This window comes from Salvelinus fontinalis, chromosome 5, assembly GCF_029448725.1.
Source record: "Salvelinus fontinalis isolate EN_2023a chromosome 5, ASM2944872v1, whole genome shotgun sequence".
NCBI classification, from domain to species: Eukaryota; Metazoa; Chordata; class Actinopteri; order Salmoniformes; family Salmonidae; genus Salvelinus; species Salvelinus fontinalis.
Window position 1 is genome coordinate 56,803,266 of NC_074669.1, and position 72,089 is coordinate 56,875,354.

Consider the following 72,089-nt stretch of genomic DNA (forward strand, 5'->3'; position numbering starts at 1 on the left):
GTACCACCTGTATATAGCCTCGCTATTGTTATTTTATTGTTGCTCTTTTATTTTTTACTTTAGTTAATTGAGTAAATATTTTTCTTAACTCTTATTTTTCTTAAAACTGCGTTGTTGGTTAAGGGCTTGTAAGTAAGCATTTCACTGTAAGGTCAACTCCTGTTGTATTCGGCAGAGAGAGAGAGGGATAGAGAGAGATGGACAGAGAGAGATGGTGAGAGAGAGAGAGGGAGAGAGAGAGAGAGAGAGAGATGGAGAGAGAGAGAGAGAGACAGCAGCCAATGAGCTGACAGACAGCAGTGAAAGCTTAGAGTTAAACCCAGAGCTTCATACCAGGAGCTTGAGCCAGAGAAGGAGTCAGTCACCCCCCCTCCCATCAATCCTTCCCTCCCTTTCTCCCCCTCTACACAGATCAGCATATGTGGTGACGAATGACACATTTATTTTTCTACAAAGGTTGTGTATATGTAAAGCTGCTGAAGTGCATCAAGATGTCAAGTACTTTGGGTGGCCACCCAGGTTGTGTTGGAAGGCAACCAGATGGAAGCAGAACTATAGCCTAGCTCACTGCCTGGGATGTGGACAGAGGTTTTTTTTCCCTCTATCTCTCTCTGTCTCTCTTTCTCTCTCTCTCGCTCTTTCTTTCTTTCTCTCTTTCTCTCTCTCTCTCTCTCTCTCTCTCTCTCTCTCTCTCTCTCTCTCTCTCTCTCTCTCTCTCTGTCTCTGTCTCTCTCTCTCTCTCTTTTTCCCCCCAGGCCAGTACAATAAAACTGGTACATATTGTGGAGGGAGGGAGAGGGAGAGAGAATGCAGTGCTCGGTGCCACATGTTTATGGAAGTAGTTAACCATAAATTGTCTAAAATTAGATGGCCCTCTAAGTACATATCATGCTGGATACTGACAGAGGTTTTTCCTCCTATGGATTGTCAAAATACATAAATGTCCTTATGTATTTTGGGGGGTTAAGCTACTGTCACGATCGTTCTCCTCCTCTTCGTCTGAAGAGGAGAAGCATGGGTCGGACCAATACGCGTCGAGGTATGCAGTCATAATGAATTTATTTAAATGAAAGACGAACACTTAATACAAACTATACAAAAACAACAAAACGACCGTGAAGCTACAAACGTTGTGCACAAACATACAGGCTACTAACGTTCTTACATAGACAATTACCCACAACCAATGAGAGCCTATGGCTACCCTAAATAAGGCTCCCAATCAGAGACAACCGAAATCAGCTGTCTCTAATTGGGAACTCATTCAGGTAACCATAGACTCTCCTAGATAACTAACCAACATAGACAACTCTAGACATATACACTCAACACAAACCCATCTACTACACCCCATAACCCCTTTACCAAATAAACACCCAAAACCAACAAAACATAAACATTCCCCATGTCACACCCTGACCTAACTAAAATAATAAAGAAAACAAAGAATAATAAGGCCAGGGCGTGACAGCTACTTTTTTTAAAACAATTTGTTGGTTTTCTGTTCAACTGTAATTTGCATTTGTAGTAACCACTATTGCCTCTTAAGAACATGTTTAATTAAATCTCAAATATAAAGCACTGACAAACATGAGTTATTTGGGCTCATGTACAGTATATATCACTAAAGATGAAATTCAGAACCCTTCCAGAACTGTACTCTGCATCAACACATGCAAAGTGCTGACCAACAGTATTAAACGTGGACGGTAGTCTTTACTGTGTCTTTAAATGTCCTCCTGCTCCCGTGAAACTCCCTCTCCAGCTCCCCATTAGGCTGTGTACTTAGCCCTCATTTCTCCATAAAGACATTTACGGCCTGAGTCTCACTTTAACCTAGAGGTCTCCCACCCCTTCCTCCCCCTCCCCCCTCCACCCCCCACTCTGTCTCTCCCCTCTGCATCTGAGGTCCTGGGACCAGCATGGTTAAGATAACTACAGGCACAAAGTAGGTGGGTGGCATAGGCCTGGGAGTGTTTGTGTGTGTGTGTGTGTTCTGAGTGTGTGTTTGATCTCCGTGTTGTATTTAGATGTTTAGTGGGATATCCTATCACCTCCAGTGGTAGTGTGGTCAGCCTTGTGGTCGGTGTGGGGGGGCCAGGATGGAGGGAGGGATGTGTGGGGGCCGGAGAGCGAGATGAAAGAGGGGAGAGACAGTCCTGTTTGTGTTTTTATCACTGCTGGGTTTGCTCTCCTCCTCCGCCCCTCTGAGGGTTGTGTTAAGGGAAACAATATTGGCACGGTTGTTTTTAGGTCACGCGCAGGTTTTAAGATACGCTGCTTGCGTTCTTTTCACCCTGTTAGTGGTTTTGCCCTGCTAGCGCAATAGGAAAGGGAAGGGGGGGTTCCTAGAATCTTGGAATAATGTTGTGACTGTGGGTCTCTGAAGGTGGCCAATCATGCGGGGTTGGGGCTGCTGTGTCTAATGAGGATATATTCCCAGATTACTTTGTGCCCCAGACCCTGGTGTGGAACCAACTTTAGCTCCAGTACAACTAGCAGCTCCAAGAGAAATCAAGGTGGTCTGGGGAAATAACCCTGTGATGGGGACATTTTTGCTTTGAACTTCCCCAAAGCACAAGCAAGCAGTGGAACACAATCAATCAACATTTGAGAACATAATTTCTTGATTTGGGTTTTGAGGCAGACAGAATATTTCTATCACTCCTAAAAATGTGCAAAGTTAGTATTTGGAAGACTGGGCTGTTAATTAAACGTGGTCAGTTTTGAATTAGAGTTTCTCACATTTCACATGCTGTGCCTATATGCCTGCCGCTGGGCTGAGGAGGGCGAAAGCATCTAGGCTGTGGCCCAAATAGGCACTGGTCAAAAGTAGTGCACTATATAGGGAATAGGCTGCCATTTGGCACTGGCACCTAACAGTGCTTTAATTGTATGAGAATTTCAGCCTATGTTTTACTTAATATTCCAAATATCTGGAAAGCTATTAGGTATCCACAGCAGTCACCCACGTGAGGTAGAGCTGCGAGGCATAGCAACAGGGGTCAAACAGCCATAGCAACAGGGGTCAAAGCATAAAGGTAAAGATGGATGGTGCCTCAGTGGTGCACTGCTGCAGAGTTGAAGACCTGAGGAACAGTCTGAACAGCATATTCCTCACATTCTGCTCAGCTCTAACCCAGTTGGCCTGTCTGGCCAAGCGTTTCTTCACTTGTTCAGGCCGAGCCAGGATTCGGTTTGGCTCATTCAGCACAACTCTCAAAAACAACTGTATGAAAACTTAAGGAACTAAAGCTGCGTAAACATGAATTAAGGGCGACTAACTAGGAGGGGATTTAGCTTCAGCTCGCTGGTAAGTTGGATGATGTTGCATCATGGTTTGAACGAGGTGTGATGTCACTTGAATTGAATCGTCTTTCTCTGCCTGCGGGCCGTTGTCTGTGTCCATGGTATTTTTCAGAGCTGTTCCAAGCCGATGTGGATGAGTTCTGTCAATACTACGGACGGAGGGACGGAGGCCTGTGCTTCCCAGATTTCCACCGAAAGCAAACACGGGGACAGGACTCCAACTACTTGGGAGATGAGAAAGTCGAAGACATCAACAGGTTTGTAACGTTTCACTTTCAAAATCTCTTTTACTTGTATACGTTAGGAAGAGTGCATTTAAGGTATGGTTTTTAAATATTGAGTTAACCATCCAAAAAGAACCCTTTCAGTGAGTTGTGGAAAGAGAGGCCATAGTGTGTATGGTGGCATCTCCACACTCTGAACCCAGTGTGCCACTTTGACTGGCCACCACCACCGGTCTCGCCCTAGGCGATATGTACTATGAACCAGGGTCATGGGAGACATGCCAATGCCAAGTCTGGATAAACCCCCCCCCCCCCCTTTACCCGTCACCCATCTCTCCAGTCATCACCAAAGCCTGCCGTTTGTTCAGGGTGCATTGGGCCAGGCTTTGGCCACACAATGGAAATGCTTACCCTGCAGGCCAACCCTCCCCTCACTGCTAGCTAGCAGTACGTCATAGACAAACTTTCACCTTTTTTTTGTCTGCTCGGGTGGAGAGAGAGCCTCTGAGCTCCCCGTCCCAAATGGCTCCCTATTCCCTACGTAGTGCACTAGTCCTATGGGCCCTGGTGAAAAGTAGTACACCATATAGGGAATAGGGTGCCATTTGGGACGCAGACCCGTTCTAGCCCCCCTGACGCGAGCTGAGAGCGCTGCTGCTGGACATGTGACCAACTGACCGTCCTGCTATCTCGAGCCGGACCAGACCAGATCAGACCAGAGAAACTATGCTGATGCTGTCTGTCTATGATGTCTAGCTAAGTGCTGTCTGCATTCCTGGGGTTGATGGGGTTCTACTCTAGTCGTTTTTAGTAATGACCCCTTGCTATGCTAAAGAGCACTGTAATTGTAATTGCACTGAACTCTAGGATGGATGGCCGGGATGGCCGAGGAGAGATATAGAGCTTCTGTTGGCAGCCGCTCATCTAAAGGGAGTCTTGTTGAGCTGACTCTCCCCTTCTCATCTTCCGCCTGGGGCCGGCCAAGAGATGATGAGCAAGGAGAGAGGGCCAGGTTTTAACCACCGATGTCATCTAACATCGTACGTCTTAATCAGACCTCCCACTTCAAAACTGGCCTGAGGGAGAGAGCGAGCCAGGGAGCGAGAGAGAGTGGCAGAGAGAGAGAGAGCCAGAGTGAGAGAGAGAGAGAGAGCCAGGGAGCGAGAGAGAGAGATAGAGAGAGAGAGAGAGCCCGAGTGAGAGAGAGAGAGAGAGCCAGGGAGCGAGAGAGAGAGATAGAGAGAGAGGGCGCACATCTGCTATGTGTATGAACTTGACACATGCGTCACGATGACAGCATAGCACCAGACAGGAAACTGACGGGGCGAGATAACTGAACTGACACCCTTTTTCCTCCAATGAATATCCATCCTTCACTCAGACTCTCAATGGCAAATTACGCCCAGCGATTGGGAATGTCTTGAAACAAGTGTGTGAGGAGCGAGAATCAGCGTCACCGCCTTCATGTGTTAGCTAGCCGTCGCGATGTTGTATAATGGAGTTTGAATGTTCTGTTTCCCACATCAAATGTGAACTGGGGTTTTCCGCAACACTTGTTGCACAGCTGGAGACCCCTCATCCCCCATTTAAGCATTGCTCCACTAAATTCACCCGTGGAGTGACGTATGTATGTGTGTGTGCCCAATGCACATGAATCAAAGTCATTGCCTATGGAAGTGTCTAAACTCTTACTCAACCCTTCCCATCGTGTCATGCTATTGCTTCACTCTTACTTTGTAAATAAATGGTATTCATTTACTGTCAAGTCAACTCAATCAGTGTATGTATATTGTGGGGGGTATTTTCTGTTTTTCCTCTCTCTCTCTCTCTCTCTCTCTCTCTCTCTCTCTCTCTCTCTCTCTCTCTCTCTCTCTCCATCTCTTCCTCTCTCTCTCTCTCTCTCTCTCTCTCTCTTCCTTCCCCTCTCTCTCTGTCTCCATCTCTTCCTCTCTCTCTCTCTCTCTCTCTCTCTCTCTCTCTCTCTCTCTCTCTCTCTATCTGTCTCATACGCTCACCCTCTCTCTCTTTCTCCTTCTCTCTCTCTCTATCTATCTGTCTCTCTCTGTCTCTCATGCTTTGTCTCTCGCTCTCTCTATCTGTCTCTCACGCTCACTCTCTCTCTCGCTCTTTCTCCTTCTCTCTCTCTCTTTCTCCTCTCCATCTCCCTCCTTCCTTTCCTCTCACAACGGGATTATCCGTCGGCGACCCTTGACCTTTCGTTCCTCTTCCGTCCGCCCAGGAAGCACAAGCACAACTGCTACTGTGCCCAGGTGGTGTTGAGTGGGCTGAGGCAGCCAGTAGCCGTGGTGCACTGTGGGGACGGATCCCAGCGCCTCTTTGTCCTGGAGAAGGAGGGCTTCGTCCGGGTGCTGACCCATAACATGGAGCTGCTGAAGGAGCCTTTCCTGGACATCCACAAGCTGGTGCAGACCGGACTCAAGGTCAGTGAGGAACACAATACGCATCCCTAATGACACCCTATTCTCTACATAGTGCACTACTTTTGACCAGGACCCATCGGGGCACCTGAAGACGGCTCCAAACTCTAATTCACATATAAGCGATGGTACTTGGTCGCCCCGTGTCTTCCCAATGTAAATGTACCGTAACACCAGTTTTAACACCAAAACGGTTTACTATCAATGTAGCGAGCGGACACAGAGGGAAAGCAACACTTACATGGTTTTATTTATGTGTTGCAAACATTGAGGAGAGGGAGAGAGAGTGGAACACAATCTTGGATAATCCTCAAACATTTCTACTTCTAAGACCTACCCCTCTCGTCTGATAATTCCGACCAACCAAGACCCTTCCTTCCAGACTTAACCCCCCCCTGGAGTCTGCTCGCCAGTCCTACACTTCATTAAGCAATTTAACAAAACCATCAGCTATTTATTAATTGTCCCAACACGGCTAACTCACACGCTGTTATCTTTCAATGAGCTTAGCACACACGTTGAGAACATTGCTAACGTCCTGCTAATACGTATAAGGTGGATAAATGGCTTTTTAAGTGTTACTCTGTACTCTCCCCCACCAAGCTGTTTCCATATAGGTTAGCACTGTACAATCCCACAAGATGAAAAACGATCAGGCTAACACGTCACTGGCCAATACTTTATTTTGATTAATGGTGTCGTATGATATGATTTCACACAGCAATAGCCCCTCTCACAACAGTGGAAGACCAGCTGTATCTGTCTTTTAGTGGTCAACCCTGTCTGCACCATCTCTCTCTCTCTCTGCCTCTCTCTCTGCCTCTCTCTCTGCCTCTCTCTCTGCCTCTCTCTCTCTGCCTCTCTCTCTCTCTGCCTCTCTCTCTGCCTCTCTCTCTGCCTCTCTCTCTGCCTCTCTCTCTCTCTCTCTCTCTCTCTCTCTCTCTCTCTCCTTCTATTCTCTCTTTCCCTCTCTATTCCCTCTCTCTCTCCCTCTCTCTCTCTCTCTCCCTCTCTCTCTCTCTCTCTTTCCCTCTCCACCCTTGGTTGCTAAAGAAACATCTGGTGTCTGTCGAGACCATTCTAATAACGAGGGGTCTAAGGAGATGAACTGTGTTCACAGTGCACAAACACACGAGAAGTACTCGTCACCCGTCCCTCTCCGCTGCAGTTTCCTCGAGACAGGAAACCATTGGCATGTCTGGTACTTCTGAAAAGAATTAGCACCTATCTGACATTTACTCACTCAGTCTGGTCTGCTCTGACCTCCCACATCATCATGGAAATCTAACTTCCAGAGAACAGGGGAGGTGAAGAGGAGAGAGGGGCCTGGAGCTGGGGCTCGGGTTGGCTGGCCCCCCCCTGAAAGATATGTTATACTGCCGTTTGGTTTGGAACCTTCTCCGAGAGAAGAGGGAGAAGAGAGAAGAGGAGCAGCACACCCACGAGAGCGAATCAAGAAGAAATACAATCATCACCGCCCGCCAGCCCGCCTGCTCCTCCGTAGCTTTGTGTTGGCAGAGCCTCTGGGCAACAGTTGAATAGGAAGTCGTCTTTTTTTTCATCGACGTCGTCTTGGAAGCCGGGGAGAGGATCGGTGTAGTGGAGCGGTATTCTATGTAGGCATCATTTCAACCTCAGTAGTGTGCACCATAGACATGCAGCGTCAGGTCCAGTAGTTGGAAACATCATCTTTATAGCCGTGTAGGATTGTTAAGCTTTTGAAATGGCCTATAATTTACCATGTAATTTCAGGTTCAGTTTCAATTTCTCACCTGCTAGGACCTGTTAATGCTATCGTAGCTCTTACCACATAACTTTACATGGAGACATCCACTTCTGCCACTGACTGTTAGCTATGTGTCACAGACAGGATTGGGGTCAATTCCATTTAAATTCTAGACAATTCAGGAAGTACAATGACATTCCAATTCTCTTCAACGCTTTTCAATGAAGAACATTTGGAAATGGAATTGTAATTAGTTTTTTCTTTTCTGAATTGACTGGAATTGAAATGGAATTGACCCCAGCCCTGCTCACTGACAGTTACATCAAGAGCTGTCTCAGAGAAGGAGTACTGATCTGGGATCATCTTTCTGTCCATGTAATCAAAGTCATTATGTGAGCTAAAAGGCAACTCTTAATACATATGGCCCCTGATGATGTTTATCCGTATCCAAGGCGACAGCTGTAGGTTTTGAATTTGAGAGTGAACTGATAGTGTCCAGAGATAGGGAAATGGGGAAGAGGAGGAGGAGGGGGCACACTTTTTGGACAGGAAGTTTATCTATCACGCATGCCTCCCACCGTTCCTTTAGAAAGAGGACAGCGGAGATTACAGGGAGTGAAGCGGACCCCAGCGAATGGACATGCAAACAGGCCCACAGGGAGCCCAGGACGACCCTCCTGCTGTCTTATCATCATTAAACCTAACTGCTAGCGGATAAAACAATCATTATGACAATTAGAGAGTGGCTAGAGAACCGGCAGGCCGGCCGGTAGGCCCCCCAGAGTCCTATTCTGTGATGTTGGCTGCTACAAGACTCTGGCCGCACGGGGCCCCCAGCACCAGGGGACCAGGGGGGCTTCCAGAGGGGGCTACCATGGGGGGGCTGAGGTGTTTACTCACTGCATCAACAGGACATAGTTCCCTCTATACAGATAGAACACCCAGGAGCCTCTGGGGAAGTGGGAGATGAGAAGGGGGGGCTGGAGTGAGACTCACTGAGAGGGGAAGATAAGGGGTTATCATTGCCCTGGCTCCCCTAGCTGCCACATGCTTTGATTGTAATGTTCTGTGGTTCCTTCTGCCGGCCCGGCAGATCCCCCCCCGTGACAATTAAGATGACCCTCTCAGACACAATGCTGCCGGAGGGAGGGAGCAAGGGAGGGTCTCCTTCTCCTCTCTTCATTGCACCGTGGGTGTTCCCTGACACCCAATCTCCCCTTCCCCTCCTGTCATTACTTGATTGTGTGTGTGTGTAACGCACTTGCTGGCGTCCTCTTCCCGGTAGGAAGCCTGCTAATTCCGTCATTCCCTGTCACCCCTTCTCCCACACACAGAGTCCTTTCTCACAGAGTCCTCTCTCAAACTTGCCCTGTTTGACATTGTTTCTGTCCATCTGTCCCGGAGGTGTCACAGTCACCATCCTCCAAGCCCATTGGATCAGATACTCTCATCTCTAACAACTGATTGACTGATTATGTTTCCCAGCTGCTTGGTGATTAAACGGAGGCTTACGCCACCACTGCCAGGCTGTGGCTCAGATGTGGTGAAGGCGGCTCGGCGGGCACGGTGCGAAACCGTGTGGCACAGTCCTGATCAGGGCGCCGTTGTCTTTACGACTCGTCACTACCAACTGTACCACACGGCGTGTCCAGCACGTCTCAGCTCAGTACCAACACCTGATAGTGTCACGCTGACTATGAAGCCATCACGGCGCGTTAACTGAGGTGCTCAGACAGTTAACTTGTTTTGGGTTTTCTGTTTCAAGCGGGAACCACTTCCAGATGCTGTTGAACGAGAGAGAACGCAGCCCAACGTCCATACTTAATCTCCCTGTATCCAGCGGAGGCTGACAATATGCTGGCTTTGATTTCATTCATGGTGACACATTGCCTATGTGCAAATAGAGCGACGCCGTTATTGGTTGCTTACATCAGCCAGCTGCAAAGGCAATGGGGCGAAAGCGGTTTGGAATGAAGACATCTGCTTTGAGCAGTGTGGGTTCGCCTAACACTCTTATTGAAGTGTGTTAGCCTGTGTGACAGGGCTAGGGGCGCGGACGCGCAATAAAATATATTCACTGTGAGACAAATATCTCATGCTGTGTTCTTGTGCTCTGTCACACTGCATCTACAGCTGTCAGGCTAACTCAACCAGAGAGAGCAGAGGTTCCTCTCAGACTGTCAGGCTAGCTCAACCAGAGAGAGCAGAGGTTCCTCTCAGACTGTCAGGCTAGCTCAACCAGAGAGAGTAGAGGTTCCTCTCAGACTGTCAGGCTAACTCAACCAGAGAGAGTAGAGGTTCCTCTCAGACTGTCAGGCTAACTCAACCAGAGAGAGTAGAGGTTCCTCTCAGACTGTCAGGCTAACTCAACCAGAGAGAGTAGAGGTTCCTCTCAGACTGTCAGGCTAACTCAGCCAGAGAGAGTAGAGGTTCCTCTCAGACTGTCTGAGATAAGTGCCCTGCGGATGATAGATTAGCTCTTACTCCTACTGTTGACTCCCTCTGAGAACTGAAGCGCTGAAGCTGAAGGAGGGGGGGCAGCAATGTTAATCTTACTATTATCCTATTTATGTAATGGGAAGAGGAACATACGCTGGAATACGTCAAGAGAAAGTTCAGTGAAAGTCGTAGTTTATCAAGATGGAGTCGTAGACCCAAAACATTACTCTGTTGGCCGACGTGTCGTGTGATACAGGAAATTGCCTGGCTGCCTCCTCCATTATAAAAGTGGTTTTGCATCCAATCTGATTGGGCTGGGTGGTTTGGTCTCTTTAGTTTTTTCTTCTCTCTCCCTTCGTTATTAGACTGAGTGATCTCTGGTCTAAGCTCCGACCTTGTCATAGGATTAATGTGTGTTAACAGGTGGAGGGGGGGGGGGGGATTTGACTTGGCTCCCTGGTTTCATTGTGCTGGAGTAACCAGGGGGAGGTGGGGGGCTGAATGAGTGTGAACATTTCAGATTGCCTTTGAGGTAAAAGGGGCTGCATTGTTTTTCTCCAATCAGCACTCCTCGTGGTGGAATGTATTTTTGTGGGGATTGCCAGAGCCAATGAGGATCAAAAGGCGCTGGGCTAACAATGCAGGGAGCCAAACCATGCATCATGGAACAGAAAGGCAGCTGCCTGGCGGGATTGGAAACGGTAGCCACTCACTATGCTCCGCTCCCTGCTCCGGCTCCCCTTCCACAGCTCTATGGAATGCTGCTGATGTTCTGGTGAGAACTACAACTCTGCCTCGCCTGGCTCTTGACACCAAAAAAACGGCCAAAAACGGAAGAATAAAGTCCGGCCTACGCTGTGAATCTGGAGGCAGGTGTTGGTGGAGCATCAACAGACAGACAGACAGACAGACAGGCTCAGCTCCGTGAGATTCCACCAGAACCCACTGCCACACTGGGAGGAAGAATGATGGTGGTCGTAAAAAAGGAGGGAGAAGGAGAAGAGCAGTTTAAGGAGAAAAGGAGGGAAGCTTGTTTTCAAGTCAAGGCGTTGAAGTGATTTGTGGTGGGCCTGACAGAGGTGTTACGATGACATCATCAATGGCCATTGTCTCCCTCCCCCCCCCCCCCCCCCCCCCCGCTACGAGGCTTTGTTCTCCCATGACCACAAAAGGGGGTGGTCAGAGGACCTGTAGGAAGCTAGTGGGAGGAGCTATAGGAGGATGGGCTCATTGTAATGGCTGGAAAGGAATTAATGGAACAGTATCAAACAGATCAAACATATAGAAACCCCGTTTGACTCCGTTCCATTGATTCCATTCCAGCCATTACAATGAGCCCGTCCTCCTATAGCTCCTCCCACCAGCCTCCACTGCAGTACACCCAGTACCTCTCCTCTAAATAACCCCGCACAGTAGAGCTGGAAGATAGTGAAACCTCACTTTGTTTATATTTTAACTGGAACTAATACTCAACACACGAACACTTCAAATTAGCTCTTTTGTCTATCACTTGGAGCAGAGCTGCCTACTTACGTTGTCAACAATATGTCTGCTGTAGCTTTGGCAGTAATTTAATAGCGATCCATCTGCCAAGGTATTTTTTCTCTTCTCCTAATCAGAGGTTAAGATTGAATCGGGCTGTGTCCCAAATGGCACCCTATTCCCTATAGGGCTTGGGCCAAAAGTAGTGCGCTATGTAGGGAATAGGGTGCCATTTGGAACTCAGTCCTAGTTTCCAAGTGTTTGTTTCTTATGACCTGGTGTTAGCTCTGCTGCTGTCCGTATGCCTTCTGGTTATGACGAGCAGTCATTAGCGAGAGAGCTAATATTTCAGCCCATTTACCGCTGCTGTGTTTTAGTGGTCTTTTAGCTGAAGATCAAACGGCTCCTTCCTTTTGGAATTCTTGTCTTGACCCGCTCCTTCCCAGTGTTTATGTGGGGAATTCGGGTCACTGCATCCCAAATCTGACATATGGGTCAATAATTTTAAGGTGAGGGACCGGAATGGTTGTCTGTGGCAAACTAGAATCATCTCCCACTCATTACTGTCAATGTGCAGTTTATTGGACTCACTACCAACCCCACATAAATCCTGTTATTTTGAGCAACACGGAATTTACATGGAGTAGTTCTCATAAATTCTCGTCGAGAGGAACTCTTATTTATTCGTCAACGTTCGCATTTTTTTTATCTTAACGGCGGTATTGAAAGGACCCCGGTGTCGGATCACTGTAGGCCTAGCTCGTACGGAACAGGGCTGACGACACGGACATCACATTCCATTGGAATGTTTGACTGGGTTCTGCCCTTCGCCGTCCAAACAGTTTCTGGGGGATCCAGTACACTTGAACCAATTTATGATCTGTGTTGCTTGGCCTGTGACCCGGGGCTACACCTCTGCTAATGCCTCCACACTGTAGGACTAACACAAAGGCCAGACCTCCTCGCTCTCTTTGCCTAAATTCCTTTTTAAATATTTTGAGAGGGAATTCCAAGAGGTTGACGCAGGCAGATCGGCTTTGATTCTGGCTGATGTTGATGCTGGTTCGCCTCCTTCAGTGAGGTAGCCATTCTAGGGGGTTCTGAGGTCGATTTTTTTGCATCCACGCCAGCCAGCATCAATGCTTCTGTTATTGAGGGAGGAATGGGGCTTGAGCTGTTTTGGAGAGGGGGGGACAACAACATACGGCCAAAAATGTAAGGGGGCACGTTTTAAACATTGTTAACACCTAAGCCTGGCATTCTGTTCATTCTTTTGTTAAGAGAGGGAGAGAGAGAAACACAAAGACCTGATTGCATTGCCTAGGGACTGAAACGCTATAGCTGCTTATTACAGCTAACTATGATGGGAGGACCACCAGAGTTGTGACTGATGTAGCTGCCTCCGGGGTGAGACAAAGGTTTACGTATTACACAAGCAATTTAGATGGTTTCTAAACATGTTGCCAAGACACTGGGTGCTGGCAGCCCTGTCCTTGTTTAGGTTCTCTTTCTCTTCCCCCCCTCCATCTCTATCCTCAAATTTTGCATGGTGCGGGGGGGGACGGGGGACGGGGGGGACTGAAGGACTCTGCACTTTTGTGTTGTCTATGAACTACGAGTGAGCTAATAAATTCTTTCAGCCACTCAGCATAGCATTCACGGATATCCCCCAAAGATTACACACACAAATCACCGGACAATGGAGGCCGCCGGGATGGCCTGGGCGTCGCAGGGGCCCCGAGGACAAGCTGGCGAGAGAGAGAGAGAGAGGGCTGGGCTGGGGTGGGGTGGGCTGGAGGGGGATCGAGGGGGAGCACTGGCTGGAGTCAAATGTTTTATAATGGTTTGTAATGCAGTAGTCAATGAGGGCGGTAGTGGAGGTACGGTATGTGGGGAGGACAGAAGAGGGGGATTTGGTTGGGAGGGGTGGGCACTGGGTATCTACAGAGACCAAGATGGAAGGAGACAGAGAGAGAGAAGGAAATATAGTGAGAAAAGTAGAGAGAAAGAGACAATGTTGTGGTTGTGGGTTATGGGTTGGCTTTGACTTTAGTTAGTACAGCACAAGCAGCAGAAAGAAAGAAAGAAAGAAAGAAAGAAAGAAAGAAAGAAAGAAAGAAAGAAAGAAAGAAGGAAGGAAGGAAAAAAGGAAGGAAAGAAAGAAAGAAAAAGTAGGCAGATAATTAACTTGTTGGTCCTTTGTGTTTGTCCTCTGACTGCAGGCAGGAGATGAAAGGGGTCTGCTAGGTCTCACATTCCACCCCAATTACAAGAAGAACGGCAAGCTGTACGTCTCCTACACCACCAACCAGGAGCGCTGGGCCATCGGACCGCACGACCACATTCTGCGTGTGGTCGAGTACACCGTCTCCAGGTAACTAGTGGAGAAACCCATGCCAAACATTTACCATTTACGGTTCAACCACTGATAATACAGAAACGTCCTGCATGTGGTCGAGTACACCGTCTCAAGGTAAAATCTGTGAAATTACATTGAACCAAAGTTGAATAAACGTTGAATTGACATCTATGTCCTGCGGTCACTGTCTCCAGGTAAAATGGGAGAAACCAAACCAAACCACCCCCTAGATACATTCATTGACCACACATGGTCCAACCAATGACGAAGCAGAAACAAGCAAAGCCTAAATAAGATGGATTTCAGTGTCGATATTCCCGAGATCAATGTTTGCAGGTATAAAGTAGGGCTGGGAATTACCAGGGACCTCACGATACGATATTATCATGATACTTAGGTGCCGATATGATATTTATTGCAATTCTCACGATTCTATATGTATTGCAATTCGCACTGTAATTGTATTGCAATGTTATTCGATGTTTCAAACATATTGCTCACAATATGTCTGCTGCAGAGGGACAAGTGAGGGCCATGAGAAAACAAGTTTTGATCAGTCATGGAAATAAAAGTGCTGACAACATATTGGCTCCTTATTTAAAAAGAACATGGAGGACAAGCTATGAGGGAAAAATACTGGAGTTTTGGAGCAGGTACAACCAACTAGCGCACAAATAATATTGCAATATTGTCAAAACAATACGATATATCGTCAAAAATAATATCCCGATATGTAACACAACAATTTTTTCCCGCATCACTAGTTGATGAACAGAAAATGTTTCTTTTCTAGTCAGTTTTGAATGCAGCCCGTGTCGGCTCGCTGCCAAGTCAAGTCTCTCACGTGAAACGTGTTTTCTGACGGCGACAGCTTTTGCTCTTATTGAAAACTGTAATGGCGGCGTATAATTCTACAACGCTGCTAATGACAACTGTAGATGTTTGTGGCTCTGCTGTTGATATACCAGAGCTCCATTGCACAACAAGCCGTGATTAACAAAACAAACTTCTCGTAACTATACTAGTTAAAGTATTACGTTTTTATTATCATAATCACTGTTGTATGGCACGGTTTAAAGACTTCATTTTTCAAACTGTTATAATCTTGGAGGTGCTGGCGTTTTGAGGAGGAGCCATGGCGTTGGTATTTGTATGTCACTCAGTGTGAGATAGTCAATCTCTTCCTGGCAGAGCAACGACCCTGAAGGAAAATAATAAGAAACTCTCTGTCTAAATACCCTGCCCAAAATAACACATCATTAAACATTTTGTGGCTGTTAATATGAAGCCAAATCCTTTCTCTGGACTTGGAAAGTCATCACTTTATGGGTTTGAGTTACAGCTTTGAGTTGAGATTCACCCCAACATCGTAATAACGTCCTAACTCTGAGCTTTAATGAAGCGTCAAATCTAAAACCCAATGTCTCCAGACAACAAGCTCATTAAACACTCTTCTCGTTGGCGTGTTGTCGGTGAGTTAGCTTGTTTTTACATGTCAGCGTTTTCTCCTGCAGTGGTATCATCTTACTCACGTACATAATTGCTCTTTTTCCATCCAGGCATTACATGAGCACCTCTCTGTTTAATCAGGACATCCTTTAAATATAGGTCTCAAACGTTCTTTACCTTTGGTCTCAATATGTGTAGTAGGCCCCAATAGTGTCAACATATGTTTAGGGCTCATTTTGGTTAATGCAGGGGTGTGTTAGGGCTGGGTTGGAGAAAAAGCATGCACACACTATGACCTCTAAGACTGTCTACTTTTGGTATGGAATGTATTGAAACGTCACGCCAGCCTCTGACAATACAATGTTATGGTCCTCTCATAGAGATATAAAACAATACACTGTTAGGTTCCTCTCATAGAGATATAACACAATACACTCTAGGTTCCTCTCATAGAGATATAAAACAATACCCTCTAGGTTCCTCTCATAGAGATATAAAACAATACACTCTAGGTTCCTCTCATAGAGATATAAAACAATACACTCCAGGTTCCTCTCATAGAGATATAACACAATACACTCTAGGTTCCGCTCATAGAGATATAACACAATACCCTCTAGGTTCCTCTCATAGAGATATAAAACAATACACTCTAGGTTCCTCTCATAGAGATATAAAACAATACACTCTAGGTTCCTCTCATAGAGATATAAAACAATACACTCTAGGTTCCTCTAATAGAGATATAACACAATACACTCTAGGTTCCTCTCATAGAGATATAAAACAATACCCTCTAGGTTCCGCTCATAGAGATATAAAACAATACACTCTAGGTTCCGCTCATAGAGATATAACACAATACCCTCTAGGTTCCTCTCATAGAGATATAAAACAATACCCTCTAGGTTCCGCTCATAGAGATATGAAACAATACACTCCAGGTTCCTCTCATAGAGATATAAAACAATACACTGTTAGGTTCCTCTCATAGAGATATAAAACAATACCCTCTAGGTTCCTCTCATAGAGATATAAAACAATACCCTCTAGGTTCCTCTCATAGAGATATAAAACAATACACTCTAGGTTCCTCTCATAGAGATATAAAACAATACACTCTAGGTTCCTCTCATAGAGATATAAAACAATACCCTCTAGGTTCCTCTCATAGAGATATAAAACAATACACTCCAGGTTCCTCTCATAGAGATATAAAACAATACACTCCAGGTTCCTCTCATAGAGATATGAAACAATACCCTCTAGGTTCCTCATAGAGATATAAAACAATACACTCTACGGTCCTCATAGAGATATAAAACAATACACTCTAGGTTCCTCTAATAGAGATATAACACAATACCCTCTAGGTTCCTCTCATAGAGATATGAACACAATACACTCTAGGTTCCTCTCATAGAGATATGAAACAATACACTCTAGGTTCCTCATAGAGATATAAAACAATACACTCTAGGTTCCTCTCATAGAGATATGAAACAATACACTCTAGGTTCCTCTCATAGAGATATAAAACAATACACTCTAGGTTCCTCATAGAGATATAAAACAATACACTCTAGGTTCCTCTCATAGAGATATAAAACAATACACTCTAGGTTCCTCATAGAGATATAAAACAATACACTCTAGGTTCCTCTCATAGAGATATGAACACAATACACTCTAGGTTCCTCTCATAGAGATATAAAACAATACACTCCAGGTTCCTCTCATAGAGATATAAAACAATACACTCTAGGTTCCTCTAATAGAGATATAACACAATACACTCTAGGTTCCTCTCATAGAGATATGAAACAATACACTCTAGGTTCCTCTCATAGAGATATAAAACAATACACTCTAGGTTCCTCTCATAGAGATATAAAACAATACACTCTAGGTTCCTCTCATAGAGATATAAAACAATACACTCTAGGTTCCTCTCATAGAGATATAAAACAATACCCTCTAGGTTCCTCTCATAGAGATATGAAACAATACAGTCTAGGTTCCTCTAATAGAGATATAAAACAATACACTCTAGGTTCCTCTCATAGAGATATAAAACAATACACTCTAGGTTCCTCATAGAGATATAAAACAATACACTCTAGGTTCCTCTCATAGAGATATGAAACAATACACTCTAGGTTCCTCTCATGAGATATAAAACAATACACTCTAGGTTCCTCTCATAGAGATATAAAACGATACACTCTAGGTTCCTCTCATGAGATATAAAACAATACCCTCTAGGTTCCTCTCATAGACATAAAAAACAATGCATTTGATCGAACACTTTTCGATTTAATTTTGTTGATCAGGAAAAACCCGAACTTGGTGGACAGTAGGACCACGCGGATGCTGATAGAAGTGGCAGAGCTGCATAGGAAGCACCTGGGAGGACAGCTGCTGTTTGGCCCTGACGGCCTGCTGCACATCGTCCTGGGAGATGGCATGATCACCCTGGACGACATGGAGGAGATGGACGGCCTCAGGTGAGACCCAGGGGTCAGGGGGTCAAAGGTTAAGGGCAATGTGTAGGCTATTTGGGGATTAGTCTGTGGGGGATCATTCTGTCAGAATCTTTAGTATGTGTATCTTTCTATGGGTATCTTTCTATGGCCATATTGCTATGGGTATCTTTCTATGGGAATCTTTCTATGGGAATCTTTCTATGGTTATCTTTCTATGGGTATCTTTCTATGGTTATCTTTCTATGGGAATCTTTCTATGGCCATCTTTCTATGGTTATCTTTCTATGGGTATCTTTCTATGGTTATCTTTCTATGGTTATCTTTCTATGGTTATCTTTCTATGGTTATCTTTCTATGGTTATCTTTCTATGGTTATCTTTCTATGGTTATCTTTCTATGGACATCTTTCTATGGACATCTTTCTATGGACATCTTTCTATGGACATCTTTCTGCTGGTATTTTTTAGGCCACTGTAGGCCATTTCCCAAAAACTTAAAGGACAGTAAGTCTTCTAACATTTGGCAAGATGAAGCAATATGGTAGCAGTAAACCAAGATAGTAGCTACAGTTTTTCCACCTCCACCTAACCAGTTGTCCTTTCTTGTGTGTGCTGTCTGCAGTGATTTCACAGGGTCTGTGTTGAGGGTGGACGTGGACACAGACTGCTGCACGGCTCCCTACTCCATACCCAGGAACAACCCCTACTTCAACAGCACCAACCAGCCACCAGAAATATTTGCCCACGGACTGCATGACCCAGGCAGGTGAGTGAAATGTTCCATGGCCATACCTGATACCTGTACCCACCAAGAGAATCCCACCAATACTTCACACACCTGATACCTGTACCCACCTAGAGAATCCCCCCAATACTTCTCACATCTGATACCTGTACCCACCTAGAGAATTCCCCAATACTTCTCACACCTGATACCTGTACCCACCGAGAGAATTCCCCAATACTTCTCACACCTGATACCTGTACCCACCAAGAGAATCCCCCCAATACTTCACACACCTGATACCTGTACCCACCAAGAGAATCCCCCCAATACTTCACATACCTGATACCTGTACCCACCAAGAGAATCCCCCAATACTTCACATACCTGATACCTGTACCCACCAAGAGAATCCCCCCAATACTTCACATACCTGATACCTGTACCCACCAAGAGAATCCCCCCAATACTTCACATACCTGATACCTGTACCCACCCAGAGAATCCCCCCAATACTTCTCACACCTGATACCTGTACCCACCAAGAGAATCCCCCCAATACTTCACATACCTGATACCTGTACCCACCTGGAGAATCCCCCCAATACTTCACATACCTGATACCTGTACCCACCTAGAGAATCCCCCCAATACTTCTCACACCTGATACCTGTACCCACCAAGAGAATCTCCCCAATACTTCACATACCTGATACCTGTACCCACCAAGAGAATCCCCCCAATACTTCACATACCTGATACCTGTACCCACCAAGAGAATCCCCCAATACTTCACATACCTGATATCTGTACCCACCAAGAGAATCCCCCCAATACTTCTCACACCTGATACCTGTACCCACCAAGAGAATCCCCCAAATACTTCACATACCTGATACCTGTACCCACCCAGAGAATCCCCCCAATACTTCACATACCTGATACCTGTACCCACCCAGAGAATCCCCCCAATACTTCACATACCTGATACCTGTACCCACCCAGAGAATCCCCCCAATACTTCACATACCCGATACCTGTACCCACCAAGAGAATCCCCCCAATACTTCACATACCTGATACCTGTACCCACCCAGAGAATCCCCCCAATACTTCACATACCTGATACCTGTACCCACCCAGAGAATCCCCCCAATACTTCACATACCTGATACCTGTACCCACCAAGAGAATCCCCCCAATACTTCACATACCTGATACCTGTACCCACCAAGAGAATCCCCCCAATACTTCACATACCTGATACCTGTACCCACCAAGAGAATCCCCCCAATACTTCACATACCTGATACCTGTACCCACCAAGAGAATCCCCCCAATACTTCACATACCTGATACCTGTACCCACCCAGAGAATCCCCCCAATACTTCACATACCTGATACCTGTACCCACCCAGAGAATCCCCCCAATACTTCACATACCTGATATCTGTACCCACCAAGAGAATCCCCCCAATACTTCTCACACCTGATACCTGTACCCACCCAGAGAATCTCCCCAATACTTCTCACACCTGATACCTGTACCCACCCAGAGAATCCTCCCAATACTTCACATACCTGATATCTGTACCCACCCAGAGAATCCCCCCAATACTTCACATACCTGATACCTGTACCCACCCAGAGAATCCCACCAATACTTCACATACCTGATATCTGTACCCACCCAGAGAATCCCCCCAATACTTCTCACACCTGATACCTGTACCCACCCAGAGAATATCCCCAATACTTCTCACACCTGATACCTGTACCCACCCAGAGAATCCCCCCAATACTTCACATACCTGATATCTGTACCCACCAAGAGAATCCCCCCAATACTTCTCACACCTGATACCTGTACCCACCCAGAGAATCGCCCCAATACTTTACATACCTGATATCTGTACCCACCCAGAGAATCCCCCCAATACTTCACATACCTGATACCTGTACCCACCCAGAGAATCCCCCCAATACTTCTCACACCTGATACCTGTACCCACCAAGAGAATCTCCCCAATACTTCACATACCTGATACCTGTACCCACCCAGAGAATCCCCCCAATACTTCACATACCTGATACCTGTACCCACCCAGAGAATCCCCCCAATACTTCACATACCTGATACCTGTACCCACCAAGAGAATCCCCCAATACTTCACATACCTGATACCTGTACCCACCCAGAGAATCCCACCAATACTTCACATACCTGATACCTGTACCCACCCAGAGAATCCCCCCAATACTTCACATACCTGATACCTGTACCCACCCAGAGAATCCCCCCAATACTTCACATACCTGATACCTGTACCCACCAAGAGAATCCCCCCAATACTTCACATACCTGATACCTGTACCCACCCAGAGAATCCCACCAATACTTCACATACCTGATATCTGTGCCCACCCAGAGAATCCCCCCAATACTTCTCACACCTGATACCTGTACCCACCCAGAGAATCTCCCCAATACTTCTCACACCTGATACCTGTACCCACCCAGAGAATCCCCCCAATACTTCACATACCTGATATCTGTACCCACCAAGAGAATCCCCCCAATACTTCTCACACCTGATACCTGTACCCACCTAGAGAATCTCCCCAATACTTCTCACACCTGATACCTGTACCCACCCAGAGAATCCCCCCAATACTTCACATACCTGATACCTGTACCCACCCAGAGAATCCCCCCAATACTTCACATACCTGATACCTGTACCCACCAAGAGAATCCCACCAATACTTCACATACCGGATACCTGTACCCACCAAGAGAATCCCCCCAATACTTCACATACCTGATACCTGTGCCCACCCAGAGAATCTCCCCAATACTTCACAATGTGGTGTGTATCTTCTCATATATTAATATTAGTATATAGTATGTCGTTTTTAATTGTGAGTGACAGTTAATTCTGAGTGACAGTTAACTGTGAGTGACTGTTGCACCTATTCCTTTCTAGTGTGTATCTTCTCAACCGTGGACATGATCAGATCACTCCGTGTGTTACTGCCTCGGTTGTTCTGTGTCTTCACATGTTAAAAGGTTGATCATGGATTGACTGGACTAGGCTATGAGCTTCATTAGAACGTGTTCATCAATCATACTGAGTTGTAGCTGGGTGTGTGAGATATGCAGCTATTGATTTACAGTACCCCGCATGCCACTGTTTGATCATGTGGCACAACCACCCCAAGGTGATCGTTGATACTCAGGGAGTGACGCATCATCGCAGATGGACAGTGTCATGACGTTCCAATGTTTATCCGTTCATTCCCGTCTTTCCCCAGGTGTGCCGTGGACCGGCATCATACGGATAACAACGGGAGTCTCTTGATCCTGTGCACGGACGCCAGCGGTAGGAACGCGTCAGCAGGGAGAATACTGGCGATCACTAAGGGGAAAGACTACGGTGAGTTCCTTCTTCTAATGGTTTCCCCTAACAACACTGAGGATGTGTCCCAAATGGCACCCTATTCCCTATATAGTGCACTACTTCTGAGCAGAGTGCATGAGCCCTAGTTAAAAGGAGTGCACTTTATAGCGGACAAGCTGCCATTTGGGACCTTTAGGAGCCTGAGAGTGCCCTTTAGGGGTCTGTCTGGAATACATCAATGGGACATTAATGTTGCTTGTTATGAAAATAGCTGTCTGCCTTACAGTCTCATTTCATGTCCTCTCTCACCTTGGGAACGTGTGGAAGAATCTGATGGAATTCCTCACAAATTACCTTTTTGGATAACCTTTCATTTTACTGTGTGTTCTGCACGAGAAAAACGATGTCTGTTTTTTTGGAATACAACTGGATTCTTTCCTATTGTGAGAATGCGGTATTTGGTCAGCCTCCAACTTGTTCAGTACACAGTGTATCTGAGTTTTTTTTTTTAAGTATCAGAAGTTTTTGTGATCCACAAACGATTCGTCCTCGCATATCGTTGCCAGGGGAATGTGAGTTTGTGCCCATGACTAGGATTTATAGTTGTCAGCCACGATGAATATCTTGATGATGTGTTAGTATAGTTGAAAGCGCACTAAACAGAGCCATGAGGACCTGGGGTTCATATTCTCCTTGGTGCACGTCAAAAGAGCATAATCGACACCAGAACACTCTTTCTAACACAATGAAGAAATTAGTGCTTATGTTTGGTTGAATCATGTAGAGCTGTTTGTTTGATTCTAATAACCACACAATGAGTGCTATTTCAGCCACCCACAAAACAACCCCCCCTAACCCCCACCCAGCCCCTCAGCCTAGTTTAAAGCCCCCACCCATTCCATTGGCCACCTCTCACCCAGGACGATCACTGATTGGGCCAAAATCCCCCAGACCCCGGCCCCGATTATACTATTGGCATGATGGAGGTGGAGTTCATTACCTATCTGATTACACCCTAATAGGGGCGAGAACTCCTCACATCATAATGTCCATTATTCCCATAATGACTACATAACGATTTACATTCATGTTGTCCCAAAAATACACTAAAACTCCATCATCAACCTCCTGCGCTATTTAGTTCAACCATCACTTAATACGTTCAGTTTCAACGTTAATGAAGAGGTATTGTGGCGGTTAAAGCCCTACATCGACATTACATTTTAATCCAGTTTAGCAAAGTTGTTTTTAACAAGGCAAGGCCTTAGTCACAGTAATTGAAACCACCCTCCACTACGTACTAATGGACTCGTGACAGATGGCAGTAAACATGGACCTCCTTTTCTCTTCCTACACCAACAGAGAAAACAGGACTCATTAGAGTGAGCATAAATCACACCCAGGTCTCAGGGAGTCACAGTCATTAGGCTAGGGTCTGACCATGGCAGCTCCAGGTCTCAGGGAGTCACAGTCATTAGGCTAGGGTCTGACCATGGCAGCTCCAGGTCTCAGGGAGTCACAGTCATTAGGCTAGGGTCTGACCATGGCAGCTCCAGGTCTCAGGGAGTCACAGTCATTAGGCTAGGGTCTGACCATGGCAGCTCCAGGTCTCAGGGAGTCACAGTCATTAGGCTAGGGTCTGACCATGGCAGCTCCAGGTCTCAGGGAGTCACAGTCATTAGGCTAGGGTCTGACCATGGCAGCTCCAGGTCTCAGGGAGTCACAGTCATTAGGCTAGGGTCTGACCATGGCAGCTCCAGGTCTCAGGGAGTCACAGTCATTAGGCTAGGGTCTGACCATGGCAGCTCCAGGTCTCAGGGAGTCACAGTCATTAGGCTAGGGTCTGACCATGGCAGCTCCAGGTCTCAGGGAGTCACAGTCATTAGGCTAGGGTCTGACCATGGCAGCTCCAGGTCTCAGGGAGTCACAGTCATTAGGCTAGGGTCTGACCATGGCAGCTCCAGGTGCAGAGTAAAGGCATGGTGCCATGTTTGCCACCACAGAGAATACTATTGTACACTCTTAGAAAAAAAGGTGCTATCTAGAACCAAAAATGATTTTTCGGCTGTCCTCATAGAAGCACCCTTTGTAGAACCCCAAGATGGGGTTCTACCTGGAATCGAAAAGGGTTCTCCTAAAGGAACAGCCACAGAACCCATTTGGAACTTTTTTAGAACAGAGGTAAACTCCCTGCAACACCCATATTATATGAGTGTAATATCTAAGATGTAGCTAGTCATATTTTGGTCAAGCTGTCAAATGACAGCTATCTTAGGCTGAAAATAATAACTTTTGACAAATGCTATATGTTCCAAAAAGAATTTTTTTGGGGAGGGATACACAAATTGACTTAAAATACCACAATCATTCTGAATTCGTTTTTTGGAGCTTGTAGAGATCTACAAGTGTCATATGGCACTATATACTGTGTATAGTGCACTATATGTACAGGGCACTAATTTTGACCAGAGCTCTATGGGCCTTGGTTAAAAGAATAGTGCACTTTAAAGACAATATGGTGGCATTTGGGGCACAACCTCTGTAATGACACAGAGCTCTGAGGGCCTGTAGGTTAATGTAGAGAATAGTGCACTTTAATGAGACAGATATGAGGTGGCATGTGTGGGGCACGAGGAGCCTCTGTAATGACACTGATCTGAGGCCTGTACCTGTGTGTTTATGTAGAGAACGAGGCGTCCATCTTAATGATACTGATCTGAGGCCTGTACCTGTGTGTTTATGTAGAGAACGAGGCGTCCATCTTAATGATACTGATCTGAGGCCTGTACCTGTGTATTTCTGTGGAGAACGAGGCGTCCATCTTAATGATACTGATCTGAGGCCTGTGTATCTGTGTGTTTCTGTAGAGAACGAGGTGTCCATCTTAATAATACTGATCTGAGGCCTGTGTATCTGTGTGTTTCTGTAGAGAACGAGGCGTCCATCATTGACCTGGCGACCAGTGGAGGAGCAGCACCTGTGGGAGGGTTCATCTACAGAGGCTGTCAGTCCAGAAGGCTCTACGGGAGCTATGTGTTCGGAGACAAGAACGGGTAAGCTTATAAGTTGTAAATATTATAACAGGGTTTTTATTTATCGTCAAATGATCTAGATTAAATGTGTAGCTAGTTTGAATCAAACGTCATTGTTTTCTCATTTGGAACATTCTCAAACGGTTCTAGTGTTCATTGACTTTGAATTGAACAAACACAAACAGCTGTGTTCAGTAAGCCAACTTTGCTATGGTGAACGTAACTCTGAGGTAAACACTATGCCAATTGACGTCCATCCCCTGATTCTGTCCATGGTCACCGTGCCAACATAAACCCAGTGTTCCATCCACGTTGGGGGGAAAACATTACTATCACATTACTGACACTACTACTGCTCAGGCTCATTCACTGTAAATGGAGACGTGATTTCCTGCCCCGGTTGGTTGATCCGTTTGGCTACGGCCTCGTGTTGTTCACACGTTTCATTGGTTGATAATTAATCTTCCTCTCTTTCTGAAGTCAAACCTCGCCTCTTGAATAAACAAAGGAAATAAAGACGCTGAAGGAAGTACGCTATTGAGACATCATGGCAATGTGTTTGGAAAAATGACTCGCAGCTACTTAGTCTCATTTCAGTTTTTGAGGGGCACGTTGTTGTGAAAGGGCGAGGAGGATTTTGGCATCATGTTTATTTAGAAACCAGAAGACTTCATGCACACTAAGGCACTGAAACACAAGACTGTTGTGCTGTGACCTGGAAGGAAACAATGTGCCGTTTTTGCTGACCCCTGACCTGTGCTTAATGCTAGCAACAGTGTACTGTAACAGTGTACTGATGTTGCGCTGTGCTTTTGTGTGTGCTCGTGTGTGTGCGTATGTGTGCGCTTCAGGAACCTGCGGATCCTCCAGAAGGGCTCAGCGGCGGCGAGGGACCAGTGGCAGGAGAAAGCTCTGTGTCTGGGGACCAGCAGCTCCTGTGGCTCCGCTCTGGTGGGACATATCCTGGGCTTTGGAGAGGACCAACTAGGTCAGTAGAACCAGCACAAAGGCTGTTTCCCAAATGGCACCCTATTCCCAATATAGTGCAGTACTTTTTGACCAGAGCACTATGGGCCGTGTTGAAAGTAGTGCACTAAATAGGGAATAGGGTGCCATTTGGGATCCAGCCCAACTCCCTCTAGTCTAAAGACTGGCCCCTACATGTATAGCCACATTATTATATGTCAATTTCTGTGTGTTTCTGGGTGTCTCTCTACATCTGAGCTGATGTTATGAGTGAAAGCTTTTGTCAACAAAGGGTCTGGATGCAGAAGATAGATTGCAGAGTGTCAAGTCTTCCTGAAATGCGTGTTTACACCCAATGACAGATGTCAAAACTGTGGAAAACTCTAGTTCAGAATCATTGGGGCATTGTATATGGAACAATGGTACATGTATTTACATAGTACATCCCTGGAGTGCGATGTCAATGTTCAACATGTTTCCACTCGGTTGGGTTGAGAAACAAGACTGCTCCAATTGACTTTCCGAGATTAGGAAGTGAGGGGAAAAATGTCCGCGGAGTCTGAAATTCAAGCCGTTATTCGAGTGATATTCATGATATTGGACCAGAAAACCAACAGAGGTCACACACGCTGTGTGAGGGGAACTAATACCTCCATCCCTTCCCGCCGTGTCACCTTTCCTCCATGGCACGTTCCAGCAGCAGGATATCAAAGTCTCCCTGCTTCCTGAAGGATTATATGGTCATTTCCATACGATAGCACCAGGCCTCAAAGAGCCTACTGATATGGCATGTAGTTGGCCACCTGGTGATGAATGTTTCTGATCTGTGTTATTGTTTACCAGCCTGCCAGTCATACCATCTTAGGTGAGGTTAGGTTCGCTACATCAACAAACCCACTGAACCCAATTCATTGTATCCCCGTTTGACAAACGAACTCACTGTGAGCTCATGTTTTGCAGAAAACTAATTATCCATATTGGCATACAACGGGCACACAGGGTTAACCATGGGACTTGCTAGTATCTTGGCGTGGTGTTAGTTGAAGATTTTTGCTTTTGTTCATGATTTGTAAATGGTACGGGGGTAGGGGAATGGTGGAGGGCTGTGCTGAGCTGGGCTGGCTTCCCACAACAGGGCCCCATTGACACATGTTTACAATTTGTCCTCTTATGGAGCCGTGTTGTGGGCTTGCTCCTCATTAAATGACTCGCCTGGTTCCAGTCAGGAGTATTCAGTTGTCCCGTGATACTCACTCTCTCACAAGTCCCATGGCAAGTGCAGCACTGCAGGGACCCTGAGCAGGGCCTCTTCCCTTATTTTCTCTCTGTTTCTCTCTCAATTTCAATATCATTTTAAGGGGTCTATTGGCATGGGAAACATACAGTTGAATTTGAAAGTTTGCATACACTTATATTGGAGTCATTAAAACTTGTTTTTCAACCACTCCACAAATTTCTTGTTAACAAACTATAGTTTTGGCAAGTCGGTTAGGACATCTACTTTGTGCATGACACAAGTCATTTTTCCAACAATTGTTTACAGACAGATTATTTCACTTATAATTCACTGTATCACAATTCCAGTGGGTCAGAAGTTTACATACACTAAGTTGACTGCCTTTAAACAGCTTGGAAAATTTCAAAAAATGATGTCATGGCTTTAGAAGCTTCTGATAGTCTAATTGACATCATTTGAGTCAATTGGAGGTGTACCTGTGGATATATTTCAAGGCCTACCTTCAAACTCAGTGCCTCTTTGCTTGCCATCATGGGAAAATCAAAAGAAATCAGCCAAGACCTCAGAAAAATAATTGTAGACCTCCACAAGTCTGGTTCATCCTTGGGAGCAATTTCCGAATGCCTGAAGGTACCACGTTCATCTATACAAACAATAGTACGCAAGTATAAACACCATAGGACCACGCTGCCGTCATACCGCTCAGGAAGGAGACACGTTCTGTCTCCTAGAGATTAATGTACTTTGGTGCAAAAAGTGCAAATCAATCCCAGAACAACACCAAAGGACCTTGTGAAGATGCTGGAGGAAACAGGTACAGCAGTATCTATATCCACAGTACAACAAGTCCTATATCGACATAACCTGAAAGGCCGCTAAGCAAGGAAGAAGCCACTGCTCCAAAACCGACATAAAAAAGCCAGACTGCATTTTGCAACTGCACATGGGGACAAAGATTGTACTTTTTGGATAAATGTCCTCTGGTCTGATGAAACAAAAATAGAACTGTTTGGCCATAATGACCATCGTTATGTTTGGAGGAAAAAGGGGGAGGCTTGCAAGCCGAAGAACACCATCCAAACTGTGAAGCACGGGGGTGGCAGCATCATGTTGTGGGGGTGCTTTGCTGCAGGAGGTACTGGTGCACTTCACAAAATAGATGGCATCATGACGGAGGAAAATGATGTGGATATATTGAAGCAACATCTCAAGACATCAGTCAGGAAGTTAAAGCTTGGTTGCAAATGGGTCTTCCAAATGGACAATGACCCCAAGCATACTTCCAAAGTTGTGGCAAAATGGCTTAAGGACAACAAAGCCCTGACCTCAATCCTATAGAAAAATTGTGGACAGACCTGAAAAAGCGTGTGCGACCAAGGAGGCCTACAAACCTGACTAAGTTAAATCAGCTTTGTCAGGAGGAATGGGCCAAAATTCACCCCACCTATTGTGGGAAGCTTGTGGAAGGCTACCCGAAACGTTTGACCCAAGTCAAACAATTTAAAGGCAATGCTACCAAATACTAATTGAGTGTATGTAAACTTCTGATCCACTGGGAATGTGATGAAAGAAATAAAAGCTGAAATATATAGTTATCTCTACTATTATTCTGACATTTCACATTCTTAAAATAAAGTGGTGATCCTAACTGACCTAAGACAGGGAATTTTTACTAGGATTAAATGTCAGGAATTATGAAAACTGATTTAAATGTATTTGGCTAAGGTGTATGTAAACTTCTGACTTCAACTGTATGTTAACATTGCCAAAGCAAGTGAACTAGATAATAAACAAAAGTGAAATAAACAATACAAATTAACAGTAAATATTACACTCACAAAAGTTCCAAAATAATAAAGACATTACAAATATCAAATTATGTGCAAATAGATAAAGTACAAAAGGGAAAATAAATAAACATAAATATATGGGTTGTATTTACAATGCTGGTCTTCACAGGTTGCCCTTTTCTTGTGGCAACAGGGCTTCTTAACTGGTTGCCCTTCTTTTTTTCTCTCTCTCTCTCTCTCTCTCTCTCTCTCTCTCTCTCTCTCTCTCTCTCTCTCTCTCTCTCGCTCTCTCTCTCTCTCTCTCTCTCTCTCTCTCTCTCTCTCTCTCTCTCTCTCTCTCTCTCTCACTCTCTATCTCCTCTTCTCTTATTTGCTCTCTCTAGATAGGGCTGATGCCTGGACTACATTTCCCATGTAACCCCTGTTCTCCTCACCCCCAGGTGAAGTGTACATCCTGGCCACCAGTAAAAGCATGGCACAGTCACACAGTGGGAAGCTCTACAAGCTAGTGGACCCTAAAAGGTAAAGAACACAACTTTCTTTGTGTGTGTGTGCATGTGTGTCTGTGGCCTGCCCATATACCTACACATAGCAGATATAGTGGCAGTGCAGGATCACAACTTCACAGGGAGAGGGAATGTCATACCTCCCTCCATCCCTTGTTTTCTACACCTCTCCAATACATCACACACACGCACGCACACACCAGGGCTCTTATCCCCTTAAACAAATCATCACACAATGGCCGGTTCCCCGGGCCAACACAAATCTCAGCGGGGTAATTGGAGAGTAAGCATACCGTTTCTAACATCAGCACTACCAGCGGGCCCTGTTAGAGAGAGAGAGGGAAGATAGGAGAGAAGAAAGAGAGAGAGGATAGTGAGGAGAGGGGAGAGAGAGCGAGGAGAGAGAGAGAAAGCGAGCACACGTGGCTCGCTGGGTATTTTCGTAGCGTTTGACAGGGCTGCTTATACACTCCTGGAGAGAACGGAGGGCACCTGTCGACGAGTGGTAATGTTTTCCTCATAGTCGTAGGGAGAGATTTGTTACATGTGACTGGAATATCTGGTGGTTATGGGTTTTAATGAAGGGATGCTGTGTCCCAAAAATGTGCCCCGCTGCGTCCCAACAATCCAGGTCGCACACAGCTGATAATGTGCTGGAGTTTCTGGTGATAAATATTACTAGAGGAGATGGTTGCCTGTTAATCATTGTTGTATGCGTGCTTAACATTTTACCATGTGTTTTACTCTATTCAATATTTTCGATAATCATGAATCTTTAACAAATGATGTTTGCGTCAACCCTAGTACATGTGAAAAACATTTCTCCCAGCACACCATACACACGTATATGGGGTGTATGAAGTCCCCCTCCACTGTAGCCAACATCTGAGACATGTGTAGGCCTTGAATGTCACTGATATATAGTCTGAATCATGAGAAATTACATTGAACACAACCAGATCCTCTCACTTTCTAATTCAAACCAATCGCTCTTCAAGCTGTGTCTTTCCACCCTCAGCCACCCAGAAATCATCCAGTCCCCCTTTTCAGCTGGAATGGAGAGCTAGAGATCCTCATGTAGGTTCTTCAGCTTAAGTGAAGTTGGCAGGGAGGCATGTGGAGCATCTAAAAACATTTCACTGGGCTTACAGTGGGAGTTAAGTCTAGGAAGGCCACAGAATAATGTTTCCTTAAGTCCATTTCACTTTATTGGTGTGTGTGTGTGTGTGTGTGTGTGTGTGTGTGTGTGTGTGTGTGTGTGTGTGTGTGTGTGTGTGTGTGTGTGTGTGTGTGTGTGTGTGTGTGTGTGTGTGTGTGTGTGTGTGTGTGTGTGTGTGTGTGTGTGTGTGTGTGTGTGTGTGTGTGTGTGTGTGCTTGCGTGTGTGGGACAATAGAAACAGATCCCTGGCTAATTATTGCTAAGGTGATGACAATACCAACCAAGTCACAATTAATTACGCCACAGATGTTTCTACGGGCCCCTTGCTGCCCCGCTCAACGTTTTATTTACAGTGGGGAGAACAAGTATTTGATACACTGCCGATTTTGCAGGTTTTCCTACTTACAAAGCATGTAGAGGTCTGTAATTTTTATCATAGGTACACTTCAACTGTGAGAGACGGAATCTAAAACAAAAATCCAGAAAATCACATTGTATGATTTTTAAGTAAATAATTTGCATTTTATTGCATGACATAAGTATTTGATACATCAGAAAAGCAGAACTTAATATTTGGTACAGAAACCTTTGTGTGCAATTACAGAGATCATACGTTTCCTGTAGTTCTTGACCAGGTTTGCACACACTGCAGCAGGGATTTTGGCCCACTCCTCCATACAGACCTTCTCCAGATCCTTCAGGTTTCGGGGCTGTCGCTGGGCAATACGGACTTTCAGCTCCCTCCAAAGATTTTCTATTGGGTTCAGGTCTGGAGACTGGCTAGGCCACTCCAGGACCTTGAGATGCTTCTTACGGAGCCACTCCTTAGTTGCCCTGGCTGTGTGTTTCGGGTCGTTGTCATGCTGGAAGAACCAGCCACGACCCATCTTCAATGCTCTTACTGAGGGAAGGAGGTTGTTGGCCAAGATCTCGCGATACATGGCCCCATCCATCCTCCCCTCAATACGGTGCAGTCGTCCTGTCCCCTTTGCAGAAAAGCATCCCCAAAGAATGATGTTTCCACCTCCATGCTTCAAGGTTGGGATGGTGTTCTTGGGGTTGTACTCATCCTTCTTCTTCCTCCAAACACGGCGAGTGGAGTTTAGACCAAAAAGCTCTATTTTTGTCTCATCAGACCACATGACCTTCTCCCATTCCTCCTCTGGATCATCCAGATGGTCATTGGCAAACTTCAGACGGGCCTGGACATGCGCTGGCTTGAGCAGGGGGATCTTGCGTGCGCTGCAGGATTTTAATCCATGACGGCATGGTGTGTTACTAATGGTTTTCTTTGAGACTGTGGTCCCAGCTCTCTTCAGGTCATTGACCAGGTCCTGCCGTGTAGTTCTGGGCTGATCCCTCACCTTCCTCATGATCATTGATGCCCCACGAGGTGAGATCTTGCATGGAGCCCCAGACCGAGGGTGATTGACCGTCATCTTGAACTTCTTCCATTTTCTAATAATTGCGCCAACAGTTGTTGCCTTCTCACCAAGCTGCTTGCCTATTGTCCTGTAGCCCATCCCAGCCTTGTGCAGGTCTACAATTGTATCCCTGATGTCCTTACACAGCTCTCTGGTCTTGGCCATTGTGGAGAGGTTGGAGTCTGTTTGATTGAGTGTGTGGACAGGTGTCTTTTATACAGGTAACGAGTTCAAACAGGTGCAGTTAATACAGGTAATGAGTGAAGAACAGGAGGGCTTCTTAAAGAAAAACTAACAGGTCTGTGAGAGCCGGAATTCTTACTGGTTGGTAGGTGATCAAATACTTATGTCATGCAATAAAATGCAAATTAATTACTTAAAAATCATACAATGTGATTTTCTGGATTTTTGTTTTAGATTCCGTCTCCCACAGTTGAAGTGTACCTATGATAAAAATTACAGACCTCTACATGCTTTGTAAGTAGGAAAACTTGCAAAATCGGCAGTGTATCAAATACTTGTTCTCCCCACTGTATGTTTTTTGGCATGGACACATTTTTCCCAAACAACAATTCTTTCCACCCATATTTTGGGCTTGTTTAGTCTGTATAGTGGCCTGTGTGGTGCTGGGAGTCCGGCTTCTACACACGCACGCGCGCACACACACACACACTCACTCACTCACTTCGCTATTAGTATCTCGTTACAGGGAGGATGGAGAGGGGGAGGGAAGGGGGCAGCTAACGTTTCTGACCTTGCTGCGTTATCACGTCTGGTGGGCCACCCGTCCTCCTCTACCCCTTCTGGGGTACCTGGCGCCCCCTCACCCTCCTCCTTCACAGAAGACTTGTATTTCTGAGAGGCGAGCCTGTGGTGGTCCGGGGGTCCCACAACATCCACCCACATGGTGTTTTCATTACATGTATGTTTGGGGAAGAGGAGGGGGGCTTTAGGAGGCAGGAGGCTGGGGAGGGGAGTGAAAGAGGAAAATCACCTAAACCCCCCTGCAATGTTTTGGGGTAAACACACGTCCCGGCAGCGCGCTGACTTCATTTGTAGGTATTTGTTTGTCAGTCGGGTACCGTCCAATAATAAATAGGCCACCATGCGTCTCAGTAACATCATTATACGTTGTCTCTGTCCCATGTGGACACTGTCGTGGAAATTCTGTACTGAGTAAGATTTCATTTCTAAATATACAACACAGAGGCAAGGCAGAGTAGGATCATGTGGCATTGTTTACTGGCTCTACTGTGGAAGGAGACAGAGCTGTTTAAAAATACCTTGCGGCCTTGCCCAGGATTCAAACCTAGTCCATATGCATCACACTCACACACACACACACGATATGCCGTCTTCCCCAAGGCTTCAACGGGTTTCAGTTCTGTTTTTAATGTTTTCCTTTCCCCCTCTTTCTATAATTAGATCAGTATAATGTCTGATTGAGACATGCAATGCTTCATTGAATATGTCTTATCTCAATTGCCCTGCCACACGCAGTCAGAGGTCCCCATGGGAGAGAGAGAGAGAGACTTTTATTTATTTCTGGTGCTAACATCCATTTAGAAGCAGAGGAGGAGGAGGATTTATTCCTTGAGAGAGGAGAGACACAAACACACACCGCCTCCAGGTTTTGGGTGGGTTGGTTATGTGGGTGATGTCACTGGCCACATTGTAAATCTGTACAGTATGTAACTGCCAGGTTGTTTATCGCGTATAAGAATGGAAGGGACAGAACCACGTTTTATTCAAAACCAAATTCTATCCAGTCCTCACGATTCCATCTGGAACCTGAATGGGGGGAGAAATCATTTTCGTAGAGAGTTGAAACAGTAAGAACTCCTGCTGATAACGGTAATAAAAGAAGTTGTCTTTCCACCTAAACAGGCTTTTATCCAAAGAGGGAGGACATGGTTCTCCTGTGTCATAATATACTTTTCACACAATTTAGGGTTTAGTTGAGTCAGGTGCAGTCCTCTGATTGAATTGTAAAGAGTAAAGAGGTTGAGAAGACCCAGTGGACATAGAATAGGGCTCTGGGACCTCCTTTATGAAGTCACTATGGAAGTCACAAATTACAGGAAGTACTGGGGAGAAGGAGCAGGGAGGTGTGTGTGTGTGTTCAGTGTGTGTGGTACGATAGCTCCCAGCTCCATATATTCTGGCTAAAAAAGCCAGCTCTTTTATTCAGATGTCCCTCCTAAATCTTGCTGCTGCACTACTGTGGTCCTGCCCTTGACAAAGCTGCTCCACAGCTCTACTGAATGGCCCTGGCTCCTACAATACACAGTACATTTCTGACACAATTAAAACAAGGGATGAAACCACAAAGAAGCCCCCAAACAATGGAGCCGGATGACAAAACAGCCAAAGGACTCACACTGGGCCGTTTGATTTAGCCATTGTTGGGAGGCACAATGTACACCACTCCAGGGCTTTTTTCTCACATACACCTCATGCCAATCAAGCAAGCCCCAGCACATAGCCCCAACACATTCCTTCCCAAAACCCTCCCCACCAACTCCCAGGCTACCAGCCACCCATCACTATCAAAGCTTTAAGTGAAATAAATCTGATAGTCGCTAGAGTATCCCTCACTAATAGCATCCCCTATATCAATCAGCTGTATGATTTGATCTGGGGTGACTTTTGAGGCGGTGAGATATTATAAAGAGGGCTGTGTTGTGAATAAGAGGGAGCTGATCAGGGATCAGGCTCAGCATATGGTCCCTGGCTGATGTCTCCTGTTCTGGAACAAAGGGGGAGGTGGGAAGGGAGGCAGCTGAGCCAAGCAGAGCTCCATACATCCCTCCCCCCCACCACCACCTCGCCTACCTCCTCCATTCTGCCATTAGGACTACACTTTGAAAAAAAGAAGCTATCTAGAATCTAAAAGGGTTCTTCGGCAGTCCACATTTGAGAACCGTTTGAAGAACGCTGTATGGTTCCAGGTAGAACACAGAGGGTTCTAAATGGAACCGTAAAAGGTTCTACATGTAACCAAAAAGAGTTCTCCTATGGGGACAGCCGAAGAACCCCTTTGGAACCCTTTTTTCTAAGAGTGTTGGAAACCAGCCAATAATGTATACAAACCCTAGATGGCTGATGATATGTATTGGCCATTGAGAGGTTTTTGAAGCCACCGGTCGGCCATATTGGCACTCCCCTCAGTAGGAGCAGTCCTCCATAGGAATTAATGGAATTCTACAGTATTTCAATTAAATGTTTTACGGTCAAAATTACATGTATTGAAGTATTTTTTTGTTGTAGAGGGGACGGTAACATTAGTAATAAAAAATATATATACTTTATGGAAAAGGTTTTTATATATTTTTTTATTTTTATGTTTAGCTCACATAATATAATTTAAGATTATGCATTAAGGTGTCTGTAATAGAATGAATGTGGCAAAAACGAATGTAGACATTAATAAATGCATTTCTAAAGCTTCCCCAAAAAAATACAACGTGAGGGAGTGCCAAGATGGAGGCTCAGGGGGCTTCAAAACAGCGCCCCCTATCAGTCATCTAGTGTATATATAAATCATTGGGACCAGCCCCGTGGACACTCAAACTAATAAGCGGCCCTCCTTTAATTTATCAGTCTTCATCAGTCTGTGTTTTATGCAAGTGTCCTCGCCGAGTTTATACATTCCCACAGTGCCTGTTGACCCAGCTGCCTTTGTCAAGTGGCGCTCCGGCAGGTGTTGTTTTCACCCGGGACCATGGCCACCCATGGCACTAATACAAACTGATGAGGGGCAATAGCCGTGGCTGACCCCTGCCCGCCTGACACTATTAACAGTGTTGTACCCCAATCCTCCAGGGACTAGCTGTCCCCCTTTTCTCTCTCTCTCACCCTGGTCTCTTTCTCCCAACTCCATCACTCTCCCACCCTCTCTCTTTCTGTCCCTCCTTCTCTCAGTTTTAACTACGTGCAGCCTGTCACAACAAAGGCCCAGAGTGTGGATGAGAAAAGGCACAGGGTTGGGTGGGTGCTGAAGGGAGCGGAGCATGGGAATCGCCCCCCACCCCTCCACCCCCCTAGAGACCCCCTCTAGGCTCTGGTACTGCCCCGGGACTGCCATCAGTCAATGTGGCTGTCAGAACAACACTCTCCCAGCCACGGTGTCCGACGCCCCACTCACATACCCCCAGAACCCTGACCAGGACCCCCTAACTCACTCACTCACTCACTCACTCACTCACTCACTCACTCACTCACTCACTCACACAACACAGGCCAGGAGCACCTCCTTTGAGCCCTAACCAACCACAGTCAGTAAGTCAGTTCATTCACAACCAGACCCCAATATCACATTCAGTTGTGGCTCCTGTCTGTGCATTGGTCATTATATCTCTATAGCATTATTTCTCTATAGCATTATCTCTCTACAGAATTAGAGGTCTCCCCAGCATTATCTCTCTACAGCATTAGAGCTCTCCCCAGCATTATCTCTCTACAGCATTAGAGCTCTCCCCCGCATTCTCTCTACAGCATTAGAGGTCTCCCCAGCATTATCTCTCTACAGCATTATCTCTCTACAGCATTAGGGTCTCACTACAGCATTCTCTCTACAGCATTAGAGCTCTCCCCAGCATTATCTCACTACAGCATTATCTCGCGACAGCATTATATTCTGTCTAGGATTATCTCGCTATAGCATTGATCTCTCGACAGCATTATATCTAGCATAGAGCTCTCCCCAGCATTATCTCGCTATAGCATTATCTCGCGACAGCATTATATTCTGTCTAGGATTATCTCGCTATAGCATTAGATGTCTCTACAGCATTATCTCTACAGCATTCTCTCTCAGCGTTATTTATCTACAGCATTAGGTCTCTACAGCGCCCAGAGAGTCCAGCAGGCAGAGAGTCCAGCAGGCAGAGAGTCCAGCAGGCAGAGAGTCCAGCAGGCAGAGAGTCCAGCAGGCAGAGAGTCCAGCAGGCAGAGAGTCCAGCAGGCAGAGAGTCCAGCATCATTATCATCATAACAGACTCTACACACATGCACTGGCCACTCCACAGCACTCCCACCAGGCTCTCTGTTTTCCATACCACTACCACTGTGTGTGTGTGTGTGTGTGTGTGTGTGTGTGTGTGTGTGTGTGTGTGTGTGTGTGTGTGTGTGTGTGTGTGTGTGTGTGTGTGTGTGTGTGTGTGTGTGTGTGTGTGTGTGTGTGTGTGTGTGTGTCTGATGGATATGTCAATACACTGCCTGGCTGAGGCTTGTCTTGCTTCATTAGTCGATGCTGTTTGGCCCCATCCACACACACAGAAACGCACACAAGCTAACAGGCATTTCACATTTGAATTCCATCACGTAGAACGCTCCTATATTATTTCCAGGTTTTTGAGCCCGGGCTGTAGCGTGATATGAAATGATCATACTCTAAGCCTCCTTTGGGCCAGTGCGTGTGTTCAATGTTTGTCTTGTTATGAGATGATCACAATATGTCTGTTTAGTATGCTGCCTGTTGGCAGTGTGGTTGGATATGTTTGCGGGTGTGTGCTACATCTGTGTGTGTGTGGGGTGTTTGAGTCTCCTGTCATGCTGAATTGCAGCAGCGAATGGCTGTTCCCGGTGGCCTGTTCCCGGTGGCCTAGACACACACACACACACACACACACACACACACACACACACACACACACACACACACACACACACACACACACACACACACACACACACACACACACACACACACACACTCCTCAGTGGAAACAAAACCCTGGTCCAGCCATTCAGTCAGTCCACCATTCCTCCAGTCTCCCAACCTCTGATGCTCCAAATGAATTATTATACTCAAAAACTCATTATCAACATTCCAGAAACAGAATATTCCAGAAAGAACCCTGTCACACAGAGTCTCTCCGTACTCAAACATTCATTCTCCCCATGACTCCTTTCCATCAAATCAATGTTATGTAAAGGCACATTCTGGTGGAGCCGTTTCCTCTTCTCTGTTGTGTATGGTTAAGTGTTCTGCTGCTATGGCACCACTGCTGCTGCCTCTATTGTGTGTGTGTGTGTGTGTGTGTGTGTGTGTGTGTGTGTGTGTGTGTGTGTGTGTGTGTGTGTGTGTGTGTGTGTGTGTGTGTGTGTGTGTGTGTGTGTGTGTGTGTGTGTGTGTGTGTGTGTGTGTGTGTGTGTGTGTGTGTGTGTGTGTGTGTGTGTATGTGTGAGAATATGGTGTGTGAAAGAAAGGCCACATATCCGTATGTAATGCCTCAGAACAGTGTGCATGAGCCTTTAGAGTGTGTGACCGTTGCCCTCCCTGTGTGGCCCCTGCAGGCCCGCGGTCCCTAAGGAGTGTCAGAGACAGGTGGAGGCCCCGGAGCTGCTGGGAACGGCCTGCTCACGGCAGTGTAAGAACGGACACTGCACCCCCACCGGGAAGTGTTGCTGCAGCACCGGCTGGGAGGGACCCTTCTGCAGAGTGGGTGAGTCAGAGGAAAGTGCTGTTTGAAGTGTTCAACCATAACCTAGAATATTAGTATAACATTACATAATAACCCTCTGCAGAGTAGCTGAGACCTACTGTATAACAAGAGTTACACAATAATGTAAAGAATTCTACTGTATATCTTGAGTAATGTTGATATTTATCAAATAGACTACTTTGGATCCATAGTGGACCCACATAAAGTGTTTATGAATGTTTTGTTATCGCTTGTCAAGATATCCTCTCTCTCTCTCTCTCTCTCTCACAGCTAAATGCGAGCCGGCCTGTCGTAACGGAGGCGTGTGTGTTGAGCCCCACAACTGCCTGTGTAAGAGTGGCTACTCGGGCGCCCAGTGTGAGAAGGGCGAGCGGGGCATGCCTAGCGACCAGGAGAAGGACGGCATCCTGGACCACATCATAGACATGACCTCGTACCTGCTGAACCTCACTAGCTACATGGTATAGGGGCATGGGGAGGGGGTCCACTCCCACCGCACCCCCCCCCGGCCCCCTTACTCAACCACCGGAGAAGCCCAAGCAGAGCCTTCCTCCTCCGTGATTCCCCCCTATCTGGACGTACCCTGTCCCCGTCAACACCCAGACTCTGGTCATCTTCCTGCCCATAAGCTCCGGTAGGCTACGTACACCAGGCATCCAGGCCAAGCATCCCTCCAGAGACCATCACACAGACAGACACAGCAACGTGATGGTCTAATGGTTGGACCTCCACTGTGGCTACATAAGCTCTTTTATACTCTTCTTCTCCAGGAGAAAGTTCCTCTCCTTCTCTCTCTGGAAGCCCCATGCAGATGACTTGATATTAGCACTGCACCCCTGCTGAGAACAGAGGGAGACCCCCTTTGCGGTTCTCTCCACACAACAACAAATAAACAGCGGCCATTTTGACTGAAGCCTTACAGAGAGCGAAGGGGAGTCGGCTGAGCTGAAACACGGCGAGGCGGGCGGAGGCGTGGTGACTTAACTTATCCCCCAGGACTGGAGAGTGGACAGGCCAATACTGAGGATTAGCTTTGGGTCTGCCTTCACCAACAAAACCTAGCCTATATACAGCCTTTAAATGAACATGCCAATCTCTTCAGCATCAGCAATGCAATAATACTGACACTGACTGAAGAGTTTCTGATAATCTTACTGTGCCGTGTATAGAGCCCCATACAGAGTCCTGTACTATCTTGTTTAAAGGCGCTAATATGAACGACCAATAGACCAATGTCACAGTAATAATAATGATTATTGTTATTTTGACCCACTGTTTTCTCCGGGTGATGTTTTGTGGGCACATCTTCATAGAAAAAGCTACGTTATGATACAGCGGTATAGATTTGTTGTTCATCGCTCACTTGACATGCTGCCAATGTACAGAATGGATCCATAGCTGAAGAATGAGTGTCTTTGAACTCAACAGGTGTCTATAGATCTATAGAGTTTATATGGCTGTGTCCCTAATGGCACCCTATTCCCCGTATAGTGCACTACTTTTGGCCAGAGCCCTATGGGCCCACGTCAAAAATAGTGAGCTACATACGGAACAAGGGTGCCATTAGGGACAGAGTCTATGACATTGTTAGGATAGAGCTCATAGCTTTGCACTCCCAATGTCAACGGCAGTTTCATACATTTGAAATGGAGTCATCAACTCCACGCACTGTAATGTAATGTTTTTTGTGTTTCACAATCAAGGGCAGACGATTATGTTGGGACTAGTACGGTGTCATACAGCAGTGACATTGTCGCACATTAACACAGTGGCACGCAGCAGGTCAAATCTCACTCTTGTTCTCTCACACTGAACACACACACACACACTCGCTACACAACTTCATTGGTAGTTATAAAGGGACAGAAGCTGATGTATATTTCATACAATAAGAGCTGAACTAAGTACTACTTAGCCTTGCTAAATAATATAGCATTACTATTGTTTTGATAGAGGAGGGTTTATTTTTTTAACTGTGATAATGTATGGGAGAGGACGGTGTTTGTAGAAAGTGGTTTTGCATTAAGCTTTAAAAAATCGTGTTTTTTTCCCCCATGTCTTTTTTTTTGCTAACACAAAATGTATGCAGTGTTTTTCCACTGTATAAAAACACACAGCGACACGTGCAGTACAGATCAGCACCGTGTGTTAAAGGCCATGCATGTCTACACCTGAATGGAAGAGTTTGGAACCGATCACTGAGACACAACAGAAGGCTCGCTCTGTGTTTCCTTCCCGTAGTACGCCTCTGTCTGTGGCGTTCAACTGCAGCATAACGGTCGGTGTTTGGTCTTTGTTTTAGAAATGATCCAAGTTTCTTATTGGAGCCTGTTCTCAGTCGGATGAGAAGAGTTCCTCCAGGTAGATCAGATGAAAGATGGTTTCACACCAGACGCTCTACTCTACATACTGTGAGACGTTCAGATAAGACAGATGGAATGATAAAATGTGTCAAGTATGAACCCAGACTTCTTTGATCCACTTTGTGGTGAACTGTGATCCCTTAACAAATGAACAGCATGAAGAAGACTTTGCTCATCTCAAAGCCAGGGATCTAAACCGTCTTCGGCGAGCCAAACGACAATTAAAAAAGACTCTAATTATGTTGGAGCCCATCGATGTGTTGTCGTTCTTCTGAAGACTGTATAAAACACATCGCATAACGCCACTAATCTACAGGTTGATCAGGATTGGTTCATTTGATATAGTGCCATTGCAAATACCATATTAATCTTGAGTCTCCTGACAGTAGTTGAGCAAAGAGCAAAGCAACCTCTTACATCTTGTGCCAACGTTGTCTTTTTTAAGTGCCTGCCCCCCACACAATTGGAATGTCTTTATTTCTATGATCATATTTTGTTTTGAGTTCCCGTTCTAAGCATGGTTAGAAGTGTTCAGGGTTTTCCAATTCCTCTCACTCTCTCTCTCTGTTTTGTTTTCTCCTCTGTAACTTCAATGACAGCAGTTGTTGAACCTCTGTCTCGCCAGTGTTCTCTCTGGTCTATAATGCGTCAAATGGAACTCATGCTGTAAAGTCGATATTATAATTTTAGCACTTAATGTGAAACTTGCATTTTAGCTGCTGAGACGGCGTGGTGTGAATAAAATAGAGTAACCGTTTTCATTATTTAAGTAGTTACGCAAACAAAGTTATTTAAGTTCTCTACAATTGTTTTTGCCGCTGTATGTGATGATTTTGATTTTGATCATGTATTGTAAATAAAACCTAGGGCTATCTTTGTTTCTTTTCAGAAATATCTATATGTCTATTAAAGTTTATAGCATGTCTGAAAACCTCGTCACAGTGTCTGTTTGATGATGACGTTTAGGATGACGATGTAGCATAGAGCAGAATTCTTCTTCTTGAATAACAACCCGTAGAAAATAGTCATAGAATCTATTCATTCTATTTCTATGTGACTAACAATCCTTGATTCAGCAGGAAAGGAAATGATAGGTTGTTGCAGGATGAAATGGAGACAGATTGAGGCCTTCTGCCAGGGTGTGGAACAGTGACCTCACCTTAAATGTATCCTGGTAATGTTAGATCTGAGCACACAGAGGTTGTTTACAGGAGCTAGTCTATTTGGCCTTAGATTTCTAGATTTCTGAGATTGACATGTCGAGCCGGACAGTCTTCTACTGTTCTACGAGTGTAAATCAATAGCGTAACATCCTTCCACTATTAGTATTAACAGTATAAGCAAGTGATGGTTGCTTAGTAAAAGAACACTATCCATTGACATAGGTTGCCCCCACTGTCTGTCTGTCTGTTGTGGCCCAGTGCTGGGAAGTGCTTCTTTTCATGTACGTCACTGAGCATTTCACTATTATTCTACACCTGTTGTTTACGAAGCATGTGACAAATAAAATTTGATTTGACTCACCAAATGTCCACCGTCACAGAAGGTTTTTTCTCTAGCTAGGTAAAGTGTACAGAGGGATGTTGAGAAAATGTTTGGGGAAAGCCAGCCCAAGGGCCAACGTGGATCCTCGGCCAAAGTTTTACCTAAAGTTTACTTGAATTGAAAAGTCTGTTAAGCTACTGTTCAGAGAGGGAGGGAGAACGAGAGAGGAAAGGAAATGATAGGTTGTTGCAGGATGATTACAAATGGAGACAGATTGAGGCCCGTTTAAATCAAATCAAATTGTATTTGTCACATGCTTTCTGAACAACAGATGTTGACTAAGAGCTTACTTACGGGGCTTTTACTTACGGGTCTTCTATAAACTGTCTCCTCCCCTTCATCTACACTGATTAAAGTGGATTTAACAACTGACATCAATAAGGGATCATAGCTTTCACCTGTAAGTAAGCATGGGACAAATACAATTTGATTTGGTTTGATTCACCTGGTCAGTCTACGTCATGGAAAGATCAATGTGTTCTTGTACACTCTGTGTATACGGGGCACCAGTACCGAGTCAATATGCAGGGGTATGAGGTAATTGGGGTAGATATGTACATATAATGTGGGTAGGGAAGTTACTAGGCAACAGGATAGACAGTAAACAGTACAGCAGCATATGTGATGAGTCAAAAGAGTTAGTACAAAAGGGGTCAATGCAGATAGTCCAGGTAGCTATTGATTACTATTTAACTATTTAACGGTCTTATGGCTTGGGGATATAAGCTGTTCAGGTTCCTGTTGGTTCTAGACTTGGTACATCGGTACCGCTTGATTGTGCCCACATTTTTAGACAGGTGTAAACTATCAAGACACATTGTGATCAGATCTTCCAGCCCACCTCCGGAGGAAGTCAAGCACGCATTGCATAGATGGATCTGGACAGGGAAACTGGTTATTATCCCTCCCTCTAAAACCATTGACAGGTGGCACCATTGACTGTCATTAATATGTGAATTCAAATAAATAAATACATATTTGTTCGAAATAATATCTGTCAAATCATTTGCATACAGGGAAGGACCAGGAAAATATGGTCACAATACGGACACAGCAGACCGATAAGAGTCACAATTGAAAAAATGTGGACAAGATCAGGACACAGGACGCCTGTTAGCTCCAGGTATAAACGAGACTAGGGAGAGAGACATATGTCCCTGATATAGACTTGATAGACTAGAGCACTAGAAGATATTTAGTGAATGTCATTGGAAGACATACAATGGCCATGGAGTTCAGTACTACTTCCCCAGGATTTCCTTTTCAAAGAGTTGTTATGGTGAGAATGTTGATAATGTTACATCCTGTAGTTATAGTACACAAAGGGGTTCTCCGGCTGTCCCCATTGGAGAACCCTTTGAAGAACCCCTTTTGGATCCAGGTAGAACCCTTTTTGGTTCCAGATAGAACTCTTTTGGGTTCAATGTAGAACCCTCTGTGGAAAGGGTGTCTGCACGGAACCCAAAAGGGTTCTACCTGGAACCAAAAGGGATTCTTCAAAGGGTTCTCCTATGGGGACAGCCGGAGAACCCTTTTTGGTTCTATAGCAGCCTGTTTTATAAGTGTGTAGGTTTAAGGCCTACGTGTCATTAAAGCACCTTAATAACATTTCCCAGACTAAATGCATTGAGCATGAAGCTCAGACCTAAACTCTTAATTTCACCTCTCCCTACACACACACACACACACACACACACACACACTCACAAATACATACACACAAACACACTGAAGCAACAGCCATCACCGATGGCATTATTAATTCCCTTCTGGAAATATCAATCAAGCTCCCTGGTTGTAACGATAGTGGAGGTGGACCACCCACCTCACCACACAGTCCTCTCAGGCAGCTCCCTCCTTATTCAGAGTAATGCAATACTAAGTTGTCTGTGCACTGTTTAGAGCCAATCAAAATTGCGTAAAGTGGAACTGGGCAATTGTGCTTCAAGGTCCAAGCAGCTAGCAGGCAGCGTATATTTTAGTTTATACACTATCTGTGGCATGAATCATGACTTTTCATTTGGAATAGTTTTCTTTTCCCCCATCCCATAGGGCCCTGGCCGGCATATCTGTCATAAACAGTGTAACCCAGCACTTTGAATAAACATGAGGAGTCTGTATGCTAAATATTTGTAGGACCAAGATGGCTAGAAGTGCATGTTATAATATTGTATACATGAGCTGAAGAGGTAGTCCAACCAAATACGATGGGAGGACAGACAAACAGAGGGAGACAGACAGAGAAAGAATGACAAAACATTTGACTCTTTGTGATTTGAACGGGAAAGAATACATTTAATCCTTTTCCCCAGAAACATTTTATTTCAGTGAGTATAACTTTTATAGAACTGCAATACCTCTCAGAACAAATGTAAATCTTTTGTTTCAAAATGTTGCTTTTCAAAAATCGGACCACAACCTGTCATTATCGTATTGGGTAGTATAGGGGACTGAAATGGTATATTTATCCTAAATAGTGCACTACTCTTGTCCAAACCACACAGGGCTACCTCATAAGGCCCTGGCCTAAATAGTGCACTATAGTGAGCTCCAAATGTATTTGGACAATGACACATTTTGTTGTTGTTTTTGCTCTGTACTCCAGCACAGCACTTTGGATTTGAAGTAATACAACGACTGTGAGGTTCAAGTGCCGACTGTCAGCTTTAATTTGAGGGGAATTTCATCCATATCGGGTGAAACGTTTAGAAGTTACAGCACTTTTTGTACATAGTCCCCCTATTTTAGGGGACCGAAAGTTTTGGGACAAATTCACACGTATGTGTATTAAAGTAGTAGAAAGTTAAGTATTTGTTCCCATATTCATAGCACACAATCACTACATCAAGCTTGTGACTCTACACATTTGTTGGATGCATTTGCTGTTTGTTTTGGTTGTGTTTCGGATTATTTTGTGCACAATAGAAATGAATGGTAAATAATTTAGGAGATTATGGAGTCACTTTCATTGTAAATAAGAATAGAATATGTTTCTAAACACTTCTACATTCATGTGGACGCTACCATGATTACGGATCATCCTGAATGAATCGTGAATTATGATGAATGAGGTTACAGACGCACAATGCTAGCTTTCCCTGTTATTGTAATGGTGAGAGGTTAGCATGTCTTGGGGGTATGATATTTGTGCGTCTGTAACCTTCTCATTCATCATTATTCACGATTCATTCAGGATGATCAGTAATCATGGCAGCGTCCACATTCACGTAGAAGTGTTTAGAAACATATTCTATTCTTATTTACAATAAAAAAGGACTCCAAAATGACACAATACATTATCACTCATTATTATTTAAAGCTGGCAGTCTGCACTTTAACCTCAGTCCTTGTATCATTTCAGATCCAAAGTGCTGGAGTACAGAGTCAAAACAACCACACATGTGTCACCGTCACAATGTTTTTGGAGCTCACTGTACATGGGGAAAAAGGTGTTCAGAGGACTACTGATGTTTCTCCATATATCATATAGTAGTTCTGCAGCGCTGCAACAGATGCCTAGTAATACAGTCTAGCCGTAGACATGATGGCCGAGGCCACTAAGGTCTGTCAATGAATATTTCTTGGAAGGGAGGGTACCGGATACAAATGATCATCATGGCATCTGCTCCAGTCTGACTTGACATCTGAACAGACTCCTTCAGGATGAATCATGGTTTCCATAGTAATCTAATCATACAGTTCCATTTTACAATACCGCAACAACTGGCGACCGAAGGATACACCGTACAGATATGCTGTACGCTAGGCTCTCAGTACTAAAACAACACATTTTACTGCACCTATCTGGTGTACGTGACGTAAAAACATAAATTTAATCAGTGCTTGTGTCATATGTAATGAAGCGTTTATGTCATGCTATGGAGAGGACATATCATAACAGCACGAGAAAGATGATTTATCAAGTTGGGTGGATTTATGTACATTATCTACATTGCTCTCATGTTTCCAGTATTCCTATTGCTCTATTGGCTGATTTAAAACAACACGGCCCACACCGCTTTGTAACAATATTGATTTATGTGCGAGAGCTGGATTTGGCCTGTATAAACATCGATGGTGGTTTCCGTGTGTGTCAATCCCCTGGTTGTGTATCTGGTTTTGTCACACCCCTAATTGCGTAGTGTATTCTATTACTTCATGTGTTTACATGGCTGACTCAGGGAGTACTACTGGTGTAGTGCGTGACCGACCCAGGCAGCTGAACTCTCATATTCCCCGAGCCACTGACTGATGAAGACATGCTTTCCTACAAATGTGCACCTTTCTTTTATCCCCCCCCCCCTAAACATTCCTCCCAAACCCTTATCACATATCAAAACAAGGCAGAACCAAATCACTGCCCGCCATGTGTCGTGTTTGATTGTGAGCCTATATCTCTCTCGCTCTCTTAGCCTGAGAAGTCTTGGTTTTTTGGCATCTAAACTGAAAAAAAGGCCTCTCTCTCTCCCCCTCCCTCCCTCTCTCTCTGGCCCTGGATCCAGATCCCTGTTTACCTTTTCTAGGCCACCGCACTGACTCGCATCCATGAAATGATGCAATTAAGGTTCCCACTGGGGAGCAATCTGTCATGTAAACACAGAACGGGGTTGCAGGCAGGGAGGATCGGCCCAGGGAGACAGGTAGGTAGGAAGGAGACAGGTTGAGGATGGGAGGAGAGAGATGGAGGAGGAGAGAGGGCTAGAAAGGGGGGAGGAAGGGAAGGGAGGGAGGGAAGGAGTGGTGCGATGCGTACCCTTTTTGCTGCAGTGGGGCCGTACATTTTAATTAATACAAAAGTGTCAGCTCACACACTAGTGGAGGAAGACAAGGGAGGAGGAGCTAGACTCCCCTCCAGACTCACTGTGTATGCACCTGTCAATAAAACACACCTCTGTCTGTCTGTCTGTCTGCTCCCTCCCTCCCTCCCTCCCTCCCTCCCTCCCTCCCTCCCTCCCTCCCTCCCTCCCTCCCTCCGTACGTCCGTACGTCTGTCTGTCCGCTTCCTCCTACTGTATGTATGTTTGCTTCCTCTTTCTGGCTGTCTGCGTCCTCCCTCTGTCTGTCTGCTCCCTCCCTCCCTCCCTCCCTCCCTCCCTCCGTCCGTCCGCCCGTCCGTCCGTCTGTCCGTCTGTATGTCTGTGATTCTCAGCAGAGCTAGGTAAACAACTGCTGTGGGTCGGAATGGACCACCTAGGTACAAGTTTCCACGTTGAGGTAGGCTTTTCAAACGAATGCGGATACATTTTCCCAAACACATTAAAAAGAGTTGTGCAAATGGATTATGGGGGCGCTGGCGTGGCGCATTGTTATATTAATCTGTATACACTGCGTCTCGTCTTGGCACGGAGCTGTGTTTGCCTTATTCTGTTAATCTGCCCGTCTCATCGGAGCTTACATCACTGAGAGTCAACACTTCCATCCACCCCAGCCCCACTGAGAGTCAACACTGTTCCATCCACCCCAGCCCCACTGAGAGTCAACACTGTTCCATCCACCCCAGCCCCACTGAGAGTCAACACTGTTCCATCCACCCCTGCCCCACTGAGAGTCAACACTGTTCCATCCACCCCAGCCCCACTGAGAGTCAACACTGTTCCACCCACCCCAGACCCACTGAGAGTCAACACTGTTCCATCCACCCCTGCCCCACTGAGAGTCAACACTGTTCCATCCACCCCAGCCCCACTGAGAGTCAACACTGTTCCATCCACCCCTGCCCCACTGAGAGTCAACACTGTTCCATCCACCCCTGCCCCACTGAGAGTCAACACTGTTTTACCCACCCCTGCCACACTGAGAGTCAACACTGTTCCATCCACAATAGCCTCATTGAGAGTCAACACTGCTCCACCCACCCCAGACCCACTGAGAGTCAACACTGTTCCATCCACCCCAGCCACACTGAGAGTCAACACTGTTCCATCCACAATAGCCTCATTGAGAGTCAACACTACTCCACCCACCCCAGACCCACTGAGAGTCAACACTGTTCCATCGACCCCAGCCCCACTGAGAGTCAACACTGCTCCATCCACCCCAGCCACACTGAGAGTCAACACTGCTCCATCCACCCCAGCCCCACTGAGAGTCAACACTGCTCCATCCACCCCAACCCCACTGAGAGTCAACACTGCTCCATCCACCCCAACCCCACTGAGAGTCAACACTGTTCCATCCACCCCAGCCCCACTGAGAGTCAACACTGTTCCATCCACCCCAACCCCACTGAGAGTCAACACTGTTCCATCCACCCCAACCCCACTGAGAGTCAACACTGTTCCATCCACCCCAACCCCACTGAGAGTCAACACTGCTTTACCCATCCCAGCCCCACTGCTAACACTGGAGCCCTGGGGTCAAGCGGGCAGAGATGTGTGTGTGTGTGTGTGGGAGAGGAGGGTGTGTGTGTTGACCTCAGTGACACACACACACCAGAGAGGGGTTAGCAGGTTGAAGAGTCATGTCCACACCCTGACCACCTTAACAGGACAACGTCCCTCTGTGTATACTCTGTATAGTTCATTTCCCCTCAGAAAAGAAGCTCAAGGCATTGGTTGCCAGACGCAAAGAGCAAACCCTCCTCTTCCGCCTTCTTTTTCCAAACACTCTGCCTGTCTCATACATAATTGCTGTTCAAACAGTGGGTGACTAAGCTTGGCTCTGCTCCAGAGCTCCCCGCCCAGAGAGAACGGGAGAAAGAGGACAAGGTACAGGTGGAGTTCTATGCTACCAAAGATGTGGTTTTCCTTCTGTGTTCTGGCTGGCAGCTTGACTGTGTGTGTGTGTGTGTGTGTGTGTGTGTGTGTGTGTGTGTGTGTGTGTGTGTGTGTGTGTGTGTGTGTGTGTGTGTGTGTGTGTGTGTGTGTGTGTGTGTGTGTGTGTGTGTGTGTGTGTGTGTGTGTGTGTGTGTGTGTGTGTGTGTGTGTGTGTCTGTGTGTGTGTGTGTGTCTGTGTGTGTGGGGTGTTTATGAGTCTCCTGTCATACTGAATTGCAGCAGCAAATGGCTGTTCCTGGTGGCCTGTTCCCGGTGGCCTAGACACACACACACACACACACACACACACACACACACACACACACACACACACACACACACACACACACACACACACACACACACACACACACACACACACACACACACACACACACACACACACACACACACACACACACACACACACACACACACACGTCCTCAGTGGAAACAAAACCCTGGTCCAGCCATTCAGTCAGTCCACCATTCCTCCAGCCTCCCAACCTCTGATGCTCCAAATGAATTATTGTACTCAAAAACTCATTATCAACATTCCAGAAACGGAATATTCCAGAAAGAACCCTGTCACACACAGAGTCTCTCCGTACTCAAACATTCATTCTCCCCATGACTCCTTTCCATCACATCAATGTTATGTAAAGGCACATTCTGGTGGAGCCGTTTCCTCTTCCCTGTTGTGTATGGTTAAGTGTTCCGCTGCTATGGCACCACTGCTGCCTCCTCTATAGCCAAAGGAATAATCCTTGGTTACAGATGTAAGATCTTAATTTGAGCCAGTAAACTACAGCAGGAAAAATAATCCTGCAGCAACAGGAAATGTGAATTATTATGTGGATTATAATACATTTTGTGTAGGGGTTGATACCTTTTTTATTAGGGCATATCAAGTCTGTCATCTAAACCTAGAATACACTACAAGTTTGCATTTCCTGCTGTACAGGAAAGATCTCAGCAACAAAAGTGTGATCAAATAAAGATCCTACATCTGTAGGTACAGAAACGGGCTGTGGAGGTGTTGTGATGTGTTGTGTTGTGTGCATCTCTACCCTAATCTCTCCCAAAGCTCTGTGTCCAATGGCTGTTTTCTGTTGTGTTCTCTGTTCTATTCTCCCTGCTGTCCCCACAGTCTCTCTGTACACCATGTCCTTCCAGTCTGAATGAAGCCAAAAGGCATCTGTGGCATGGTTGGATAGAACCTGATCTCAGAGCATTTTGTATTATTCTGTACGTAAATCCGAGACACACAGTTTAGTATGATACTGTATGTACGTTTCGTATGGTATGTATTAATTTGTGAATGTCCATCATCCATTTTGTATGATATTTTATCAATTACAATTTGTATGATATGTTAGGAATTGCCATTTGTACAATATGTTACAAATTGTAATTCAAATTCACAAAACATACAATATGTTACAAATCTATTAAATGTATGATATGTTACAAATTCCATTTGTTGTTAGCAAACTTTAGCTAGGTGGCTAAGTGGCTAAGTGGCTAAGGTTAGAAGTTAGGTCAAAAGGTTCAGGGTTAGGGAAAGGATTAGCGAAAAGGGTTAAGGTTAGGGGAAGGGTTACCTAACATGCTAAGTAGTTGCAAAGTAGCTAAAAAGTAGTTGCAAATTAGTTAAAATGCTAAAGTTGTCTGTAATGAGATTCGAACACTGAACTCTTGGGTTGCTAGATGTTCGCTATATACGCCCACCCAACCACCCTCCTTAAATTTTTGCCTTAAGTAACGTTCTGTCTTATGTAACCATATACACATCACATATCATATTCATTTGAGGAGAAAAACTGTGATTTTCATGGATAAACCCATCAAGCAGGCACTGGAAGAGCATAAAAAGTCAAGCACTCAGAAGGCAAAAATAAAAATTGCCCTGCATAAAAAAAACAGCTGGAAAAAAGCAAGCCAAGACAAACCACACTGAACAACAACAAAAACTGTCCTGCTTAAGAAAAGAGCCAAAACAAAGCACATTGAACCAGAAGATTAAAATTCCTCCAACGAGGAAAACTTCTGCATTGTGTGCATGGAGCACTTTAACAATTCCAAGTCCAAGGAGGTCTGGGAGCAGTGCTGGGAATGCAAATGATGGGCCCACCAAGCCTGTACCCCAGGACAGCCATACCAATGTCACAACTGTGACTCTGATTGTGTCACATCCAGTCACACACACAGACACGCATGCGCGTACATCACACACACACCACAAATATTCAGTTGTTGAGTTTAGCATAGTTGTTGTTGGTTGAAAAGACCATTTAGTGGAGGGGAAAATAATAAACATTTTATTATTTACATTTATTATTATTTCTACCAAACGAAATGTTGAACATGGCAATGTTGCTCTCATGATCTCAATAAAGGTGTACAATAATTAGTTGCGTGCCATGATTTATGCACTTTTTCATTCTGTTACAATTCACCCCAAGCACTGTTACAACTAACCCAGACCATGGGGTAAATTGTAACACTTCACTCCTTGTACTTAAGAAAACACCATGAATTTGCGGTTTGATTTACATATATTATAACTACACCAATTTGTAAAGGACATGTGTAGGTTGTTTGTATCAAGTTTTGAATATACTACCATAAACGATCTCTGAGAAACTGACGAAAAGGTAAAAAGTGTTACAACCATCCCCAGTCTCCCCTACATTCAGCTTGTCTTCTGTCATTAGCATATACAGTACCAGTTAAGAGTTTGTACACACCTACTCATTCAAGGGTTTTTCTTTATTTTTACTATTTTGTATATTGTAGAATAATAGTGAAGACATCAACACTATGAAATAACACATTATGGAATCATGTAGTAACCAAAAAAGTGTTAAACAAATCAAAATATATTTTATATTTGAGATTCTTCAAAGTAGCCACCCTTTGCCTTGATGACAGCTCTGCACACTCTTGGCATTCATTCAACCAGCTTCACCTGGAATGATTTTCCAACAGTCTTGAAGGAGTTCTCACATATGCTGAGCACTTGTTGGCTGCTTTTCCTTCACTCACTTCACTGATTTGTATAAAACTTTTTTTGCTTACTACATGATTTCATATGTGTTATTTCATAGTTTTGATGTCTTCACTATTATTCTACAATGTAGAAAATAGTAAAATAAAGAAAAACCCTTGAACGAGTAGGTGTGTCCAAACTTTTGACTGGTACCGTATTCACAGTACAGTACAGTACCCTAGAAGACTAAATGAATCCTTGCTCACTAGAATAATGTCGTAAATCGATAGAATGAATGTTTCAATCTGGTTGACATCGGTAAAGTTTTCTCATCCATCCACGTTTCAGGACAGTGGAGAAACTGCCCTTAAATAAAATTACATCTAAATGACATCAGTTTGACCGGTTGTAAGGAAATAGAAACCTGTGAAAAAGACCCAACATGTTTCTGATCAGATTTCAGTTCAGCTTGGATGCATATTTTATGTGGTTGAAATACTATAAAATGGTGTCCTACACATGTTTTTAGCAGATGTTATTGCGGGTGTAGTGAAATGTAGTGAAATGTTTGCTGATAGCACCTCTACAGATGGTACAGTATCTAACTACTCAATCACATTCTCTGAAGATGCTAAAAAAAAGAAATCATATTTCTCTACTCCTGTTCCCAAGTCAAAATTGAGCATGCATTTGGTGTATAATTTTTTGTCAAGAAATGCTTAATTCGGAGTTAATACTATGGCTATCTGAACCGTATTTTAAGTTCATATCTTGTGACTGCCTCACAGCATAGCCGGCACTGCTATCATGCTATCATCTTTGACCAGATCTTTCCCAAACATTCATTTTCTGTCCCTCCCTTCTCTTTATTTCCAACTCTCCATTTTGTAGCTTTGCTCTAATTGAATTAAACTCTGACATTGCCCTTTTTGCCTCTGTAGATCGAAGTTAACTTTTTCTGCCTGCTCTCAAAAGCGTTTGGTGACTGGCTGTAGGCTATTAGGCACGCATAAAGTTAGGCCCTAAAGATTAGGCTTATGCACTAATGCCAGATAGACAAAAATAATGAAAGAAAAATCTGAATGTAGCCTATAGATATAAATTGCACAAGAACGATACATTTATGGATTTTTAGGTATTGTTTTCTCTTTATTCAACCCGCCCTTCATCCATACAATATTTCATGACCCTAAACCAACCCTTCAGCCACACAACATTTCATGACCCTAAACCAACCCTTCATCCACACAATACTTCATGACCCTAAACCAACCCTTCATCCACACAACATTTTATGACCCTAAACCAACCCTTCAGCCACACAATACTTCATGACCCTAAACCAACCCTTCATCCACACAACATTTCATGACCCTAAACCAACCCTTCATCCACACAATATTTCATGACCCTAAACCAACCCCTCATCCACACAATACTTCATGACCCTAAACCAACCCTTCATCCACACAATATTTCATGACCCTAAACCAACCCTTCATCCACACAATATTTCATGACCCTAAACCAACCCTCCCCACTGCAGGTTATAAGTCACCCCCTCATCACTAGTGTGTGTATGTATGTGTGTATGCATGCATGCGTGTGTAGGCCTATGCATGTATGTGTGTGTGTGACCTCAAGTATGTGTGTGCATCCGCCGGAAGGGAGCTAAATTTACCAACTGACTGGGTGAGTTGAGTCAGAGTCAGTCGTTGAACCCACATCCATCCAGTGACCAGACCACATAGTGATGGATGGAGTGATACTTCAGACTTCCCCCTCTTCCCCCACTCCTCCCATCGCAGGTGTCCCTCCCGTCTGGTGACCTGACCCTTGACCTATGCCCTCTCACACCTGGGAGACTCCTCCCACTGCAGCACGCCCTATGAACTCTGACCCCAGCCTGTTGTCACTCTGCCTGGCTACCTGCTAAACACATTAGGACCTAGTCCAGGAGCTGGTTGGTACCAGAACTTTCTTTGTGTTCTGAAATAAAGAGCCAGAGGGTTGATTCTGATTGGAATGTTGCTTAGGGTCTATTGGAGGTGGGTAGAGACCAAGGATTTGAAAGCAAGTTACTATTTTTAACTGTCTCAGAGTAGGAGTGCTGATATAGGATCAGTGTTGCCTTTTAGATGATTATGCATAAGATTAAATGGACAGGGAAAACCTGATCCTAGATCAGCACCTCTACTCTGAGATGCTTTATGGGCCCTTGCCTATAGGAGACGGTGCTACAAGGGGAAAAAAGGGGTCGTCTATCTTCCTGAAGCAGACAGAAGGTGGCAGTCCTCCCTCACAACTCTGGTTGACTGAACCACACTGACACCCTTAGAACAACCTCACACTGTCACTACCATCACTGCTGTTTCAGGTGGGGGCTCCCGAGTGGCGCAGCGGTCTAAGGCACTGCATCTCAGTGCAAGAGGCGTCACTACAGACCTTGGTTCATTTCTAGGCTGTATCACAACTGGCCGTGATTGGGAGTCCCATAGGGCAGTGCACAATTGACACAGCGTCGTCTGGATTTGGCCGGGGTATGCCGTCATTGTAAATAAAAATGTGTTCTTAACTGACTGGCCTAGTTAAATAAAGGTTAAATAAATATCATTGCTTCAGGTGACTAAATGGTTGGAGCATAATAATAATTTGGTGGGTGCTTATGTGTATTTATACGCATGTGTGAATTGGAAATGTGTTTCATGCAAATCCTATCTCCCCCTGAGACACCATGGGAGAGTGGGTTCTCCAACTCCCCCTGAGACACCCTGGGAGAGTGGGTTCTCCAACTCCCCCTGAGACACCCTGGGAGAGTGGGTTCTCCAACTCCCCCCTGAGACACCCTGGGAGTGTGGGTTCTCCAACTCCCCCTGAGACACCCTGGGAGAGTGGGTTCTCCAACTCCCCCTGAGACACCCTGGGAGTGTGGGTTCTCCAACTCCCCCTGAGACACCCTGGGAGAGTGGGTTCTCCAACTCCCCCTGAGACACCCTGGGAGTGTGGGTTCTCCAACTCCCCCTGAGACACCCTGGGAGAGTGGGTTCTCCAACTCCCCCTGAGACACCCTGGCAGAGTGGGTTCTCCAACTCCCCCTGAGACACCCTGGGAGTGTGGGTTCTCCAAATCCCCCTGAGACATCCTGGGAGTGTGGGTTCTCCAAATCCCCCTGAGACACCCTGGGAGTGTGGGTTCTCCAACTCCCCCTGAGACACCCTGGGAGTGTGGGTTCTCCAACTCCCCCTGAGACACCCTGGGAGTGTGGGTTCTCCAACTCCCCCTAAGACACCCTGGGAGAGTGGGTTCTCCAACTCCCCCTGAGACACCCTGGGAGTGTGGGTTCTCCAACTCCCCCTGAGACACCCTGGGAGAGTGGGTTCTCCAACTCCCCCTGAGACACCCTGGGAGTGTGGGTTCTCCAACTCCCCCTGGGACACCCTGGGAGTGTGGGTTCTCCAACTCCCCCTGAGACACCCTGGGAGTGTGGGTTCTCCAACTCCCCCTGAGACACCCTGGGAGAGTGGGTTCTCCAACTCCCCCTGAGACACCCTGGGAGAGTGGGTTCTCCAACTCCCCCTGAGACACCCTGGGAGTGTGGGTTTTCCAACTCCCCCTGGGACACCCTGGGAGAGTGGGTTCTCCAACTCCCCCTGAGACACCCTGGGAGTGTGGGTTCTCCAACTCCCTCTGAGACACCCTGGGAGAGTGGGTTCTCCAACTCAAATACTGAATATGTGTGTTGTTCAGTCGCTATTCCAACAGTTTTGACTTGATTTGTTGCACATCAGATTCCACCACTGTTTGATGTTGTTTCAGCCTGTCTGGTGCCTGTTTTGACAGTTGCCGGTTTCTTCAACCCTGAAGGCTTTGGTGCATCCGATAGAAGGGTTCAATAGACTGTAAAGACTCTTCATTTGATCCAGTTGGGCAGCCCCCCCTTTCCCTTTACACCTACCATGATGCCCCTGATCTACCCAACTGTCTATTCCATACCTGGGGTCTGAGTTATGGAGAACTGTCTGCATGAATGATCTACTCTAAGCCACGGTGTACTGTCTGTCTGTCTGTCTGTCTGTCTGTCTGTCTGTCTGTCTGTCTGTCTGTCTGTCTGTCTGTCTGTCTGTCTGTCTGTCTGTCTGTCTGTCTGTCTGTCTGTCTGTCTGTCTGTCTGTCTGTCTGTCTGTCTGTCTGTCTGTCTGTCTGTCTGTCTGTCTGTCTGTCTGTCTGTCTGCATGGCTGATCTACTCTGTCTGTATCTATACGCAGCGTCTGAGCGGTGGAGTTCTGTCTGTATGAGGCTGATCTACTCTGTCTGTATCTATACGCAGTGTCTGAGCGGTGGAGTTCTGTCTGTATGAAACGGCCCCCCAGGTTGAGGAGACAGACCACCACTGCGCTGTATAGCTATGATGTGGTGGGAGAGGAGGACTTGGTGATTTGGTGTACTTTGTGTAGCTGCAAATGAACCATTCCCACAAAAATGAATGTGGGCATAATCGAGGGTAGAACAATCTCCTCCAGTACATTACTGCACTTCAAGTACCCCAGGGCTTTTAAAGCAAACAGAGAGAGAGAGAGGGATGAAGAAGAGAGAGATGAGAGAGAGAATTATACCATACAGAAGAAAACCACAGAGCAGAGGGAAAGTGGGAAAAAGAGAGAGAGAGCAAAAGGGAGCGATAGGGATAGAGAGAGAATGACAGGAAGAGCCACAGCACTTGCCACACATTGCGCTATCCACACACACAGACTACCCTCCCTCCCTTCCTCTCCTCCTCCTGTTCACCATGGTCACTAACTACACTTCTCTTTTATTCTTCCCTTCTTTCGTTGCCAGGCAGGATTGTCTTTAATTGTATCATAATGACGAATGAGGTCTGAGGCTTGGCTGGGATTTTACTGGGTGGTTTCTTCTACCTCGCGTGGTGATGCGCAGCGGTGCACTTGACAAAAAACACACTGGGCGTGTGCTTTTCTCAACAGAGCGCAGTCCACCCCCACCACCACCCCCGATGCCAAATTATTTAATCACTGTGATTGGTTAGATGTTGGAGGTTGGATGCCATGTGTGGTTGGGGAGGTTTAAATGCCTCACATGTGTGTGCTCCCTGTACAGTGCGTGGTGGATGGTGGCTCTGCAGTATACTCAGAGGAACCCTGAGGCTATCTATCTACCACAGTCATCTCATAATTAGCACAAGGGGGTTAGGAGAGCGCTGCCAAATATGTGCCATTTACAGTAAGTCTTTACTTGTTTTGGGGTCGGACAAATTGCAGTGTTGATTTGGAGCAGGGGAGCTTGTTCCCTCTCAGGATAAACACGCGTGATGTAATGCAGGCCTACATAGGGGTGCAATCAGCTCAGTATTTTGAAATAAATACATCTAACTTTCGTCCTTATCAGAGGAAGCAATAGGAAAAGCATGACTTTGCATTGCCCATTGAAGTAATGTCCCAAATCAATGCACAGCTTGTTTCCCTATAACTGTCCCATATAGTGCCTGGTGTGATCACTATTTGTTTCGTTCAGACCACCATGCAGGCGATTAACCATGATTTCTGCCTCTGAGTCTAAAGTAACTGATTGCTCACTGGTCATGCCTGGGAATAGTTAACGGTTTCGCGTGTTACTTCTAATGCTTTGGTTCTGCCGTTGTCACTGGTGATTCTCGCGCTTATTATCACAAAATGGGCCTATAAACTCTTATTCCCATAAAAAAAATACATGTTTCTTACATGATAGAGACAAACCATGGGTAAGACCTTTGGTCCAGAGTCAGTCACGTCCTCATGTGGGTTTAAGATTATAACTAAATTAGTGTGAATAAAAACTGAAATTGTCTCGCTATTTTCTGTCTGTGTATTTATTATTTAAATGTGATATTCAAAGTTGTCCATCTCTCGCTCTCTTTCTCTCTCTTTCTCGCCTGCCAGGTAACCTGTCCCACCTATTGGACAAAATTCCAAAAGTTCCAAGACACTCAATAATAAAATGAACTAGGAGGTTCCTTACTCCAGACTCACCGCAGGAGATATGCGGCCACAATAACGTGTCTCTGAAATGCGCTCATCACAAAATAAGGAAAATAACATGTAGCTGTTTTATGAGCTGACAATTACCTTCGTGATATGATGGTATTTACGGTTGTCAGCGCGCGTCCGGTGCGCCAGTGGTTGCTGGTTATCACCATGCGTTTTATTGCGTTCTCCATGGCTTTTCAACAGGACAGGAGCAGGTATGAAACAACTATAATTTGCAGTTGCCGCTAATGAAATTATATGTGCGGTGATGATGCAGGCTAAATCGCATCATTTATTTAGCTACTGATCATGACTGAAGGTTATTAATCTCATGACACCTGACTATCCATGTTTAGAGACTTTTCTTTACTGTTCTACTACTTCCAGTTACTATATTCTAAAGTCTGTGAATTGTTAGACCCACTTGGTTTGGGAGTAATCACTCAATAGTCTCCTTTTCCTAGCCTTATTATATACCACTTTGGTGTGGAGGTATGTACCCCTCAAAATGACTGCCTCTGGCATTTTGGACTGAAGATTGTAGGAAAGGTTTAACATTAGCTACACAGTAAATGGTATCAAATCTCCCCTGCAGTTTTGTTTATTTCCCTCTTTTTAATGAAACAGCAATTATTGCCATTTGGCAATAATGTGTGTCAAGGCTTCTCTCCACTGCATGTGAATCTAGAAGGTGTTTCATAAGTAGTTACAACAGCTCCAGATGACTTCCAGTCATAGAAATATAATGTGTGTTCCAGAGTTCTGCTGTATTTACTACAATGCTTTGTAATAGTGACTCCGTGTGAATATGGTGTTACCAATTGATTATAGATCCTCTTCCACAAGCCTTAGAGAGCCTCTGCACTCTCAATTATACAGTAGGTTGTCCAACATGTGGACTGGTACTGTGTGTATATACAGTTCCAGTCCACATTTTGGACACACCTACCCACTGCAAGGTTTTTCTTTATTTTTACTATGTTCTACATTGTAGAATAATAGTAAAGACATCCAAACTATGAAATAACCCACATGGAATCATGTAGTAACCAACAAATTGTAAAACAAATCAAAATATATTTTATATTTGAGATTCTTCAAAGTAGCCACCCTTTGCCTTGATGACAGCTTTGCACACGCTTGGCATTCTCTCAACCAGCTTCATGAGGTAGTCACCTGGAATGGATTTCAATTAACAGGTGTGCCATGTTAAAAGTTAATTTGAGGAATTTCTTTCCTTCTTAATGCGTTTGAGCCCATCAGTTGTGTTGTGACATGGTATCACGACTTCCGCCGAAGTCGGCCCTTCTCCTTGTTCGGGTGGTGTTCGGCGGTCGACGTCACCGGCTTTCTAGTCACCACTGATCCATTTTTCAGTTTCGTTTTGTTTTGTCTGTATTACACACACCTGGTTTCAATTCCCCTATCATGTTCCCTATTTAACCCTCTGGCATACATTTCTGTTCTGTCCGTGATTGTTTGTTTCGTTAGTGGTTGTTGTTGGTGCATGTGTGTTTGTTATATTCCCATTGAGGAATTTTTGCTTGTATTTTGAGTAAACGGCGTTGTTTTGCTCAACACCTGTGTCCTGCGCTTGACTCTGCACACATCTCTGCACACAAACCCTGACACATGGTATGGGTGGTATACAGAAGACAGCCCTATTTGGTAAAAGACCAGGTCCATATTATGGCAAGAACAGCTCAAATAAGCAAAGAGAAACGACAGTCCATCATTACTTGAAGACATGAAGGTCAGTCAATCCGGAAATTTCAAGAACTTTGAAAGTTTCAAGTGCAAAAACCATCAAGCGCGTATGATAAAACTGGCTCTCATGAGAACCGCCACAGGAAAGGAAGACCCAGAGTCACCTCTGCTGTAGAGTATAAGTTCATTAGTTACCAGCCTCAGAAATGGGCAATTAATTGCACCTCAGATTGCATCCCAAATAAATGCTTCACGGAGTTCAAGTAACAGACACATCTCAAAATCAACTGTTCAGAGGAGACTGCGTGAATCAGGCCTTCATGGTTGAATTGCTGCCATTAAACCACTACTAAAGGACACTAATAATAAGAAGAGACTTGCTTGGGCCAAGAAACACAAGCAATGGACATTAGAGCGGTGGAAATCTGTCCTTTGGTCTGATGAGTCCAAATTTGAGATTTTTGGTTCCAACTGTTGTGTCTTTGTGAGACGCAGAGTAGGTAAACGGATGATCTCTGCATGTGTGGTTCCCACCGTGAAGCATGGATGAGGTGTGATGGTGTGGGGTTGCTTTGCTGGTGACACGGTCTGTGATTTATTTAGAATTCAAGGCACACTTAACCAACATGGCTCCCACAGCATTCTGCAGCAATACTCCATCCTATCTGGTTTGCGCTAAGTGGGACTATCATTTGTTTTTCAACAGGACAATGACCCAACACACCTCCAGGCTGTGTAAGAGTAATCTGACCAAGAAGGAGAGTGATGGAGTGCTGCATCAGATGATCTGGCCACAATCTCCCGACCTCAACCCAATTGAGATAGTTTGGGATGAGTTGGACCGCAGAGTGAAGAAAAAGCAGCCAACAAGTGCTCAGCATATGTGGGAACTCCTTCAAGACTGTTGAAAAAGCATTCCAGGTGAAGCTGGTTGAGAGAATGCCAAGAGTGTGCAAAGCTGTCATCAAGGCAAAGGGTGGCTACTTTGAAGTTTTGTTTAACACTTTTTTGGTTACTACATGATTCCAAATGTGTTATTTTATAGTTTTGATGTCTTCACTATTATTCTACAATGTAGAAAATAGTAAAAATAAAGAAAAACCCTTGAATGAGTAGGTGTGTCCAAACTTTTGACTGGTACTGTATATATATATATATATATATATATATATATATATATATATATATATATATATATATATATATATATATATATATATATATGTTTAGTCATACTGTTGAAGAGAGAAACAGTGTAGCAACACAAATAAGGCATTGATGACAACAACTATAGCCATGGTAGTGCAGAAACCTTGGGGTCTTTCTTAATTGTGACTGATGAACCATTAACCCACTCTTCCTCTACATCCACCCACCTTTCCATCTCCCTCCATCCACCCCTCCATCTATCTATCTACCTATCCATCCATCCTCCCAGGACAGTGAGGGACGTGTCTGGGCGTCTCGGTGAGCCGTCGGGGTCCTTGGGGCTCTGTACCTTTGGCACGTCTACTGCCTGCTGTTTAGGCTGGAGGAATGTCATGGGTGTCTGCCAACGTAAGTCAGCGGCCACTGGGCAAGTCCTCCAGGAACAACCACAATGCAACAATACACCAGCCGAGGTTATCATATGTGTTTACCTGCTCTCTCTGACCATCTAGCTGTGTGCAACAAGCCTTGCAGGAATGGAGTCTGTGTGGGTCCAGACAAGTGCTCCTGCTCTGTGGGATACAAGGGCCAGCAATGTGACCAAGGTGGTTATCTTTGACTCTATATGATTCATGCATGTTGATTTCAGATTCTGTATGATTCAAGCATGTTGATTCCAGATACTGTGTGATTCATGCATGTTGATCTTGATATGATTCGTGATCCTGATTGTTGTCAGTTGTTGATTCCAGATGTGAATGAGTGTGGTCTCCCAGAGCGACCGTGCTCCAACAGCTGTATGAACACCCAGGGTAGTTACCGGTGTTACTGCGACCCCGGATACAACCTCATGACAGATGGATCAACCTGCACCAGTACGTACCAGTTCAAACCGGTTTCTACCCACTTTCCTGGAACATCATGTCCCAACCATTGATGGAATACCACGCCCGGGTAGAAGTCGCCCTCAGGCACTGATCTAGGATCAGCTCACCATCTTCTAAACTCTAACATTATACACTAGGGGGTACAATGCAAAACCGATCGTAGATCAGTTTCTTGGGGGCAACTTCATCCTACTGTGAATACCACAGGGCTCAGTGTCAGGACTGCATGTACGGGCGTGCTGATATGGGTCAAATGTTATTATAGACAAGGGGTCAAGTTTCAGTGGTTCTGGATCTTGATTGGCTGCTCAGCTTCCCCGTCAGCTACATACCTCCAGTCTGGATGATCCATTACCCAGAACCCCCCTGTCGCCCACGGGCCAATAGGGTCAAGTCTAATTCACTTGATCTAGAGTGTGACATTTGTTGTATGGGTAGGTAACTTTATGGTACAGTCAGGGTTGGGTAGGTTATGTTATGGTACAGTCAGGGTTGGGTAGGTGACTTTATGGTACAGTCAGGGTTGGGTAGGTTACTTTATGGTACAGTCAGGGTTGGGTAGGTTACTTTATGGTACAGTCAGGGTTGGGTAGGTTACTTTATGGTACAGTCAGGGTTGGGTAGGTTACTTTATGGTACAGTCAGGGTTGGGTAGATTACTTTATGGTACAGTCAGGGTTGGGTAGGTTACTTTATGGAACAGTCAGGGTTGGGTAGGTTACGTTATAATACAGTCAGGGTTGGGTAGGTTACTTTATGGTACAGTCAGGGTTGGGTAGATTACTTTATAATACAGTCAGGGTTGGGTAGGTTACGTTATGGTACAGTCAGGGTTGGGTAGGTTACTTTATGCTACAGTCAGGGTTGGGTAGGTTATGTTATGGACCAGTCAGGGTTGGCTAGGTTACTTTATGGTACAGTCAGGGTTGGGTAGGTAACTTTATGGAACAGTCAGGGTTGGGTAGGTTACGTTATAATACAGTCAGGGTTGGGTAGGTTACTTTATGGTACAGTCAGGGTTGGGTAGATTACTTTATAATACAGTCAGGGTTGGGTAGGTTACGTTATGGTACAGTCAGGGTTGGGTAGGTTATGTTATGGTACAGTCAGGGTTGGGTAGGTTACTTTATAATACAGTCAGGGTTGGGTAGGTTACTTTATGGTACAGTCAGGGTTGGGTAGATTACTTTATAATACAGTCAGGGTTGGGTAGGTTACGTTATGGTACAGTCAGGATTGGGTAGGTTATGTCATGGTACAGTCAGGATTGTGTAGGTTACGTTATGGTACAGTCAGGATTGGGTAGGTTATGTTATGGTACAGTCAGGGTTGGGTAGGTTACTTTATAATACAGTCAGGGTTGGGTAGGTTACTTTATGGTACAGTCAGGGTTGGGTAGATTACTTTATAATACAGTCAGGGTTGGGTAGGTTACGTTATGGTACAGTCAGGGTTGGGTAGGTTACGTTATGGTACAGTCAGGATTGGGTAGGTTATGTCATGGTACAGTCAGGATTGGGTAGGTAACTTTATGGTACAGTCAGGGTTGGGTAGGTAACTTTATGGTACAGTCAGGGTTGGGTAGGTTATGTCATGGTACAGTCAGGATTGGGTAGGTTATGTCATGGTACAGTCAGGATTGGTTAGGTAACTTTATGGTACAGTCAGGATTGGGTAGGTAACTTTATGGTACAGTCAGGATTGGGTAGGTAACTTTATGGTACAGTCAGGGTTGGGTAGGTTATGTCATGGTACAGTCAGGATTGGGTAGGTAACTTTATGGTACAGTCAGGGTTGGGTAGGTTACTTTATGGTACAGTCAGGGTTGGGTAGGTTACTTTATGGTACAGTCAGGGTTGGGTAGGTAACTTTATGGTACAGTCAGGGTTGGGTAGGTAACGTTATGGTACAGTCAGGGTTCGGTAGGTTACTTTATGGTACAGTCAGGGTTGGGTAGGTTACTTTATGGTACAGTCAGGGTTGGGTAGGTTACTTTATGGTACAGTCAGGGTTGGGTAGGTTACTTTATGGTACAGTCAGGGTTGGGTAGGTAACGTTATGGTACAGTCAGGGTTGGGTAGGTTACTTTATGGTACAGTCAGGGTTGGGTAGGTTACGTTATGGTACAGTCAGGGTTGGGTAGGTTACTTTATGGTACAGTCAGGGTTGGGTAGGTTATGTTATGGTACAGTCAGGGTTGGGTAGGTTACTTTATGGTACAGTCAGGGTTGGGTAGGTTATGTTATGGTACAGTCAGGGTTGGGTAGGTTATGTTATGGTACAGTCAGGGTTGGCTAGGTTACGTTATGGTACAGTCAGGGTTGGGTAGGTTACTTTATGGTACAGTCAGGGTTGGCTAGGTTACGTTATGGTACAGTCAGGGTTGGCTAGGTTACGTTATGGTACAGTCAGGGTTGGGTAGGTTACGTTATGGTACAGTCAGGGTTGGCTAGGTTACGTTATGGTACAGTCAGGGTTGGGTAGGTTACTTTATGGTACAGTCAGCGTTGGGTAGGTTACTTTATGGTACAGTCAGCGTTGGGTAGGTTACTTTATGGTACAGTCAGGGTTGGGTAGGTTACTTTATGGTACAGTCAGGGTTGGGTAGGTTACTTTATGGTACAGTCAGGGTTGGGTAGGTTACGTTATGGTACAGTCAGGGTTGGGTAGGTTACTTTATGGTACAGTCAGGGTTGGGTAGGTTACTTTATGGTACAGTCAGGGTTGGGTAGGTTACTTTATGGTACAGTCAGGGTTGGGTAGGTTACTTTATGGTACAGTCAGGGTTGGGTAGGTTACTTTATGGTACAGTCAGGGTTGGGTAGGTTACTTTATGGTACAGTCAGGGTTGGGTAGGTTACGTTATGGTACAGTCAGGGTTGGGTAGATTACTTTATGGTACAGTCAGGGTTGGGTAGGTTACGTTTTGGTACAGTCAGGGTTGGGTAGGTTACGTTATGGTACAGTCAGGGTTGGGTAGGTTACGTTATGGTACAGTCAGGGTTGGGTAGGTTACGTTATGGTACAGTCAGGGTTGGGTAGGTTACTTCATGGTACAGTCAGGGTTGGGTAGGTTACTTTATGGTACAGTCAGGGTTGGGTAGGATACGTTATGGTACAGTTAGGATTGGGTAGGTTACTGTATGGTACAGTCAGGATTGTGTAGGTTACTTTACGGTACAGTCAGGGTTGTGTAGGTTACTTTACAGTACAGTCAGGGTTGGGTAGGTTACGTTATGGTACAGTTAGGATTGGGTAGGTTACTGTATGGTACAGTCAGGATTGTGTAGGTTACTTTATGGTACAGTCAGGGTTGGGTAGGTTACTTTATGGTACAGTCAGGGTTGGGTAGATTACTTCAAATCAAATCAAATCAAATTTTATTTGTCACATACACATGGTTAGCAGATGTTAATGCGAGTGTAGCGAAATGCGTGTGCTTCTAGTTCCGACAATGCAGTAATATCCAACAAGTAATCTAACAATTCCACAACTACTACCTTATACACAGTGTAAAGTGTATAAGTGTAAAGGGATAAAGAATATGTACATAAAGATATATGAATGAGTGATGGTACAGAACGGCATAGGCAAGATGCAGTAGATGGTATAGAGCACAGTATATACATATGAGATGAGTAATGTAGGGTATGTAAACATAAAGTGGCATAGTTTAAAGTGGCTAGTGATACATGTATTACATAAAGATGGCAAGATGCAGTAGATGATATAGAGTACAGTATATACATATGAGATGAGTAATGTAGGGTATGTAAACATTATATTAAGTGGCATTGTTTAAAGTGGCTAGTGGTACATTTTACATAATTTCCATCAATTCCCATTATTAAAGTGGCTGGAGTTGAGTCAGTATGTTGGCAGCGGCCACTAAATGTTAGTGGTGGCTGTTTAACAGTCTGATGGCCTTGAGATAGAAGCTGTTTTTCAGTCTCTCGGTCCCTGCTTTGATGCACCTGTACTGACCTCGCCTTCTGGATGATAGCGGGGTGAACAGGCAGTGGCTTGGGTGGTTGTTGTCCTTGATGATCTTTATGGCCTTCCTGTGACATCGGGTGGTGTAGGTGTCCTGAAGGGCAGGTAGTTTGCCCCCGGTGATGCGTTGTGCAGACCTCACTACCCTCTGGAGAGCCTTACGGTTGTGGGCGGAGCAGTTGCCGTACCAGGCGGTGATACAGCCCGACAGGATGCTCTCGATTGTGCATCTGTAGAAGTTTGTGAGTGCTTTTGGTGACAAGCCGAATTTCTTCAGCCTCCTGAGGTTGAAGAGGCGCTGCTGCGCCTTCTTCACAACGCTGTCTGTGTGGGTGGACCAATTCAGTTTGTCCGTGATGTGTACACCGAGGAACTTAAAACTTTCCACCTTCTCCACTACTGTCCCGTCGATGTGGATAGGGGGGTGCTCCCTCTGCTGTTTCCTGAAGTCCACAATCATCTCCTTTGTTTTGTTGACGTTGAGTGTGAGGTTATTTTCCTGACACCACACTCCGAGGGCCCTCACCTCCTCACTGTAGGCCGTCTCGTCATTGTTGGTAATCAAGCCTACCACTGTAGTGTCGTCCGCAAACTTGATGATTGAGTTGGAGGCGTGCATGGCCACGCAGTCGTGGGTGAACAGGGAGTACAAGAGAGGGCTCAGAACGCACCCTTGTGGGGCCCCAGTGTTGAGGATCAGCGGGGTGGAGATGTTGTTACCTACCCTCACCACCTGGGGGCGGCCCGTCAGGAAGTCCAGGACCCAGTTGCACAGGGCGGGGTCGAGACCCAGGGTCTCGAGCTTGATGACGAGTTTGGAGGGTACTATGGTGTTAAATGCTGAGCTGTAGTCGATGAACAGCATTCTCACATAGGTATTCCTCTTGTCCAAATGGGTTAGGGCAGTGTGCAGTGTGGTTGCGATTGCGTCGTCTGTGGACCTATTGGGTCGGTAAGCAAATTGGAGTGGGTCTAGGGTGTCAGGTAGGGTGGAGGTGATATGGTCCTTGACTAGTCTCTCAAAGCACTTCATGATGACGGAAGTGAGTGCTACGGGGCGGTAGTCGTTTAGCTCAGTTACCTTAGCTTTCTTGGAACAGGAACAATGGTGGCCCTCTTGAAGCATGTGGGAACAGCAGACTGGGATAAGGATTGATTGAATATGTCCTTAAACACACCAGCCAGCTGGTCTGCGCATGCTCTGAGGACGCGGCTGGGAATGCCGTCTGGGCCTGCAGCCTTGCGAGGGTTAACACGTTTAAATGTTTTACTCACCTCGGCTGCAGTGAAGGAGAGCCCGCAGGTTTTGGTAGCGGGCCGTGTCAGTGGCACTGTATTGTCTTTATGAATGTACTTTATGAATGTAATCCGTTACAGTTACTGGTTACTTGTCCAAAATGGTTAATTCTTACATAACAAAATTGTTACTTCTTACATAACTTTTAGATGATCCAACCTCAGTAACGTAACGTAAAAACATCCTCTCTGAATTTAAAAGTAATACTCGATGTACTCTAGTTTTTCAAAAGTAGGCCTATCTGTAATCTGATTACAATATTGTTACTGGTAATGTTACAGTTTTCTTGTAATCCATTACTCCCCAACCCTGTGGGGGCAATATAGAGGAGCAACTGTTATCATAACTGGTGTAATCAATCTTAAGCAAGGAATATAATATGAGTATGACACAAGACCAAACCAAGCTGGTTTCATATCACTGCTTGTGAGTCTATAGTATTACAGTACAGCACATGGTTTGTGCGTGGTGGCATGTGTTCGTTCCAACCATCCGTTTTTGCCTTGACTCTCAGCCAGTTTATCCTGTGTTCTCTTCCAGAAGAGCCTGAGTGTTCCTCCGCACGCTGCCAGTTCGGTTGCTAGATCGACCGGGGGGGAGAGGTGCGCTGTCTGTGTGCCCCCGGCCTCCACCTGGCCGCCGACAACAGGACCTGTAAAGGTGGGCTTCCTCATTGGCCCTGTTGCCATGGCAACCACCAAACTCCTCCCTCCCCTCTAGTTCTTTTCGTTCCAATGCCATGGGAAGAAGTAAGGGGGGACTGGGATTGGGAAACAGCCCAGAGTTTGGTCCATTCCTTTGGCATTACTATGGGGTATACTGTATGCTAGCCATGATTGTAGCGTGACAGTGTGTAGCTACTAGTTCGGTCTCTGGCTGCCATTAGAGAGCAGGTGGAGAGACAGGTTCCCATATGTACACTACTAGAGGACATGTTAACGACCTCCACCCAGCTATTACTAACAGCGCCTACCCACTGAGTCTGTCCACAGAACGATAAACCCCGCAATTACCTCAAGTGTTAAGAAAACAGACCCCGGGTCCCAGTAGCTGTACTCTACTCTTTGCCCTCTCCTCAGCCTAGCTAGCGCTCATTACTTTGAAGTCCCTTAGCTCGATAACTGTGGTGCGGTCGTAAAGTCCTCGCAGCAGACACCTCCTGTCCTGCTAACGAGGCCCAGCCTCCATGGTTGATCCTGAGAGCCATTGCCTCATTCTCACGCCACAGGAGAGTAGCTGTAGGAACTAACCAATCAGACCTGAGACCTCAGAGAATTCATAACAGTCATATACTGTAGGTAGTTACTGTGGAACATATTTTTTTATTATTTTGTATTCTTCCCTTCTAATCGGGGACTGATTTAGACCTGGGACACCAGGTGAATGCAATTAATTATCAGGTAGAACAGAAAATCAGCAGTACTCCGGACGTCTTAGGGTAAGAGTTGAACACCCCTTCTCTAGGTACTGCAGAGGCCTAGTCAGCAGGTTTTCACTCTAACCCTGTTCCTGGAGAGATACCCTCCTGTAGGTATTCACTCTAACCCTGTTCCTGGAGAGAAACCCTGCTGTAGGGTTTAACTCCAACCCTGTTCCTGGAGAGCTACCGTCCTGTAGGTTTTCACTCCAACCCTGTTCCTGGAGAGCTACCGTCGTGTAGGTTTTCACTCCAACCCTGTTACTGGCGATATCCTCCTGTAGGTTTTAACTCCAACCCTGTTCCTGGAGAGCTACCGTCCTGTAGGTTTTCACTCCAACCCTGATTCAAATAATGAACTGGTTGATAGGCTGATTCAGGTTAGTTACAACAGGAGGGTTTCTCTCCAGGACATAGGCAGCTTAAACAGAAGCATTAGAACAAAGACACAACCATAGCATCATCATGACAGGTTCAATTTCCCTGTTTATTATGTACTTGGACCAACTCCTCAGTGTCTGAAGTGACATCATATTGTGGGATATAAAGTATCACTCATTTGTCTTCATTTCAACTATATCTACATTTGAATAACATTATAATTGTACTAGTTACAGAGAGAGAGAGAGAGAGAAGCACCTGAAAAGTATCACATGAGTTGTTATTGTGTGTGAGTGTGTTGTGATTCCTTGTTGTTGAACAACAGCAGTGTACATTTCAAAGCACCTGTACAAAAAAACTCCCAAGATGGCCAAAGCACTCATGTCCTCTTTCTGATGTAGAGGTAATTATTGTTTTGAGCTGAGAAAACAACCATAGGTTCTTTGCAGCACTTTGTCATCTCCCTTGTATATGTTAAATCTAGTGTGTGTGTGTGTGTGTGTGTGTGTGTGTGTGTGTGTGTGTGTGTGTGTGTGTGTGTGTGTGTGTGTGTGTGTGTGTGTGTGTGTTCGTGTGTGTGTGTGTGTGTGTGTGTGTGTGTGTTTATGCATGCTCAGGTGTTGAGTTTTTGTGGCCTTGTTGTGCTGTTTTGCAGATGTGGACGAGTGTCGCAGGGCCTCAGATGTTTGCCCTCCCCGGCGCACTTGCAAGAACACCTTTGGCAGCTTTGTGTGTGCGTGCAGGGAGGGCTTCGTGTTGGGGACGCTCCAGGACTCAGTGCAGTGTCGAGGTACGGACATCCCCCATACTGTACAGCAGGCTGTAAAGGCTCTTAGAAACCAGTATTAATATCAACAGGGAATGTAAGGCTCTTAGATACCAGTATTAATATCAACAGGGAATGTAAGGCTGTTAGATACCAGTATTAATATCAACAGGGAATGTAAGGCTCTTAGATACCAGTATTAATATCAACAGGGAATGTAAGGCTGTTAGATACCAGTATTAATATCAACAGGGAATGTAAGGCTCTTAGATACCAGTATTAACATGGAGCGTACAGCTGTTAGATACCAGTATTAGTTTTAACAGGGAATGTAAGGCTCTTAGATACCAGTATTAATATTAACATGGAATGTAAGGCTGTTAGATACCAGTATTAATATTAACAGGGAATGTAAGGCTGTTAGATACCAGTATTAATATTAACAGGGAATGTAAGGCTGTTAGATACCAGTATTAATATTAACAGGGAATGTAAGGCTGTTAGATACCAGTATTAATATTAACAGGGAATTTAAGGCTCTTAGATACCAGTATTAATATTAACAGGGAATTTAAGGCTCTTAGATACCAGTATTAATATTAACAGGGAATGTAAGGCTGTTAGATACCAGTATTAATATTAACAGGGAATGTAAGGCTGTTAGATACCAGTATTAATATTAACAGGGAATGTTAGAGAAACTGTCTGTCTGTCTGTCTGTCTGTCTGTCTGTCTGTCTGTCTGTCTGTCTGTCTGTCTGTCTGTCTGTCTGTCTGTCTGTCTGTCTGTCTGTCTGTCTGTCTGTCTGTCTGTCTGTCTGTCTGTCTGTCTGTCTGTCTGTCTGTCTGTATGACTTTACCCGATGTATGACATTAATATAATTTCTTCCTTCAGCATCTCTCAGCAGATGGCCATGTGTCTCGTAAAATATGCTGTGGTTGTGTGTGTGTGTGTGTGTGTGTGTGTGTGTGTGTGTGTGTGTGTGTGTGTGCATTCATGCGTGTGTGTGTGTGTAAGCCACAGACCCACTTTTCTCAGTGTCAGTGCTGTTTAAATGAATGACTACCTCACAGCACGCCCTCACATGTTCTTCTCATTTAGCCTACGTTTCATTGTCAAACAGACCGATCCTCTGTAGATGAGCTTTGGCTGCAGCAACCCAGTGAGAGCCTGAATGTATTTCTCTAGCTTGCCTCCCCCGCTCGCTCAGCTGTGGTAGCTGTTATTGTTTATGCTTCCTTGGCGAACATTGCAACACCTATTTCCTGGAGCTTTGAAACAGACTAGTTGTTACTCAACAACCCCTTGACTTCACACTCAGTGAGTCGCGGGCAGGGGCCAAGTCAAGTCATGACTTCCTGCTGGCTCTCTCTGTGTGCTGGCTGGCCGATAATGTCTTCACCTCAGAGCCAGTGAAAAGGTGGAAAAGCTATCCAGTAATACTCAAAACAAGCATGGGTCTTACTGTAAAACTGCATGGGTTTGGTCTCTGCTTTTCAGCTTGGTTTGGGTTGCCAAATTCAGAGCTCACAGGCAAAGGAGAAGTAACTGAAACAAAGTCAGACTGCTAATACAACAGACCACCTGTTTGTGTTGAACGTGATGAGTAGCATTGGGATCAGGGCCAAGAGAGAAGGGGGAGAGGAGAGAGGAGAGAGGAGAGAGGAGAGAGAGTAAGATAGTAGAGAGAGAGTAGAGAGAGTAGAGAGAGAGTAGAGAGAGAGGGGAGAGAAAGAGAGAGAAGCGAGAGAGAGAAGAGAGAGAGGGGAGTGAGAGAGAGTAGACAGTGAGAGAAGAGAGGAGAAGAGAGAGAGAGAGAGAGGGGAGAGTAAACACAAAGCTGACTTTGACATAGATGCTGTCTAGTACTGTAGATTAGGACATCTGGAAAACATTCTACAAACATCCACACGTGTCTCAGTGTTAGATTCAATGGAGAATTGACTGATTTGAATTCAGATCTGTTGATACTTTCGATATGGCTGTTTCAGTTGGGATGAGACTGACAAAACAATACTTGTGTATTGATGTTGATTCTCTTAAGAATCCACACAAGCTTTATTGCTTGGTGCTGATAATCATCTTCTTCTCATCATGTCACCGTATCCTCCTCTCTCTCCCCAGATAAGGACGAGTGTCTGGACAGTACTCACCTGTGTAGCCGTCATTCCCAGTGTTTCAACACCTCTGGTTCCTACACCTGTCAGTGTCTGGAG

General features: G+C 45.3%; 1 protein-coding gene across 1 annotated transcript; it reads left to right on the forward strand.

Moving 5' to 3' along the window:
• The first annotated feature begins 2,894 nt into the window (after positions 1–2,894).
• LOC129855901 (hedgehog-interacting protein-like) lies at positions 2,895–39,109 on the forward strand. Its single transcript, XM_055924010.1, has 11 exons — positions 2,895–3,566; positions 5,773–5,974; positions 13,841–13,992; positions 17,760–17,933; positions 18,534–18,677; positions 21,952–22,073; positions 24,967–25,090; positions 25,921–26,057; positions 29,503–29,584; positions 38,452–38,600; positions 38,871–39,109. Exons 1-11 carry the CDS (start codon positions 3,355–3,357, stop codon positions 39,065–39,067), a joined length of 1,695 nt encoding a protein of 564 aa, XP_055779985.1. The 5' UTR covers positions 2,895–3,354; the 3' UTR covers positions 39,068–39,109.
• Positions 39,110–72,089: the final 32,980 nt, after the last annotated feature.

Coding starts and splice junctions, on each gene's coding strand:
- LOC129855901 (XM_055924010.1), top strand. CDS start 3,355: ATGTCACTTGAATTGAATCGTCTTTCTCTGCCTGCGGGCCGTTGTCTG. Junction 17,934..18,533: donor GAGGAGATGGACGGCCTCAG/GTGAGACCCAGG, acceptor TGCTGTCTGCAG/TGATTTCACAGGGTCTGTGT. Junction 29,585..38,451: donor AAGCTAGTGGACCCTAAAAG/GTAAAGAACACA, acceptor TGGCCCCTGCAG/GCCCGCGGTCCCTAAGGAGT.